General features: G+C 43.2%; 5 protein-coding genes and 1 pseudogene across 12 annotated transcripts; 2 read left to right on the forward strand and 4 right to left on the reverse strand.

The window, feature by feature from the left end:
- Window positions 1–19,492: 19,492 nt before the first annotated feature.
- Window positions 19,493–23,088, reverse strand: LOC130392765 (uncharacterized; annotated as a pseudogene).
- A 1,689-nt stretch (window positions 23,089–24,777) lies between these two features.
- Window positions 24,778–27,426, forward strand: glrx2 (glutaredoxin 2). 7 transcript variants are annotated; one of them, XM_056603405.1, is made up of 5 exons: window positions 24,780–25,056; window positions 25,177–25,231; window positions 25,748–25,811; window positions 26,098–26,274; window positions 26,761–27,426. In XM_056603405.1, exons 2-5 carry the CDS (start codon window positions 25,179–25,181, stop codon window positions 26,917–26,919), a joined length of 453 nt encoding a protein of 150 aa, XP_056459380.1. In that variant the 5' UTR covers window positions 24,780–25,056; window positions 25,177–25,178; the 3' UTR covers window positions 26,920–27,426. The 7 variants fall into 7 exon arrangements, with proteins under 7 accessions (XP_056459378.1, XP_056459380.1, XP_056459379.1 ...); XM_056603404.1 differs by having other exon boundaries at window positions 24,780–25,023; XM_056603406.1 differs by having other exon boundaries at window positions 25,001–25,018.
- Window positions 27,427–27,522: 96 nt separating this feature from the next.
- uchl5 (ubiquitin carboxyl-terminal hydrolase L5) lies at window positions 27,523–34,696 on the forward strand. The gene is made up of 11 exons (XM_056603398.1): window positions 27,523–27,746; window positions 28,147–28,210; window positions 28,292–28,397; window positions 28,519–28,644; window positions 29,724–29,785; window positions 30,015–30,145; window positions 30,750–30,813; window positions 31,509–31,611; window positions 31,870–31,983; window positions 32,641–32,739; window positions 33,124–34,696. The coding sequence occupies exons 1-11, from the start codon at window positions 27,671–27,673 to the stop codon at window positions 33,166–33,168; spliced, it is 990 nt and encodes a 329-aa protein (XP_056459373.1). The 5' UTR covers window positions 27,523–27,670; the 3' UTR covers window positions 33,169–34,696.
- Window positions 33,527–37,251, reverse strand: rgs2 (regulator of G protein signaling 2). Its single transcript, XM_056603399.1, has 5 exons — window positions 37,087–37,251; window positions 36,867–36,956; window positions 36,472–36,533; window positions 36,084–36,250; window positions 33,527–35,910 (listed from the first exon to the last, which is right to left on the reverse strand). Exons 1-5 carry the CDS (start codon window positions 37,218–37,220, stop codon window positions 35,722–35,724), a joined length of 642 nt encoding a protein of 213 aa, XP_056459374.1. The 5' UTR covers window positions 37,221–37,251; the 3' UTR covers window positions 33,527–35,721.
- A 6,317-nt stretch (window positions 37,252–43,568) lies between these two features.
- LOC130392888 (regulator of G-protein signaling 13-like) lies at window positions 43,569–45,792 on the reverse strand. Of its 2 annotated transcripts, none has more exons than XM_056603401.1 (5): window positions 45,276–45,792; window positions 44,673–44,732; window positions 44,288–44,349; window positions 43,961–44,127; window positions 43,569–43,786 (listed from the first exon to the last, which is right to left on the reverse strand). In XM_056603401.1, the coding sequence occupies exons 1-5, from the start codon at window positions 45,365–45,367 to the stop codon at window positions 43,595–43,597; spliced, it is 573 nt and encodes a 190-aa protein (XP_056459376.1). In that variant the 5' UTR covers window positions 45,368–45,792; the 3' UTR covers window positions 43,569–43,594. The 2 variants fall into 2 exon arrangements, with proteins under 2 accessions (XP_056459376.1, XP_056459375.1); XM_056603400.1 differs by having other exon boundaries at window positions 44,288–44,352; window positions 45,276–45,791.
- A 3,746-nt stretch (window positions 45,793–49,538) lies between these two features.
- On the reverse strand, window positions 49,539–52,450 carry LOC130393388 (regulator of G-protein signaling 8-like). The gene is made up of 5 exons (XM_056604065.1): window positions 52,274–52,450; window positions 51,587–51,682; window positions 51,321–51,376; window positions 50,909–51,075; window positions 49,539–50,664 (listed from the first exon to the last, which is right to left on the reverse strand). Exons 1-5 carry the CDS (start codon window positions 52,348–52,350, stop codon window positions 50,473–50,475), a joined length of 588 nt encoding a protein of 195 aa, XP_056460040.1. The 5' UTR covers window positions 52,351–52,450; the 3' UTR covers window positions 49,539–50,472.
- Window positions 52,451–70,852: the final 18,402 nt, after the last annotated feature.

Raw genomic sequence — 70,852 nt, forward strand, 5'->3', positions numbered from 1 at the left:
CTTCTGCCCTTCTTACACACAAATTACAACTTGGAAGATTTCAGTCAGGTTTTAGAAATTAACATAGTGGGTCTGCCTTGTTGAAAGTGTCCAATGACCTGCTCCTAACCCTCTCTATTGACAAGGCTGACTGTGCTGTCCTGATTCTTCTTATCCTCAGTGCAGCGTTCAATACAATGTATAACAACATTTAATTGACCTTCTCGAGTTTGGGGTTGGTGTCGATGGCACTGCCTTGACCTGGTTCACATCATACCTCAGCAATAGAAGTTTCTCCGGCTCAAAAGGCAATTCACTTGCTCCTCCAGCAAGTCCTTCTTGAGGAGTCCCACTGCGGGGACACCATCATTGGTCTGATTCAGTTCTATAAAAGCTTTTTCCCCATGGTTAAATCATTCAAAAGATTTCCTTCCAGACAAAACACAGGCTTAATCACCCCCTGATACCAAACATGATCTAAAGACTCATGGACTGCCTTGAGGCTCTAAGTGTTGCTTGGCACAAATGTCTGAAGAGGTCCTTTTGGTCCCTCCTTACGGTATACTGTTTATCGAATTACCGTCAGCCTCAGCAACCTGCTCACCCTTTTTTAACCCAAATGTATACAACCTTATGTGATATTTGACTCAACTCAATCACTCAATTATATCAATCATCGTACAATGATGATCTACCTCTGGGGACAAAAAGGTAATGATTTTGGCGGTCCAGTGTAGCCTGATAACAGACTAAAGATAACCGGAACAAGAATTCATCTTCTGTGTGACGTTCATTGTTTTCAATCATTTTTTGGTAGGTGTTTCAGGTCCAGAAGACATTTGGGCATTTGGGCACAACCAAAATTGTTGCTATTCAGCAGACATGGGGGACTCGAGTCACAAGACTTGACTCGAGTCAGACTCGAGTCGCAAATTTGAGGACTTGAGACTTGCTTGACTAACACTGATAAAAGACTCGACTTGACTTTGACTTGGTCTTCATGACTTGAGACTTGACTTAGACTTGAGACAGATGACTCGAAATGACTTTTTTAAAGTTAGATTAAATGTTGGATATGGGATTTGCGATACGCCAGCAGATTTTAAAAATACACATCTCAAATGGTCCTACCCCCTCTCGTTCAACGCTGACTCTGACTCCACCCATTCCAAGTACATGGACGCGCAATCACGCAAGAGCGCGAACACAGATGCACGAGAGTGAGCCAGGCTAGCTAGGTTGGATTTTAGGGTTGTCTTCTAGTGCTAGGTCCAAATGTGGATTAGCTAGTTAGCTAGCTCCAGTAGCTACCGCAGGATAACAACAAACAGAAGCTTGCTCTGGGTCACGAGCTTTGAGTACGTGCACGTGCACGAAGGGGTCACTCGCGGGGAGCGGGGGAGGGGGAGTGCAGTACGACCGTTTGAATGACGTACTTACTGTCCAATGCCACTCGGTGGTTCTGAAAATCAATGGCTGGAGTTTTTCGAGCCCTGCCCGTTCCACAGATGATTGACTTGTTTAATTTTCATGTCAGTAGGCTACTTCTAACTCAGTGGCTGTAAGTGGGTTATAATAATGATTTCAAGTGATTTTCAAGTAAAATTACACCGTCAGAGCCAGAGCGTCAGACTGGGCTGTTCTCAGCATACCGCAAAAAAATTAAGAGGGTTCAAGTTCCAGTCCCCAAATTCAGTTGAACCACTACCTGGACATTTGTGATGGACAGAGCTGCCTTCAGTTTTGGGCCTATTCACATAGTGGTTTTGGAATGTTTTGAATAGTTTGAGTTATTGTTAATGTTAAGACATTGTTATTGTTAATGTTGAAATAAAACTAAATTTATGAACCACTCACTCTACCGATTTTTAAATGTGGAAACTGGGTTAGATGATCAGATTTTTGTATGACTTGACTTGTGACTTGCTTGACCTGAGCAATGACTTGACTTGTGACTTGCTTGATTCTCACCACAGTGACTTGGGACTTGCTTGAGTCTTGAAGGTTATGACTTGAGACTTGCTTGTGACTTGCACATGAGTGACTTACCCCCACCTCTGCTATTCAGATTAGGGCTGGGAGATTAATCAAATTTTGATTGTGATTTTGATTTTAGCGTCAAACGATCACGAAAGTAATATAATCAAAAAACGTTTTATTTATTTTTGGAAAATCTTTTATATATCAGCTGGATACATATCTGTACATTATTTTAGATTTGAACATGTTCTTTTTGACCATTTTGTGTATTTTTTAAGGCGAAATTTCAAGGTCTCAGTTACAAAATGATTTTTGGGAGCGACATGCTGAATAAATAAATCATGTTTTCAAACTCAAAAATAATCGTTTGAATAATCGTGATTTCAATATTGACCAAAATAATCGTCATTATGATTTTTCCATAATCAATCAACCCTAATCCAGATGGACTGTTTTTATTTATTTTATCTACCTCCTCCTCCACCACACTTCTACCCGTTGCCTCCGGTCTACGGATACAAACGCACTCAAAACCCCAAGGACCAAGCTTCGGACCTGGGGTGACAGGACCTTCTCAGTTGCCACACCCTACCTCTGGAACTCCCTCTCCAACTGACAGGCTAGCACACTCACACACACTATTTGAACAGGCCCACAAAAACCCACCTTTTCAAGATCGCTGTCAACACTTAACATCCTTCCCCTCTCTCCCCTCCCTCCTTTTATCTATTTCTAGTCTTATATACCTATTTCAGTTCTATTTCATGTAGGCTACACTACACGTCTAGGATTCGCCTTATTTTAGCTTGTCCTGTGCGCAAGTATGCGCACGCGACAAGCGCATAAGGTGAAGCCTAGATGGCTACTCCTACAATCGTAGAACAAGAGTTATAATAACATATCTATCGTTTTTTTAGCTACCTATTTTGATCCCTTTTTATTTTTTTACTTATACAAGTTATGATTAAATTAGGTATTCTGTGATCACTCTGTTAAGCGACTTTGAGTATTCAGAAAAAGCGCTGAATGTATCATTATTATTATCATTATTATTTTAACGATCTTGAGGAGGTCATCCATGACTTGCTTAAAATTTGCCTGGACTATTGCAACTCCGTTTTATACTGGGATTCTTCATTAGTCAACGCCTCTGCCAGGCCCCTGATGGGTCCCGAAAGCTCAGGGGTTTCAACGTCCAGCTGATGCGCCGTATAATCACTGTGGTGATATCACCACGGCGATAGCCCGAGCGGTAACGTTTGATTACGGAGTTGGTGTGACGTCGCCTAGGGTACTGAACAGTATTATCATGGGAAACTTAGCTAAGTCGCTAGGGAGCATTGCAGTGTTACATAATTAAAAAGCTGAGGCAATTCAGCGTTTCTCTTAACATACACTCAGCGCTTTGCGCCCTTCATCTCTGACACCTCTGAACCACTCCTCTCTCTGACAAGAGCGGGAGATGACATAAAGCATATGTGTGAGATATGCTGAACAACCTGCCGCATTCAGGGAGCCTTTCAGCGTAGACTCGTATGGAGATTGAAACTCAGAGGCACAACTGTAGTCATTGTTGTTTGAAAATGAAATAATCAGAATAATGTTTGTCAATAAAACAATTTGGTATAAATTAATTTAATTTCAAATTCTTTAATATTTAAAAATCACTGGCCATGCGCAGTAGGCTAGACCTCAGCACGTTGTTTCAGTGAAATAAATAAATACAAATTCATCAAAATAACAAAGAGAAAAATAAAGGTTTTGCCAATACAGGCAAAATGAAAGGCTCACAGAGAGCAAATGTTTGAAGTGAAAAGATGTTTAGGGAAATAGAAAGGGTCAGATGCATAATAACCATTAAACGTAGGCATAATAGAAAGTGAAACACTATAAAAAATAATCCAATTTGGGCCCTGGCAATTAGAGGGCTGTTGTAAGGACATTTGTAAAATCCAGTTAGCCTACTATAGTACTCCCGCACAATGTCCTGTTGGGTGCACACCACCAAAGCTCTCTTTACATAACACAATATATGATGATAAATACTTTATCAAGATTGCTTTAGTTCTTCTGAACAGGGATACAAATTAAGGGATTGTAGCTACATCTCAACCTTTTATGGAATGTGTAAAACAACAACATTGAAACCCAATAATTACTACATAATTAATATACATACTGTACAACTCTTTCGTATACTGTAGATACTGTCGTAGATAAAATGCAAAACTATTTAACAGAATAAGAAAGGTATACTGACTTCATAATCACCTGCACAGAAGTAATAACAAAACCGGAGTTGGTCTGCCAAAGAACTCTCTACGGTTAACGTAAACTTGGGTCCCTCTCCTTCCCTTTTTGCTTCGATGAGGCAAGCCAGATATAGAGGTCATATTATTTGAGGTCAACAGTCAAGGAACCGGCTTATACTGGGGTACTGGTTTCATTCTTAGGGGTAGCTGATGGTTATACTTGGGTCATACGTTGGTGCCACTCATAGTATTTGATTTATATAGCAGGCAAGGCAAGGATTATATATTTATTTTGATGCTTGAATTTAACTTGGCCATTTATGTGTATGTATGCATGTTTATGTGGGTAATTCCATGAATGTGTAAATATAACGGTGACAATATGGGATTTAATATCCATATAAATGGGAAAGGTTAACACACACACAACAGACACACCAGACACGATTACTTACAAATTCATGAAATCTTACTAAAGATTACATAAAATCTGCATAAACATTACCATGTGTCTGCATCTGCAGCTAGAAATACATGGTTTTGTGTTGAATATAAGATTTATATTATTCTAATTAACATTCCCGCTTGGTACTTGATATGCCTTAAAGGTTTTTACAGCCCATGTTGCATCTACTGAATCCAGCCATGGTTGGAGTATCTATGCTATGAAGGTGGTGTTTAGGGTAGGATGGTCCCTTTCTCTGTCCACAGTGACATTCAGTATGCTGAATCCCTGCTGTCTCTCAGCACCGTCTAATTGTTCAGTAGGCCTGGCCCCCACAGAGACAGCCTGTGGGGTTCTTCTCAGGACCGGCTATAGAAATCAGTGTGTTTGTTTTTTAAGGCCATTCCATTTCCTTTTTATAATATTTGGCCCTGTAGAGACCCCTCCTGCATCAAATAGTTGGTATAATATGAGGGAATATAATGAATTGATGTAAGATGGTTATGCTTAAGTCGTAAGATGCGGATGTCGTTAAAAGTTGAAAAGCTCATTATTATAAAAGCTTAATTGAAAAACAGTAGTCCCTTGGCTATTAATCAAAAACCCTATCAGAGAAAAGATTATAAAAAATGTTGACACTTAGTGGGTGACTTTTGTTTTCATGTGTCGTGGACTGGTACACTCACCAAAGCAGCAGAGGCCACTAGAGGAGTTGAACTAGATTAACGTTGTTTTTGAAGATTTCCTGTTCTTCAGAATTATAAGGAGCAAGACAAATACATGTAGAACGATAAATCTCTTAAATAATACCTATACTTCAAGTGCTGAAATAAATATGCCATAATTTATCCTCTGATCTATGTGCCGGTCCTATCATACTTGTTAGGAAGTTTTTGCTGCAAGGTCAACACAATCCCCAACTTAAGAGAAACCAGTGCAAAATACCAACTGACGCCGTGCCTTTTGGCGAGGGGAGCAGTAGCCGATAAAACAGATTATTGAAAGTGATAGGAGAGTAGGGGGAAGAATAAGGAGAAGAAGAAAAAGAGATTGAAAGAGGGGGAAGCTGAAGCGGGGTCTCCAAAGGGCATGAGAAACATCAGCCGTTACTGCCCCAGGCAGCCTACACAGAGAGAGAAAAAGATCCAGCAGTGACAGGATATTTATTCATCTCCCTGGCCGCATGCTGAGCCACGAGGGCTGCAAACCATACAGTTGAATACTACATTTCATTACCAATGTCATATTTCCAGTTCATACCGAATAGCATCAAGTTCATGTGGAACCTAAAGAGACAATTGCAAAGAATACAGAGTACATTGGACAGCATTCCGATCATCAAATTCTGAATGAATGCCAAGGATGCAAGGATAGATGATTGTTTGTGTGCGTCTATGTCTTTGTTGTTAAATGATGAAAAATAACTCAGAGGAACATGTATTGCTAAGAAACAACTGGGAATTTGTTGGCACTGAAGAACATTCTACATCTGCTCGCATTACTGCAACAAGGTAACTCTGCCCTCTTCAGATATAAACAAAAATTGCAACACTGCTGCTGCTGTTATTTCAACCACTACTACGTACTTATTTTAATGATGATAACAATAATAATAATAATGTACAATGTATTAATAATAATATTCATACATTATTATTAATATTATTATTATTATTATATTTAGTATTGATATTAATAATAACCAAAAGCATGAATCTGAATATACTATCAGCATTATTTACTATCAGTATAGTATAGTATACTATTTCATTTCCCCTTCTTGTATCGGAGGTCCCTCGGATAACTGTGCTCAAGCATCTGTGAAATCTCTAGCGGCCCCTCGCAACTCTGAAACAACTGGTGTTTGCCTGCAGTATCAGAGAAACACACAAAGCTTAGTGTTCAGCCTGAATAGCAAGAGGACAGCTCTCCCATTCCAGTGAACAGATCACGAGCCACATGTTTACGAAGTCGGATACATAAGCTATTACTATCCATAATCAAAAAATACCGAAGGTGTGTGGAAAATTAAGTTATTTGCAGTATATATATTCTGATTCCTAGATAGGAAAGCTCCATTCCTTGATGCAGTTAGCTTCAGACTGCTAGCTAATTCACTGGTTTTATGCTGCTTTGATTACGGCTGTGGCTCATGGTATGTTGGTCTTACTAAGGCCCTAAAAGACAAACTGCAGGATGCTCAGAATAGGTTAGTCAGGGTAGTGCCGGGGCTCACATTAAGGGAGCATGTGAGCAGAATGGTCCATAATGTTTGCAATCACAAGTCACCGGAATACCTTTAAAATCACTTCATAAGGAGTAGGGATACCCATGCTTACCACACCAGAGCTAGTAATATAGACTTGTACTTGCCTAAGTTCAAAACAAACATTGTTAAGTGTACTCTCAATATAGTGGTGTGGTGAACTGGAATAAATTACCTTTGGAAATTAAGAGCATAGATAACTATCATTGTTTCAGAAAAAAGGTGAAATCCTGGCTCATGGTGAATTTAAATCCCTAGTGGCAATAACATGTCTTCCTCCATGTTGTCTGTTGGTGTTTGTCTATAGTTATGGAAGATTATTTTATGTGTTTAGCCTCTCATAGTCAATTTTTTCATTTTTTGTTTTAGGTGGATATATGTCCTGTCTTGTAACATCAGACAGGGACCATGATGGAAATAAGTGCTCGCACTTTGCCATGTTTTTCTTATATCCTTTGGATCTGTCTTTTATTCCAAATAAATCAAATCAATCTATATATATATATATTTATATATAGTGGCAACCCCGATCGTCGGCGGCTGAGATTCCCGAAGGAGACGCACCAAACAGGGTGTGGGTCAATGGTTTTTTATTGCGTATTACCACACGTGCAAAAATGGTAACGAAAAAGTAAACTCAGGTTCTTCCTGGTATGGGAAAAAAGGACACCGCTCCGGGTCTGGTCCTGCTGCGGGGGCGGCGTCTCGATCCCCTGCGTCTTCGGTTGCTTAGTCCTGGGGAGAGGCGTAATGGCGTTAGCGTGGGGCAGGGTAATCTCCCCCTACTGCGTCTTTCTACCTCGGCCGCATTCCCCTGACTGGTGCGCGCTCGGTCCTTAAGAACCCTCCGCCGTCTCCCTCCGCCGGGTGCTCCGCATCTCTGTGATTGCGCAAGTGCGCTCTATGCGCGCTCCCGCGTCGCCGCGCCGAGCAGCACATATCTCCCACGGACTACCCGCCTGCGGAGAGGGCACTGGCGGGGCTCGAACTCCTCCGTCGGATCGGGGTTGCCACACACCCCCACCCTCAGCTGCAAGTCGGGGACCCCCCGGGACAGGCCTAGGCAGGCGTCCCTCCGGGACAGTGCGTCTGCGTTGGCATGTGCGCGTCCGGGCCGGTGGACCACCTGGAAGTGATAATCCTGCAGGGCCAGGAACCAGCGCGTCACCCGGGCGTTGGCATCCTTGGCCGTGGCCATCCACTTCAGGGGGGCGTGGTCTGTGACCAGGGTGAAGGTGTGTCCGAGGAGGTAGTAGCGAAGCTTCTCCAGGGTCCACTTTATCGCCAGCGCCTCCTTCTCCACGGTCGAGTAGGCTTTCTCGCTGAACATGAGTTTCCGGCTGATATAGGTCACCGGGAGCTCCTCGCTCGACCGGACCTGGGATAAGACCGCTCCCAGCCCCACCTCGGACGCGTCGGTGTGGACGACGAAGGGGAGGTTGAAGTCCGGGGTGATCAGGAGGGGCTCGGTGCAGAGGGCCCGTCGGAGGCACGAGAACGCCTCCTCGACCTCCTCCGTCCACTCGACCCGGTCAGGCAGAGCCCTCCGCGTGGAGGGGGCTGGCCAGTGTTGCGAACGCAGGGATGTAGCGTTGGTAGTACCCCACGAGTCCCAGGAATGACTTCACCTGCTTCTTCATCCTCGGCCGGGGCCAGGTCCGGATGGTCTGCACCTTCTCCTCTTGCAGCTTCACGCTGCCCCTCCCCACTCGGTAGCCCAGGTAGGACGCCTCTTCGAGGCCTTTTTTCCGTCTGCTTCCATGACCTTCTTCAGCATGGACTTCAGGGTTTTGTTGAACCTCTCCACCAACCCGTTGGTTTGGGGGTGGTAGACGGAGGTCCGAAGGTGGCGGATCTGCAACAAACTGGTGAGGTCCTTTAAAACCCGGGACATAGAACAGGACCCTTGATCCATCAGGATCTCTCGGACTATCCCCACCCGGCTGAATAAAACCATTAGTTCCCTCGCCAACGCCTTGGCTGTGGTGGCACGGAGAGGAACTGCCTCTGGGTAGGGAGTGGCGTAATCCACCATAACTAAGACGTAGCGATGGCCTCGACTAGTCCTGGGGAGGGGACCTACGATGTCTAGACCCAGCCGGTCGAACGGGACTTCTATCAGCGGCATCGGTATGAGGGGGTTCCGTACAGTGGGTCTCGGGGCGGTGCGTTGGCACTCGGGGCGGGAGGGAGGCCATATAGGCGGGCCGCCGAGGTGGTCGGCGCCGGGGTGCCTGAAGCTCGGCCCCTAGCAGTTGGGCGAAGATCGGGCAGTCCCGCTCGATTAAGAGGGGCATCGGGAGGTTCGGGACCAGCCCGGCCCGAACCATGAAGGTGCCCTTCGGGGTCTGAACAGTGATCTGCCTCGTGTTGTAGGACTCGGTCTGCCCGTGGATGCAGCCTACGGCGATCCTCCGCCCGGAGGTCCCGTCCGCCAGGCCGGGTCGGACCAGCGTAACCACGCTCCCTGAGTCGAGCAGGGCGTGGATGTCGTGCCTCCCCACGCGTACCAGTAGGCTGGGGGTGTCGGTCCGCTCGTGGGACCAGCAGGTGGTGCGGAGACAGACCCCCCCTCTCCTGTCGGACGGACTGGCCGTGGGCATGGATACGTCCCCTGCTCCGGGACAATGGCGGGCCAGGTGGCCCGTCTGGCCGCACGTGTAGCACCTCCACTCCTCTCTCTGGGTCGGAGGGGCGGGCCCTCGGCGGTCCGCGATGGTCTGGTTCGGGTAGGCGGGCGCGCGGGAGGGCGGTGCCTGGGTGCGCTGGCTCTCCGGCGTCCGTCCGCGTCGCTCGGTTCGCGTCTCCCCCGCCCCACCGGGGGCCGGGGTCGCCCCGCTGCACAGCCGCTGGGTGACTTGGTGGTTCTCCAGTAATTCCACAAGGTCGTTCACCGACCTGGGTTGGTTCCCGGAGGCCCAGCGTTTGGCCCCCGGTGGGCAGGGCTCGGATGCAGCGGTCGATCACAAACCGGTCCAGCAGCGGGGGACCCTCCCCCTCAACGAGCCACCGCTCCGCATCTCCGTGATTGCACGGGGGCGCTCGATGCGCGCTCCCGCGTCGCCGCGCCGAGCGGCACATATCTCCCACGGACTACCCGCCCGCAGAGAGGGCGCTGGCGGGGCTCTAACTCCTCCGTCGGATCGGGGTTGCCACAATATATATATATATATATATATATTAGAGAGAGAGAGAGAGATAAATAAAGCAAGCAAATAGGATCCTCGGCTACAGTTCCATGAGGTCTATAGAGACACCCCAAACATTGATAATATAAAGGCGAACAAAACAAAGAATCAAGCTTTTGGATGAAATTAAACATACTGTTTATTCGAAGTAATAAGACTAGGGTAAAACAACGTGCCTGGCCCCCCTGCTTACTATCACATTTCTCCCAGTGTTTACTATTATATCATACCCTGCTCGCTCCTGGGACTGTGTGGTTTGTGTGTGTGAGAGATAAAGTCTCTCACACACACACGCACACACACACACACCCACAGCCCTGTGGGATGTCAAAAGGATTGGGAGATCTCCGCTTTACACGTCACGCTTTACACGTCTTACCACCGATCTGACATGCCACCAATCCAATTTGTGTCAACTGGTACAGCCCACCACTTGCTCCCCCAAATAACAAACACAACAACATCAGCAACAACAGCAAAAACTACAATTCATGTTGACAGCAGTAGGGAGGACACTTCCTTCCCACTCAGGGGTAAACTTCCTTAGACAAATAGCCACTGGTGGCAATATAACTGTGTCCAAAACTTTGAGAAAATAGATGACCAAAGATGAACCATACACCAGAAAGAAGTACACAAAAGAAAGGTACAGAATACACTGAACTCTTTGAGTCAAAGACACTTCATGTTTTACTGTCTAAAATGCGACCCAATTCTGTACACTGACTCTTTTTTAAACTCAATTATTTAGCAAAACTCTAAAACTCTAGCCACCGTGTACAATAGGATCATGCACATAAAATGTGATGATGGGTAGACCCATACTTGACATTCGCATGGAACACATTCATTTCTATCCACATTACTAACTGAGAGAGTCTGTCAGGGGGCAGCAAGGCCAATAAAATCAGCCCACAGCAACTTATGTGCAAACTGTCTAAATCTGAAAACCGTCGTCTCCGGGTAGTATGGTAGCAAAATCTTCATCTTTAGATTCAAGCTATGCTATGTTGCTACAGGCGATAAACACTCTATGAAAAGGGGGCAAGGCTACAGGATTCATAGGGGTGCCTTGCAGCACCTTGACGGTTGATTACGCGTGCCAGCCATATGCATGCGGATGCAAGCAGATATTAAATCAGGCCTGTGGGCCGTCTGTGGCTCAGCACGATAAGCACTCGAGGCAGTGGAGGAGAATTGCATTTCTACCAGGTTGGGGCAACAGATGAATTAAGGGCAATCTATTCTCTGCATCAAATGATTAATAGTGATAGTCCCATAAATTGCGCCGTCCGAGAAATAGATTGCCGTCATGGTGTCTGTTGTTTTGCATCAGGGGGCCAGAGGGCCTCGGAGGTCAGCGATCGTAAAAGCAATCGAAGGCGCCGTGTTTTTGAAAATGCAGCCATGCTCATCATTGGGTCAGTTGTGTCAGTAGCCATAGACAGTTTCATGTGGACTCTAGTTTCTTAATTTTTTTAAGCCAAATCAACAGCCACCAGCAAAAACAAAAGTCTTTCCTTTCCGACATGTGAGCGAGGGGGATTTTTCGACTTTACTGCATAGAGAGGAAAGCTATGGATCAGTCCGGCCTGTGTGCTGACTCACGGTCAGGGGATGAAAAATCACAATGACAAACACTTTACTTATTTGGATGGTAAGTGCTATAGATTTTACTGTTAGTTTATTGATGGTCTGTCTGAAAATGAGTAATTACACACTTTGCCGATAGCCTGTAATGCGGAATCCTCATAGCATTCGATCAAGCTGTGACCGAGAGCCAAGCTTTGATCAATGGGGAACACAATACAGATTTTTCTCTTCCATCACACTGCTTGGTTTAAAAGCAACTGGAACTAGCAACATTAAATCAATTCTAATCAAATACAGAGGCCTACTATAAACAGAGAGATTGAGGAAGCAAACCTGCATAGCTTCGTCATTTGCTGTGTTCTGAGGTGACTTGAGCAAGATAGAGAGAGAGAAATATACAGGGAGCACAAGGGGATGGAAAGTAACAATGTACTTTTGCTCATGTATAGTACTTTGAGGAAGATGTACTTTGGAATTACCATATTAGGATTAGTACACTTCCAATATTTCTTCAGAGTTAATATTGTACATTTAACTCCACTTTATCAGTTACTTTTAATATTTTATCACAAGCAATGCAATGAGTCCATCAAAACTCGACTTTGAGGATTCAGCCTAGCAAGAACAATTTAGGCTAATAAAATAATTATGACCTTGAAGGGTTTTTTATGGTTCCACGTTCCCGCAACGTAATGGGGTTACGGACCCATTACATCCTTGCGGACCCTCCTTGCGAACCCTCCTTGCGTCCAACGCAAGGGCTGTACGCGCGCCTCCAAAAAATCGTAACCTTCCGTTGAGGAGACGCAGCAGCAATGGCTGTGATTGGTCCGCTTACTAAAAGCCGACGCAGAACCATAAATCTTCACGACTGCGTCTAACGGCAGCGTGTTCATTGCGTTGCGGGAACGTGGAACCATAAAAAGGCCTTAAAGGGCCTAAGATATTTAAGCAATAGATCACGACAGGCTGTGGTATGTGCTCATTATACCACTGTTAAGGCGCGTTGTCCGGCCCCGACGCGCAGCGGAGGGCCGGCGACCCCCTTCACAGTGGTATAATGAGCTCATACCACTGACTGAAGTGATCTATTGCTTTTATACAACGGTTACTATTATGGCAAAACGAAAGTCATAGACACACTACATTTAAAAAGAAACCAAGAAAGTCAAAGTAGCCGTTTTATTAAAGAATACAAAAAAGTAGTCCCTCCTGGCTGCCTTCAAAATGCACGACGGTCGCTATGCAACATACTTTAGCGTCCCTCCGAGAGAAGGCTCGGCTAGAGCGGTTCGCCGGCAATTTATCCTATGGAGCAGTTCACTCGCCGTGTGCCTAAGCTTTCGTTAGCCTCTCCATCGCCTTGCTCACTCCCGGAGTAACAACATTTACACCCTCTCCATCATCCAACATATGTTTTACTTTGTAACTGTTTCTACTTCCAGGCGCGGAGTGATATGCAAACTTTCACAAAATGATCGGGCGTCATAGCAGTTATGTATACGCTCATTATACAACAGTTAGGAACCAATCAGATCGCTGGATTTAGGCCCCCCGTTGTATAATATATTATATAGATACCTATATATTATAGTATTATTATTATAATATTATGTAGTTATAGAGCTACAATCACTTCTCCTCCATGCTGTGGTTCACTCTGACAGCTAATTGGTCAATGGGCAGCAGCTAATTTGCATTAAAGCTACAGACACCAGAAACATCACATTTTGAAGGAACTGAAACAGAAAAAAAGCTTTTTCCAGCAAACAGCTTCAAAAACATGCTTTCGTGAACTCATATAGGGGAGAGCCGGGTCGATTGAAACACTTTTCAGTTAAACGTCTTTTTCAAAGATGACGTTACGTATACAAATAATTTCAACATGTGATCAACAACTCACATGTGTGCTCTCTTAGTGTAATTTAATACATATGTTGGATGATCGAGCTGTTTTTTAACTTTGAACGGAGGTTGACATCTGTTTCAAACGCCCCGCCTAGTCGGGACGTTTGAAACACACGTGCAGGACGAATGAAACAGCATATTTGAAAAATAAACGATTGACCTTGCTCTTGTTTTTATGCAATATACCGGACAACATAGTAGTGTACTCGTCATTGCTAAAATTTCACATAATTCCGCATAATATAAATAGGTAAAAAAATATTTTTGGGCCGTGCGTAATTGTGCGTAATTGTTAAGATGCACATTTCGATTAAAACTCACCTTTCTTATTTTGGACGACGAAATTTGCATTAAATTTACTTATTTCCCTGTCCTAAGTCATGTTCAGGGATACACAGTTGAACATCCTTTTACTTATTTTAAACAAAAACTACCACGTCAACCGGATAACATGACTCCTGGGGCCGTATTCACAAAGCATTTTATCTTACCGCTAGGAGTGCTCCTAACTCGCGCTAAAACATTTTACGTAGGAGTTTTTTCTTAAAAGTTATTCACAAAGCCGCAGAGACCTACTCTTACTAAGGAAAAATCACAAAGAGTGAACTAAGAGTGACGCGCCGTTGCTATGGATTACGTCAATTCTCGTGCACGAGTTTAGAAGCGGTCAGTTCGGTGATTGGTTGTTCAGACGAGCCCACTGAATCACCGAAAAACAAGGAAATAGCCTAGGCTAGAAATTAATTCCTATTAAGTAGTTATAGTGCAGTTAGCAGAATACACGCATGATGACAATTTTGTGCAGACCACGATAATGACGCTGTAGCCTGCACGTTCAAGAGAGAGAGAAAGCAAACAATAAAAACACCTAAAATTTAAAAGAAAATAAATGTTATGAACTACACAAGTGTTGACTGATTTGTGCCAAGGTGTTTACCTAAAATGTGTTTTCAAAGTGATCCCTAAATGCCTGTCCACTCGGTTCCACACGGCCAAATTCCTTGTAATGTTGATCATCATCATCATCATCATCATCATCGTCTGGCTGTGGAATGTTCCTCCGCTTGCAGAGGTTGTGTAGAATGGCACATACAGTGATTACTGTGCTTGCCCTCTCTGGGGTGAGGCGTATTTCGCCGTGGAGGACATGAAACCGACGTTTCATCTGCCCAATTCCTCTCTCCACAACATTTCGTGTATGTTTGTGTGCTCTAGCATATATGGAAGAAATCAGTTAACAATAATAAATATGGATTCAACAAATAAAAGGCGTCAAAGAGCCAATACGATGTGTTTTACGCATAGGACTAAGCGTAATCTGCGTAATCACTTACATGTTATATTTTAACTGTGCTCCCGGTTGGGGATTGAGGTAGGGTGTCTAGAGCCACGTCTTGCATGGATAGTCACTGTCACCCAGCAAGTGACACCCAACTGGTACATCTCAAAAAGCTGCCTCAGACCGCTCACCATTAAAATGTGCGAATCATGGGTAGCTGAAGATCCAGGCCACTTTGCAACAACATCCAGTAGCCATGTTAAAATTTGCATCAAAAACAACCTGCGTGTTGATGGAATGCACTTTCTTCCTATTGACGAACACGTCCTCGTCTTTTGATGGCGCAATTATTTTTATGTGCGTCCCGTCAATAGCACCGACCACACCGGGCATACCTGCAATTGCCATGAAGTTGGCTTTGATCCTGTGTAATGTTGAATGTCCAAAGGAACGTTTATGGCACGGCTGACTAATGGTTGCGATAATTTTAAATCGTCGGCATTGCAAAGTTGCATTTCCCCTGTTGCTAAATAACGTAGTGTGGCCAAACATTTTATTTCGGGACTAATCGGATTATTCCTGTTAGTCGGGGATGTTATGTTTTTAGTTGGCGCTCTCGAAAACAGGTTTTGGGGGATAACATTTGAACGGTGGGACGTCATCACACAAAATTTTCCAGGGTTGGTCAGTCTTGCGTGCTGAACGTAGTGACGAAATTTGAAAGCCTTGCGTGGTTTTCGAGGAAATCGCTGTGTTTCAATCTTCCCGTGTTTCAATCGATCCGGCTCTCCCCTACTTTGTTTGCTTGTTGGGAAAACAAAATAATATGTTGCCTTTAATTTCTGGGGCACTCCTACACAGTGTATGTTAAATCCAAACAGGCTTTCCCTCACCTCGTTCTCAGATGTTCTCATCTCACGAGAGCGGTGCCTGGAGTCGGTTGCTTCAAATCTGTTGGTATTGGGAAGAGAGAGGGTGGGACTTCCAGGGACTGGTCACTGTTCACAGCTCAGATCTTTCATTGCGTTTTGGGAGTAGGAGGGACAAGAACTGACCATGACTCTCAGAAGAGTCTCTGCTGAAGTCCGCATTTTCATTGGTTTTTAAAAGACTGACTGAATATTCTCAACGTTCAATGATAAGGTTACAATTATAAATCTTCAAGCGTTTTAGATAGATTTAGTTGCATCGGGGCGCCGCACTAGAGGGGGCGCCAAAGCAATAGTAAAATTATTTGAGTCTGCATTTTCTGTATTTAACCGCGTTTGTGTAAATGATATGATGATCAATAACAGAGGAACGTCAGGGCGCCCCCCGCTCCATCGCCTCCCTCCACCCTCCTCCTTGTCCCACACGGCGCACCAGTGCGCGCCCCCTCGAGCACGCGCTGGAGGCGAGCGTCAGAGTGTTTTCATTTGAATTGTTTTGTCATCTGACAGGGACGCGGGAAGTGGGGGTGCTTAGGGTGCTGCAGCACCCCCCCCCCTTGCGGCCCCTGGCTGTAACTGCAAGTGAGAAAGTTTTCTGAACAAATCAATCAATTTTTTTTGTATAATTTTATCATGCAACATGATTTTTCATTAAATTATTGACATCCACCCTTTTTATGATATTTATCATATTATCATTTTATTTTATTTAGAACATTGTCTGTGTAGGCTGACGTGGGCTATGACGCACAACGCAGAACTGTCCATGGATGAATATGGTACTATGCTGATTTTACGTAAGCATGTTGGTGTTCAACATCTGTTGTAGTAAACATTCTAAAACTGGTGTAAAATCTTGCTGCCATATTAATAGACACGTTGAATGTTGTCGTTTTGATTCTGGAATCCCGCACGTAAACTGGTTGGCAAAAAAAGAGCAAAGACGGACGGTTCATTTGACGGAGAAACCGTCACTTTCCTCATATCTGACAACTCGTAACTCTGGATGAAAATTAACGCTTTCTTTTATCGTCACTTTCCTTTGTAAACCTTGAAATAACCTCCTGAATCCTTGTTATAACGTTGTGTATAATCCCGGACCGCAACAACTTGTCGGCATGTTGATAGTGTGTCAAATTCAGCACAGTATCAGCTGAGTTGACTCTAATTTCCACATTGTTTACTTGCTAACGTTTGTGAATAACAGTGGCTAGTTGGCAGAACTCTTTTTTCACACCAGTAGAGGGTTTATCAGAAGCGGAGCCCTGAATGTGACGTCACCCGTCATCTCGTCTCTGTAAACAATGGATGTTGCGCAGCCTTTATTATGACGTCATTATATAGACTCTCTCTCAGCACCCCCCCTTCGGCCTGACTTCCCGCGTCCCTGTCATCTGATGACCGTTACCTAAATATGGAAAGGCAGAGAAGAAAGCTCTCGGGGTCACAAAATAGAAAAAGAGTGCAGGGATGAAAGAAAGCTTTTCAAAATGGTTGAAAGACAGTCGTTTTTATGTCAGTGTTTCAAGAGGAGGCTTGTAAATATTCAGGTTAGCTAAATATACTACTAGTAAAACGACAGGTTACTGTTGTCTTGCAACTGTGTACTGATCAACAGATCATGAAAAGAAAAATAAAGGGACTTGTTTGTGGTTATTTTGTTTTGCTTCAATCTCTATGGCAGTCTTGTTTTTATGTAAATAGACCCAGTAAAAACGGAGTTATAAAGTTGATACTGATAAAGTGGAAAGATTCCAATACATCTCCATCAACAACCACAAATCCCACACCATCCTTGTCTCACACGGAGTCCCCTAAGGCTCAGTGCTTGGCCCCATCCTCTTCATCCTCTACATCAGGGGTCACCAACACAGTGCCCGCGGGCACCATGACGCCTGCAAGGACCACATGAGGCGCCCGCAGGCCTGTTCTAAAAATAGCACTACTCATTCTTGAACAACTCTTTCCCACCTTTTTTAAGTCATTGTTGATAATTATTGTGGGAAATCATTAACATGACTTAATTAATTAACATGTCTTCACATAGATGAGTATCATTAATCATTAATAGTAATATATAACTAAAGGCAAACTGAGCAAATTTGTTATTTCAGAAGAGTATATAGTATGTATAGAACTGGGTGCCCTTCGTATGACTCAGTGCCTATGAAGTAGCTCTCAGGTTCAAAAAGGTTGGTGACCCCTGCTCTACATGCTCCCACTAGGTCACATCATCCGCCGCCATGGTCTTCAATTTCAATGTTACGCCGACGATACCCAACTATACATCACCACCACAGCCATTACTCCTGCCATCCTATCCACTCACACCAACTGTCTCACGGACATCAAAACCTGGATTGACCACAACTTCCTCAAACTCAACTGCAATAAAACTGAAATTATCATCTTCGGCTCAAAAACCATCATCCCCACCTCCCAGAACTTCCCACTTTGCATCGATGGTCACTCTGTCACTCCCTCCCCCCTGGTCAGAAACCTCGGCATCATCATGGACCCCACGCTCTCCTTCAAGTCACACTTAAACAGCGTCAGGAAAACATCCTTCTTCCACCTCCGCAAAATTGCACGCCTTCGACCCACCCTTTCATCCTCAGCTGCCGAAACACTAATCCACGCCTTCATCACTTGCAGACTCGATTATTGCAATAGCATTCAGTATGGCCTCCCCTCCACTCTTCTTCAAAAATTAAAATACGTTCAAAACTCTGCTGCCCGACTGCGTACTAACTCCCCCTCCAGAGAACACATTACTCCCACCTTCCGTCAACTTCATCAATTTCAAGATTCTCGTACATAACAGATCTCCTCCATCGCCACTCCTCTACTCGCCGCCTATGCTCCGCTGATGCCAACCTTCTCACCTCCATCACCAAGACCAAGTATCGCACCCTGGGGGACAGAGTCTTCGCCATCGCCGCCCCTACCCTCTGGAACGCCCTCCTTCTGGCCATCCGAAACTCTGATACACTCTTTTCATTCAAAAGTCAACTTAAAACCTATCTCTTCAGGACCACCTACAACATCTGACAAATCATCCTCCGCCATCTTCCACTCTCTCCCGCTCTCTTAATGTGTTGCCTATTGTTGTGGTGTTGTTTATTTTTTTATTTTATTTTATTTCGCTTGTTTGATTGTCTGTACTGTCTGTCTGTATGTATTCCTTTCTTATTTGTCAAGCATCTTTGAGTACTTAGAAAAGCGCTATAAAAAACGGATCAATTATTATTATTATCCAAAAATATAATTTTCCTGTGCTTAAAAGTAGGATGATTCGAATGTGGCGGCCATTAGTCTACAAAGGTAAGGAAAATAAAGCCCCGATAGGGCGAACAGGACACCGCCGGAAGTTGTGAAGGCCCATGCAAGTGAACGGAGAGTTACATGGCATTGAGAAGAGCCGTGTAATAATTAAAAATAATATACATTTTAAACTCCCATTTTACATTTGTTTGGTTTTGGGTCCAACGTGTTCACAGTAGTTTAACATACATCTATTGATGCACTTAGACACATCATCAGTGATGGAACCTGTGGTCATTGGGTGTTTCGGGTCTCGCAGCATCATACACCCTCAACCAGGCGACCCAGCCGGGATTGATCAAGTCCCAACTTGTGTCTAAGTAGCATGGACCCACGGATCGCCCCTCTTGATCCACAGCCATCTAGAGGCCTTCTCAGCTGCCTCTGTGGTGGTTTTGATGGCCTTTCTCTGACGTGCACCTGTGACTCCAAGCATGCTGTATGCTTTGCAGAGAGATCGCGCTGCAAAGCCTCTACAGCCCACCTCTATTGGCACACACCGGGCACGCCACCCCGTCTGCGGCACTCCTCCACTAAGTTGGCATACTTGGCACGCTTCCTCTCATTTGCCTCTTCCATGCGCTCCTCCCAGGGAACTGTCAGCTCCAGTAGGACCACCTGTTTGGTTGAATCTGAGAACAGAACTATGTCTGGTCTCAGGGTGGTTTCCACGATGTGCTCTGGGAATCTGAGCTGCTTTCCCAGGTCGGCCTTCATCTGCCAGTCCGGTGCGGTTCCAAGGAGTCCCGCTGCCCCCCTTGGCTTGGGCTTAGGCTTCTCCTCTGCTCGAATGAAAGCAATCGCCTGCCTTGCTGGTCGGAGAGGCTTGTTCTGGGTGATGCTGGTGAAGATGGTTTCTGCTATCGCCTTCAGCACCTGGTCGTGGCGCCAAGTGTAGCGTCCTTCTCCCAGGGCTTTGGAGCAACAGCTGAGGATGTGCTCTAGCGTTCCCCTTCTGAGGCACAAAGGACATGATGGTGCGTCAAACTTGCCCCAGCAGAAGAGGTTGGATGGGCTGGGTAAGACGTCATAGACGGACGCAATCAGGAACTTGATCCGGTAAGGCTCAGCTTACCAAAGCTCAGACCAGGAGATTTTGCGGTCCACTGCCTGTTCCCATCTCGTCCATGCGCCTTGCTGTCGCATCCCCACCATCTGGCTAGCACGCAGTTCCTCCACGCCAGTTATCACTTCCTCTTTGACCAATCGGCGTCTGTCTTTGCCCAGGGCTTTGTCGTAGCGTGTGGTTGCAACGCTACCAAGCCCTGCTCGTCCAGATGCCACTGGGCCGACCAGCACGCTGTGATGCAAGCGTGACTCCGCCTGCTCGACTGCTTCCTGCGCCCTCCACTTCCTTCCAGTCCTGACTTCGATGCCAGCCTGGGAGACCTTTGGATCACTGGATTCCCTGTACTGCAGCACCTCTCTTGCACGGGTTACCATGAACTCCTCATTCAGGCTGCTAATGGGGAGCTTCAGTTTGTTGTTGTGCCCGTATAGAGCGATGCTACTCAGGCTTCGTGGCAGGCCCAGCCATCTACGGAGGTAACGGCTGATCCTCCTCTCGAAGCCTGTACTGTTGTTATTGGAAACTCGTACACAAGCAGGGGCCACAGAATCCTGGGGAGAACACCGTGCTGGTAAATCCAGGCCTTGAATTTACCAGGCAGACCCGACTTGTCCACTGCTGTCAGCCACGCCTCCAGCTCCCGATTTGTGGCCTTGATGGATGCAGCGTCCTTCAGGGTGCAATCAAAGGTCTTTCCGAGGCTCTTGATGGGTTTCTCGTGACTGATAGAATCTGGGTGCCGTCCAGAGAGAAGCGGAACTTGTCAGTCACTTTCCCTCTCTTGAGCACCAGGGACCTAGATTTTGCAGGCTTGAAACACATCCGAGCCCAGGTGATGATCTTCTCCAAGCCCTGAAGGATCCATCGGCACCCCGGCACTGACGTCGTCGTTACTGTCAGGTCGTCCAAAAAAGGCTCTGATGGGGGGCTGGCGGACTCCAGACTTGGTGAGCGGAACTCTGCACTCGACTTCTGCTGACTTGACCAGCATGTTCATGGCCAAGGCAAAGAGAATCACTGAAATAGTGCATCCAGTGATGATCCCTTTCTCCAGCCGATGCCACTCAGATGTGACTGTCCCAGAGGTGACTCTCAGCTTGAAACTCTTGTAATAGTCCAAGATAAGGTCCCTAATTTTACCTGGGACATGGTGCCGGTCCAGTGCTGTTTCCACTAGCTTATGAGGAATGGATCCATAAGCGTTGGTGATATCGAGCCACAGCACTGCTAAGTCTCCTTTCCCTTCTCTTGCCTCTCTGATGAACTGCGTGACCACACCTGTATGTTCGAGGCATCCTGGCACCTTTGGGATTCCGCCCTTCTGTACAGAGGTGTCGATGTACTCGTTCTTCAGGAGGAACTCCGTCAACCGACGGGATAGGAGGGCGAAGAATATCTTCCCCTCAACGCTGAGCAGCGAGATCGTTCTGAACTGCTCGATGTTCTTAGCATTCTCCTCCTTGGTAATCCAGACACGTTCTGCAAATCTCCATTGTTGGGCTACCTTTCCCCTCCTCCAGATAACCCTCAGGATCTTCCACAGCCGGTGAAGGAGTCTGGGACACCTCTTGGATAGTTTGTAGGGCACGCCGCTTGGTCCAGGGGCTGAACTGGCTCTGGCTGCCTTGACAACTTCCTGAATCTCCTTCCAACTGGGCTCCTTGCTGTTGAAGTCTGTGGTGGGTCCTGGGGGGTCTATCAAAGATCTGTAGGTACCTAGGTCTTCCTCCCAAGCAGCATCACTGTATGTGTTGCACAGATGGTTGTCGATCTCCTCTTTGGGACAAACAAGGTTTCCACTTCGTTTTTGCCCAAGCAACTGCTTGGTGACTCCAAAGGGGTTTGCGATGAAGGCAGACCGCCTCTTGGCCCTCTCTTTCCCCCGCCGTCTGTGCCATTCTGCCCTTCGAAGAGTAGTGAGCTTCTTCCTGAGGATGCCGCGAAGTTCTGATAGTGCATCCCTTTCCTCTTCTCGCGCTACCTTGTACTGCCGCTTCAGGACCCGCAGCTCCTGCCTTAACTGGCTGATCTTCTCTTCCCTATGGTTGTTCATGTAGGGGGTCTTGGTACCCAACTTCTCCACTGTACCAAACCTCTCGACAGCAAGGCTGATGATGATGGTTGCCATGGTGTTGAGCTTCCCGTCTGTGTCGCCCTTGGCTGCTGATTCTAGGATCGTATCCACATCATCATCGAACTGGAGCCACTGTCCCTCCTTACTGGCCGGAGGCCACTTGACCCGACGATGTTCGGTTACTCTGCCTGGGTCTGGGGCTACTGGTACTTGAAGGTTCCGAGCACTGTGGGGTGACTCCGGGCCTGGCTCCTCCTGCGTCTCATCAGGGGTGATCCCTGTGCGCTGTATCAGTTGCTCAAGGCATTGACACAATTTATTGACATAAAAATAATATACATTTTAAACTCCCTTTTTACATTTGTTTGGTTTTGGGTCCAACGTGTTCACATAGTATGTATCCGATAAGGATATAATTTAAAACTAGAAAATCTGTTTTTTTTTATGTGGTTTGACTGTATATTTTAAACCTCCTAAATACAAAGTTCATATCATTCAGGGCTGAGGAAGGAGAGAATGCAGAGAAGAAGAGAGAGAAAGAATCAGGACAGACAGGGGAAGGCAACAGGTTGGTCTAATATTAGGTGGAAGTATAGGAACAGCCACTTGATACCAAGTGATTAATTTCTAAATATTATTTATATTGGAAAATTGCAATAGCAAGATGTGTAATTTATTCAAAGCAATTAAATAATGGTTGTTTGACTATATGACTCAGTGGATAAGAACACAGGCAAGGAGTGAGGGAGACAACCATGAGGTCGATGATGGCATCTGCTATAGAGGAGACCAATGATGACATCAGGTAGGAATAATTAAACTAGTGAGGCCATAAAAACCTAAATTCCCATTGTTTTTATTTCTGCTGACCAACCTATTCACTCTGTCCTTTGGGGAAAATAAGTGCAGGCAGACGTGGTGCCTGCTATTTGTCTGCATACCCCCCAGGCAGTTGCGCTCCTGATGGTTCGAGGTTGTCTTGGCCCTGGTAAACTTGCTCAAATCTTGGAACTAATGTAATAGAGCTACAGCTATTATATCAACCTTCTCTATAACATTCCTTGAATTTGTTCCCATTAATCTCAAACAAAAGGGGTAGCCCATATTGAATGTGTCATGAACACATTTTGAAAATCATCTGGCTTTCTATTGCTAACATGCTTGTGTAAACGCAACCCTGCTTTACTACTACTTTATTGCCTGTACCTACTTTATAGCCCGTTAAAAGGTCACGCTTCTTGAATCAACGCAATAACTATATTGCATGTGCTTGGTATTTTTTTCTTCATTAGGCTTGTCATACTGTCATACTGTTGTGCATGGATTATCCAAGATGAAACACTACTTTATATTTTGACATGTAGTTCGTACTGCAGCTAACCTTACAACGTACGTACTGTTGCACACAGTATGCATACAATTGGAACGTACAACAGGTGATGTCGATTCACACATCTGCCTCCCTCATATCTTCTACTGTGTGCGGAGAGGATAGTGGGGCAGAATAGCCCAAAAAGCATGCTTGCTTGCATCCTGCGACACGCGACTGGATGTAATACAACAACATTTTTGCATACTACATTTTCCATGCTATGTATTGGGACATACTCAATATTTTTCCGGCATACTAAATAGTATGGTAGTAGGGTTTTGGAATACAGGGTGAGTCATAACATGAAGAAGGGTACCACTATCGGCCCCTAGACGCGGTATCATGCATAACTGTTCGTTCACACCAAAAGCTGTAGATGCAAATTCTCCGAATAGCTCAAAACGCAACGCTGTCCAAAAATATTTACAGCTCATATCGCTCTTGCGATTTTGCTTTTCATTTTAAAGGAGCCGCGCTTTTTGCCTACACGCTCGTAGTTGAGGCAAGTGCTGCTGCTGATGCCGAGTCACAAAAACACAAGATAGTCATGCGTTTGGTCAATAGAAAATAATACTATACATGAAACGCTGAATAACTAATTATTGGAGCAATTGCCTGTATGCTAGATCATAGCTTAGTTGATCGCTATCGTGTGTGCGTGTGCGTGTGCGTGTAGTATTGTGTATTATGGAAAAGATCCGCTCAAGGGGAGCATTTGTGACAGGCAGACACACGGCAAACTGACAAATTAGAAATAGATTTGTGTGCGGTATCTCCCTGCTTCTGAAATGCGCGCACATCTCCACCCAACGTTCGTCCGCTGGTTTCCATCAGCATTCCACTGTGCGACCATCCATTTTGCGTAATGCGGATTGCGTAGGCCCTCATACATTGTTGAAATCATATGCTGGATGCTTTATTCTTTCAATGTGTTTTTTAGTTAATGATCGGGCTATAATAAGACCACGTTAGCTATGTAATCGCGGACAAATGCGATGCCCTGCAGGCTGCAATAGCCGCGATTATTCTCTCAAGCACCATGATGAAGGAACAAATGTGTGGTAGGAACTAGGAACTAAAGTTCTCGCGTATGTTTACTGGGGCCCACGCCGGTGAGAGACATCTACATTCCGATTGGCTGGCGGTCATTTACAGCTGAAACGCTACTATCTCATTTTCATAGAGTTGCGCTGTTTTCAACTCTCATTTACAGCTTTGCAGCTTTAAAGCTATCGCTCAAGCGTTTTATCGCTCCTATCGCTTTATCGCTCATGTCTAATAGAAAGTGAATGGGCGTTTATCGCTTTAAACGCTTTACAGCTTTTGGTGTGAACGCACAGGAACTACTTCCGGGGAACACGTAAGGTGTGATATAATAGTAAACAGAGGGACAAAGAGGTGATAGTAACTAGCAGCCTTTCCAGACACCTTGTTTTTGCTAGTAAAATCACGTCAACAGTAGCCGCATGTTTCCTTTTGTCCAAAAGCCTGACTATTGTTTGTTGTTAATATTTTTAGCGATGTTTGCTCGAGGGGGGTGTCTCTCTTGGCTCGCAAGGGACGGTTGCCGAAGGTCTGCATATATGTTATGTTATGTAATATAGTTGAATGTTCTAACAGTCTGCATGTTTTAATTACTGTTACGTTTGTTATATGAGCTACTCATATCGACTTGGTACGTGTGGCCTGTGGTATATTATTATATTATTCTCTTGAATGACCCACGGCGCACACAGGTGGACAATTTTAGTTTAAAATCAACCACTAATCCTGACTAAGCACATTATACATAGTCAAACTGCACCTGCCCATATACTGACCAACATATATTGCAAAATCAAATGTTTATGTTAAAACGATCTGTCCATATAATCATGGAGGCAATGATTCCCAGACTAAAGGTTTCCGGATGGTGTTCAGTATTATTTTAAATCAATGATCCGTGTCTTACTATTATGTCTTTAAGTTTCGAAGGTCAATTGCTATTAAGAATGATTGCTGAGTGGCTTGAGACAAATCATGTTGAAACTTTTGAAAACATCGACAGTGTAGTAAGCTGTAGTGAATGGTGAACGTATTTGTTTTTCAGAATGGGGAATTTCACATCCTCATCTGCTAGTTTGCCTGGCCCAGGATGTTCACAATACGTCCAGGTGAGATGTTTTTGACTGTTGTGGTATTTCCATTAGGGTATATTCTTAAGCTGTCCTAACAAACCACCTTGGTTCATGTTCATTAGCTGAAACTGTATTTTGGGATGAAGTTGTGAGAAATGCCTTTCTATACGTTTCCAAGATTTAAAATGGCTTTGCTTTTCAATCAATTTGCTTTGAGTGTGCAATCTTAACAATATAAGGTCTGAACAAGGGCATACTAACTAGGACAATTCAGATTTGTTTTATACATTTATTTTAACCAGGTTTTTTTTGGTCATTTCAGGAGGTTGTGTCACATAACTGTATTGTGATATTTTCCAAGACGACCTGCCCATATTGTAGGATGGCCAAAAATGTGTTTAATGAAATCGGTGCAAATTACAAAGTGATTGAGCTGGATGAGCATGATGATGGGAGAAGAGTTCAAGAGGCCTTAGCTCAGATGACTGGGGCCAGAACGGTAAGAAGGCAGCCGTGCCTCCATTATCAATAATAAAGTTACATTTTACTTAGCTCTACTTAGCTATACTTATGGCAAACTAAGGTTGTACGTATATTGAAGTGCATGTCTATATGGCTCTAGGCAGGGCTTACAAACAGATCTATAGAAAATTATAATGTGTTATTAAAACCCTAATATCATTTCCTAATTCAACCTCATACCGCACTGTCCATATTATTTCCATATGCTGGCAGAATATTGTCTTCTGCTGCTGTTCTTTATTGCACATACATTGTAATGTACATTGTAAATACTGAGAGAGAGAAATTGAATCTATCGTATCCACATTGTTCTGTCCACTTAGGCTGCTAAAACACTTTTCCCTCCGAGAGTAATACAATGTTATCCATAAGGAGTGTCAATTGATGCATGAAACATCGTGGCAATACTCATTTCAAACTCATTGAAACAAAAGTGGTTTCAAAAGAGTTGTAATTTCTTTAGGTTCCAAGGGTCTTCATCAATGGGAACTGCATTGGAGGTGGTTCGGATACCCAGCAGCTCCACCAGCAGGGGAAGCTACTGCCCCTCATCGAACAGTGTGCTCCCTGCTGTATGTCCTCTGAAGGCTTGGGCAGCGGCCATTTTGAAGCGACTAAATGACTAACCGTTCTTGCAGTTTTATCCGGAACTCTATTTATTGAATGTTATTTTGATTGTACTTTGAACATAGTACATTGCTTAAGTATTACCATGTTATTTGTTTATAGCAATATATTGAATACTTGATGTTACGTTACCATTTTATCCGTCATATCTATGGTCGTACAGTCTTATTAAAGCTGCCATGTTTTAAATAATTACGCAACGTTTTAATTTATAGCATACTGATGCTACATGTCATTACGCAGGATCATGTTTGCAATATTCCTACATATTTGACTGGAGCTAAAGTGGAGTAATAAATGCACCTATACAAAAATGTGCAATTAAAGGAGCTCTTGTTTACCCCTCTGGTTTATGATTGATGACTTGGAACAACATAACCTGCCTATATTATGCATTCATTACTGCACCATTGTATTAATTGTTTGACATGTATTCTGAAAATATTCCATTCGTATGGTGGGGACCTTACATTATGATTCAAATTAAATTACATTCGAAAACAAGAAAATAGTAATATTATTTTTCCAATGCCTGTTGTGCCAACACTATCTCCATTGATCAACGTAAAGCGATGCGCTAGGTCGCAAAACGCGCGCCACCTCACGGCTCGGTACTCGTCTACGTCACTGGGTCTCCTGAAGAGAATGAGCTGAGTGTAGCCTCGCTAGTCTAGCAGCACTATCATCACAGCTACTTTTTTTGTTTTGTCGGAGCGTGTTCCCGTTTGGTTAGATCACAAACAACCATGGCTGGAAGTGCAGGGGAATGGTGTCTGATGGAGAGTGACCCGGGAGTGTTCACAGAGCTGATCAAAGGCTTCGGTACGTGGTCGAGAGGTTGTTGTATCTAACGTGGTAACAAACAAGGCTAGCTGGGTTAGCGGTTAGCATACCAGGAGCTTGTCAGCTTGCAGACTTGTCATACTGACAAGCAAGGATGTTTTTGTGATGTCACGGGAGAAATTAATGAGTCCTGGTCCACGACAAGACTATCGGACGGGATTGCTAGAGCGTATTCTTTCAAGATTCCTCCACTTTCCACAATATGTAGTGTCGAATAACACATAGTGTGTAAGCGAGCTAGCGTTACTCAGCGTCCACAGTGTACCAGACGGTGATGCAAGACTCGCCGTTTGTGCATTGCTAATGCTTAATGTAAATCTGATTAAACGTATTCATATATACAAAATATTTACTACCATCGTGTGGTGTTTCTTATCAGGCTGTAAAGGTTCCCAGGTTGAGGAGATATGGAGCATGGAGCCAGAGAACTTCGACAACCTCAAGTAAGAACGCAGCTTCATCCCACTGAATTGCTGACACAAATCGGTATCGACGGGGTATTGAGTTTGTCACTTGTTTTCCAGACCAGTTCACGGATTGATTTTCTTGTTCAAGTGGCAGCCAGGCGAGGAGCCTGCCGGCTCAATAGTACAAGATTCGAGGCTAGAAAATATCTTCTTTGCCAAACAGGTTTGTTGGAATATTCTCATATAAATTGTTTTTCCATTTTGTTGCTTGCTTATATTATCTATATATATTAGTTCCAATGATTAATCTGTTTCATTTCACTGTGTTGTGTTTTTTTTTCCAGGTCATAAACAATGCCTGTGCCACCCAGGCCCTAGTCAGTGTGCTGCTCAACTGTTCCCACTCTGACATGTTGCTGGGGGAAACACTGACAGAGTTCAGAGAGTTCTCACAAAGTTTTGACGCTGCAGTATGTAGTTATTTTCATAGCAAATCTTGTTCTTCCTTCTTCTTGAATTTGTTCTTGTGACTTTGAGTATCTGAGGGTGCACTCACACTAGGCCATCTGGCCGTGGCCGTTGGCCGTCGCAACTGTGGCCTGGCCACGGTAGGCTCCAGTATATACTTCATCACGTCGTAAGTAACACGTCATCACCAAGCGTCCGCTGCATGGACCATAATAAAGTCTGCCACCAGTCAGAGTTCTAACAACAATGGACAACAACACAGAGAACACAGTTCGCACTTTGCTGAGTCTGTTGCTTATTTGGATACATGTTTACCGTTTAATGGGAAAGAAGGCTCGTCGCCTTTATTATGTCCGTTGTCGTCGCATGGACTATACGTCATCCAGCTCAGGTTGCGTAGCCGTGCGTGTGCGTGTGTCGGCTCATTAGCATCTGTACCGTAGCGGCCCATACCGTAGCAGCACACCTCTCCCAAGTGGCCAAATTGGCCTGGCCTGACCAGACTGGCCACACTCACACTGGCAGATTTGAGCACGGTTAGGTGTGAAAACGGCCACGGCCAGATGGCCGTGGCCATTAGCCGTTTTCACACCTAACCGTGCTCAACTGGCCCCATTGTTCTCTGGCCTGCACTCACACTAGGCCATCTGGCCGTGGCTGTTGGCCCTCGCAACTGTGGCCTGGCCACAGTAGGCTCTTGTACATACGTTATCACGTCGTAACATGTCATCACCAAGCGTCCGCTGCATGGACCATAATAAAGTCTGCCGCCAGTCATAGTTTTAACAACAATGGACAACAACACAGAGAACACAGTTCGCACTTCGCTGAGTCTGTTGCTTATTTGGAGCCGAAATTCCCAAATGGCTAACAGACTCGACTGTGAAAACGGCCACGGCCAGATGGCCTAGTGTGAGTGCACCCTTATTTGACATCCAATATGTTACTCATTAACCACGCTTCCTTTAGAAAATCTGAATCCATTGCAACTTTACGATTGTTGCAAGCACTCTGTTCATGCTGTGACTGGTCTATGCAGCAGACCAGTGCGATACTTCTTCTGACTTGTTGTGTTTTTTAGATGAAAGGCCTGGCTCTAAGCAACTCTGAAGTTATCAGACAAGTTCACAATGGCTTTGCCAGGTAAGCTTCAGCAAGCAGCTTGTTATGAAAGCATTATACAGTGTTGTCGTTATGCAGGAAACTTTTCCGTTGTAAATTAAACTACGATATTTCTTTCGATCAATCATTTGCTCTATAAAATGTCAGATATTGGGCGATGGCCATCAGAAGCCAAATTGATGTTTGTGAAATAAGCTTGCTGTTTCTTACAATGTGCAGCATGATTCATGTTGTTTTTTGTGATCATCAGACAGCAAATGTTTGAATTTGATGCAAAGTCTTCAGCGAAGGATGAGGATGCCTTTCACTTTGTCAGCTACGTCCCTGTCAATGGTAGACTGTATGAGCTGGATGGACTCCGGGAGGGACCAATTGACTTGGGTAGGGGAAATATGTTGCCTGATACAATTACCGGAACCGTGATGCCACATGATGATGCCACATTATCTTTGGGCCATGGCCAGATGTTGACTTTTAACTAGAGCTGTCAAGCGATTAAAATATTTAATCGTGATTAATCCCATTAATGTCAGTTAACTCACGATTAATCGCAAATTCTTTTTCTATGCTAAATATCCCTTGATTTTTTTGTCCCATAATTCTTCTCATTTTAATGCTCTTATCAACATGGCGAAGTGCATCGGCTTGCCTTGTGCAAATGATTTTTTATTGATAACAACATTGGCATATACTGATCAAAACAGGACGATACAAAAAAAGAGCCTATAGTGCAATTAAACGACTGCTTTGAACAAATTTAATTTGAACATAGCAGTCAGGCTACTGCTTCTTTGTTTTGAGCCAAAGAAAAAAAAAAAAAAAGTTGTTTTATTTCTTTTAAATAAAATAATTACGTTAATCGCGCGATAATTTTTTTAATGCCGTTAAAATTGGTTTGCGTTAACGCCGTTAATAACGCGTTTAACTGACAGCTCTACTTTTAACCGATTTTTTTTATGAAGCTATTGATGCTTTTTATTTTTAGGTGTTTGCAACCAGGATGACTGGATCAATGCAGTTCGCCCAGTGATCGAGAAGAGAATACAGAAGTGAGTGTTCTTCTTAGTCTAGTTTAGCAACTAAATGTTATTCTGTTATATTAGAGATACTTCACCGGTGGGTATATGAAGGTTTTATGAATTAAATAATTCAATGTGTTATAAATGTGAAAAAAAAATTGAAATCGGATCATCCTAGCCTGAAAAAAGGCAGAAAGAGTGTTTTCATGGTCTCTCTGGCTCAAAGTAAGAAAACCTCCAACTACCACAGTGCATTGCGCTCGCTGCCCCGCCCACCTGTCGGTCTCCCGTCCCCCTCATTCCCCCTCAGTACGTGAGCTCCCGCCCCCTCTCATTCCTTATTGGAGGAAAAATTTGCCACCAAAAGTGTGTTGTAGTCCTCGGCCCTTCTAGCGGGACAAGAGGTTTCTCCCGAAATTACGTCAAACGCGTCATTTGACGTCATTTCGGGAGAAAATTAGATGAGAAAAAATGGGGAAAGGGGAGACGGGTTTAAACTGATATTTATTTATATATTTATTTATATTACAGTAGCGATTTTATAATGATAGAATGCCGGTTCTAAATGGGTGAAGTATCCCTTTAAATGTTACTGTATCCAAAAATACAATGTTGTTTCCTTTTGTCATTTTTGTTTCTGTTTGAAAGTAGGCAAGTCTATTTGTTTGATTACTGTAAGTGCCTAATATGTGGTCCCTGTTTAACCCTGTCGTCCCCACCAAAAGGTACAGTGAAGGGGAGATCCGCTTCAACCTGATGGCCATCGTTTCAGATAGGAAGATGGTGTATGAGCGGAAGATAGCAGAGCTTCAGACCCAGCTTACAGAGGCAAGTGGGGTCAAGCTGCCCACTCAGTGCTGCCTTCTGAACTGTCTATACATATAATTATATCCCTACTACTAGCCCAAACTACGGATGCAATGTACGCTATACTATCTCGTCGCGTAAAATCTGTACATTTTGTCCAAAAAATAAAATAATAATGGACGTACTGTAAATAATTTGGGGATTTATAGTTGCATGACTTGTTCTACATGTACTTGAAGCCTCTGTTTTCATCTTCTTGCGTCTTGTCTGCCATCACAGGACGAACCAATGGACACGGACCAGAGTAGCACTTTTCTGAGCTCCATCCAGTCAGAGATTGCCAAATACCAGTTGCTTATTGAGGAGGAGAATCAGAAACTCAAAAGATATAAGGTTGGTTATTAGGGGAGGGAATTGGCAAAAATGGGACGATTCAATGGTATTGCGATATTTGGGCCACAATTCAACATTATTGCGATACAGCAATTATTGCGATTAGATTCTGCGATGTATTGTGAACTGATTTATGACCCCCATATTATTCAAAGGGATTACAAAAAATGAGGAAAATAAGATTGGTCAATTCTGTGAACATTATCTTCTACACATTAACTTAAGTGCAAAAACTTGAACATTCAGGACCCAGGACCTTAGTAATTATTCTCTGAATAGGAGACTTCTTACACAGTTGCAGGAATGTCCTTTTCTCAGCTTTTCTGATTAGATTTAACTTCAACATAAAATATGCAATTAATTCAAATTGACAATGTTATAAAGGGTCTATTATGTCTGTGAAGATGACATCAAGCAATGTTGGGTGACTGATTTGCTAACAATGCAAGTGGATCCCACTTTAGGTGTGAGACACTTGAGCTCTCACACAGTGAACATGTATTTAATAGAATAGGTTCTGAAGAATATGAGTTCGGTTTTTTGTAATTTTTGGCAGAAAAATGCATATGGTATAATGGGTGGGCTTTCTTACTTGCAAGCAAGTTAAAATGCTGAATAAGAAACTAATGGCTTATCTCTTTCTCCGGCAATTAACAGGTTGAGAATATTCGACGAAAGCATAACTACCTACCTTTCATTATGGAGCTACTAAAAACACTAGCAGAACATCAACAGTTGATACCCCTAGTGGAGAAGGTAACTAATACAATTATTTTTGTTTGTATTGTCGTGTCTAAATGAAGTTGTAAGCTGTTTAACAAAAGGGATGTATGTGCATTGTGGCATTGACAGATGGTCACCAGACTACAAAATCGGGTTTACTTCAATGATGACCCCATAATAAACAAAAAAATAGGATATTGTCTGAACAGTATTAAAGCTGTCCACTAGATGGCAGAAAAGGCCTTTATTACAGAAGTGTATTACCAGGGGAGACCACATTTGTATCTTATGACCTCAATGATGGCCACTGCCTGGCATCATAACCTTATGCGCTGCATTTGTTTTCGACCCTGATATTATGCTGTTTCATACATAAAACAACATCCTCTGATGTTTCTGTGTCTTGTCTCCACGAAGGCCAAAGAGAAGCAGAGTGCCAAGAAAGCACAGGAGGCCAAGTGAGATCAGGCTGCAGCATTGATGCTGCCCCAAAAAACACACGCACACCCATCCACCATCATCCTGTCTACACTTGCATGCCTAAACGCAGGCATATTCAACAAATGCACGGACAAACACAATCCTGGTCAATAGTCCATCAAAACTCTCATTTCCTACCAGACACATCAGTTGCCGTGGTAGACTGAAAAGATTGAACTGTGTGTACATATTACGAAAGGAAACACCTTCCAATTGACCATATGTCTGTCAGCTGCAATGCATGATTGAAGGAAAGCTGTGTTCAAATGTTGTCTTATTTTCATAATAAAATGTCTAGATGTTTGGGTTTTGTTTTTTTTTCTTTATTTTTTCCTTTAGCTATTTTTTCCAACTGTAGCTAGTTTTGTATGCATTCCTTATTCGCTGTGTTCACCAGTTTTGTGTTGGTTACATTTAACTAAAATAAAGATTAAGGCCAGTGTGGCACTTCACCATGCACAGCTCATGCAGTAGTCAACGGACGGACCACATTTGAGTCCTGAAAGACATTGTTTATTTAAATCTTCTCAGTGGAAAGATGATATTGAAGCCCCCTTAGGATAGGTACTTGTAGAAAAGATGCAAACGGTGGATACAGACCCCACACATGGACATCATGTAATGGTGTTTTCTTTCAGTTAAAGGAAATTGCCTTCTTTCATGTAAAGACAGACCAGCGATTCTGTGCATGGTCTCCCTTTGTACCATTGGATTAAATGCGGACAGCAAAAAAAAGCTCAACAAAAGCTCTGACTGCTGGATATTATTGAAAAGCTCGGAAAATAACTCGTGCTGAAGACTGTGAAGATTGCTATCTCTCTATGGCTTTAAATAACTCGGGGAACCTGCTAGTCTTGTTGTGTATTTACTGCATATAGCACATCTTAGTGTACCGTAGTCTAGATGTGTAGTCCACAAACTAAAACAGTGGCTGGTTCTATTTTTGTCTCGTGTTTACATACGCACCTCTCGTACTGCCTTTACTCAAATTTGCGGCGATGTTGCTAAGTTTCCCATGGCAACCAGCGACACTTGAGTGGTGAAATTAGAACAGGCTGTACGTAGCAGAGAGAAACGTGTTTATATAGTTGCAGGCCTACTTTTATTAGTTCTGTAAAATATTACTGAACAACTCAAATCACCTGTCAAATCACCTTTGTAATATTATACCATGTTCTTTTGATGGACCTTAAAAGCAGTAGCGAGGTGGCTGGTTGACAACTGCGGGGGTGTAGTTGGGTGGAGAGCCTGCCTCTGTGTACTGCACCACAAGGGGGCGATATTGCACTCATGTAATGTCCCACAGAAAAGGCGTCAGGTTTAATTGGGAGATAGATGATGGTGCCCTGGCCTGCTCACCCCCTCTACGATGAGCTCAGAGCGACCGAGGGGTGTCTAGCGGGGGGTGTCACACACCATAACACTGCTCTCCTTCGGGCCGCTGCAGCCCTGCTTCCGCTTCCTCTCACCTCCTGTCTGCACCAACTCTACGTATACTATAGGGTTCAGAGCCACAGCAAAAAGACAGTGTTCGACTGTTACTAATGTTTGGTCAAGAAGTGTGTGTGTGTGTGTAAGCACGGCAGATTTCGATTTGATGTTGTGTAGTGTGCCTGATGTTTCCTATCCTCTTACAACTTGTTCCTGTGAAAATAAGCAACTGAGAAAAAAAAAAAAGGCCCCTCTATTGCTCGCCACCGCGAAGTGTTGCATTTGACTCTGATAAACCAAGATGGATTTCCCCAAACCAATCAAATATGAGCTAGGAGTGGTCTAAAATCTGTCTCATACAGAGGCATGGATGCAGTGTACCACCACAGATAATCTTCAAGCATTTCTCACGAATAACAATCAAAATGATTGCTATTAAATCATACATTTAGCATCTTTAAAGGTTTGAAAGTAAATAAGTCATCAATTGATTTGTAAAAAACTATTAATTTGAGCAGAAATTCCTGTTTAACCGCAGAGGAAATAAAATAATATCTTTCATGGAGCAACCCGGCTGCCCCCTGGCACAATGTCACATCTATTAAAACTTTTAGTAATATATAAAATAGGCATATGGGGTCACAGACACCCATGTAAATGACAACTGGCAATTCAAATAATAAGTTAGTTGACTTTTGTCAATAGTTAACATTTTTAAACCTTTACATTGCCAGAAGCGAAAGGCAAAAGTAACAACGTTCAAATATGAATGGACAGTGTCTCTACGCATACATTCATCATTCAGAAACCAAAAGTTTGAGCATCATTGCAATTGTGTCCTCCACAATGTAGGCAATAAACAGCTTCACATTGCTGTCTTTACCATTTTCAACATAACCCTTGACTTCTTTCACTGGTGACAAAAACATCCCAGCATGCAATGTAGCTTCTTAGTCATTTTTTTATCATCCGCTGGTTCGTGTGTTGCTCCTAACTTGGATTTGCATCAGAGTCTGTTATGCCAGTGTCTGGAACTGGAATAACTCAACAACATCAGGTCCCAGTGGTAGCGGCGGAAAGCTGGGGCTCCCAGCAGGCAGCCAGCTAGTTCCTCTTGCCCTGTGTCTTGACGTCCAGCAGCAGGTCTCGGTACAGGTCAGAGAGGAGGAAGCGGGGGTAGGAGTTATTTTCCATCAGGCTGTACACCTTCCTCTGAGCAGCCACAAAAGTGCTACCGCTGGGTTCTGCCAGACTCTGCAGAATGCCATTCTTGGTGGCGTAGTCCAGGTTGATCTGCAAACCGAGGAAGATAGGGAGATTACCCAGACCTTTTTTTTTCTCAAACTCTTGTTAATATATGGTCAAATTGTGTCAGGGTCACCTCACTCAAGGTCACCCACTCAAACATTGTCATCAAATACTGTCCTTTCTGCCTCATATTTGGGTCATATTGAATGGGTTAATACCTCTTTGGGTGCATTACTTTTGACAAACTCCTCAGCAATGTGTTTCGCCTTGAATGCCATTTCCCATTTTGATTTGCTTGTCTTGAAATCCTCGCAGGCCGTCCAAAACTCTATGTTCTCTTCACAGAACTCGGACTTCAGGAAAACACAATAGACGGCTTTACCATCTGCAGAAGGGGAGAACAAAGAGGGAGAGAGAGGGCATTTTAAAACCGAACTGTCATAAAAGGCATGCAAAGGTAATATAAGTGCAGGTCGCTATTTTCTTGTTTCTACATTTTCTTTAGTCTCTGTTCATGATCATCAATGTTTCCTAAAAATAGCCCTCGGAAGAAAGTGTGACCTTTGAAACCATTTCATCCAATCATGCGCCTACAATAATACTCACATTTATGAGCGAGTAGCTTGTCAAGTGACCGGGCCCATTGATGCACGTCATCCACAGTTGGCCTGAGGGAGAACAGACATACGTCATGAGCTTCCTCATGCCTATCTTCCTCAAGTCTTTCAAGTCAAATTGAAGCTAAAATTAGACTGAAAGATATTTTGAATAGCTATTATGTGACACTAATCACTAATCAGCATGTCAAGGGAAAAAACTATAGATAGAATATAGGTGTTTGTTGTTTAAAATCACAAAACACTACTGCAATGATAATTTTTTGTTCAGGTTTCAGACTGCACAACATACTTTCTTCATTTGTCATGACTAAGGTCTATAAAGAGTAATGCAGGTGGAGACTTGTGATGATTGGGCAATAGAGAGACGCTCCTTGGCTTTACCTGTGAGATTTGCTTTTCATCACTCCTTTGGCTTTGGACTGGTTAGGACTCATCTTGAAAAAGATTCCCTTGGGGATTTTCCATTGTTTTCTGAAGAACAAAAAAAGCATCAGCATTATTAATATGTTTATTATTATTGTAAGTTTGTAAAACAATGTCAAATAATATAACTTTTCCACATTGCCAATGCATTTTATACAAAGATAAAGTAACCACTCACTTTTTCTCCATAGTCTCTAACAGTATGTTGAAACTTTTGGCTTGCCAATCCATGTGTATCATTGCTCCTTGGTGATACACGGTCTTGATTTTTCGTTCTTTTGCTAACGTTGCTATTCTCTCTTTCTCACTCATAACCTGTCAGCCTGCTTTATAGCTTCCCATTAAGTACAATCCGGACAGTAGGGCAGGCAAAGGGGGGGAGGGTCTAGAGTGACAGTCGTAGGCGCTGATTGGCTAACGCTGTGTAAATATTGACTCGCCCCGGGTATGCCTCAAAGAGCCCCGGGCCCTGATAGGCTGACAACGGATAAACATTCCCTCCCTGTTTGAGTATCATTGAGTTGCTCGCTTCCATTTTTAAAACTAAGGTCAAGGAAAACTGACGTCGCCATTCAGTATCCTCCTTCATCCCGAGGGAGGGGGAAACAGCTAGTCCAGAGGCACGTGGGACATTTTCATTTTCATTTTTTTGCTTTTTTGTCTTCTGATATGTGGTCCATTTAGTTACCGCCTGTCCATTTGTACTAAATGTTCAAATTCAAATAAACACATGTGTTCTTCTTACTTACTAAAAACAACTCACTGTACTGTAAACTGAAATGTATCAAGTGGCTGTTTGCTCTCATAAAGTTAATAACCATGTTTGCTAATTACGTTTTAATCCAAAACAACTGGTATGGAATCTAAAACAGAGCATAAACTCCTGAATATGTTAGTGTTCTGACCTGAAATTATACTCTTAATGTTCCCTTTTTCTGACTCAACACTTTTGTCTCAACCCGTCATTGAATTATTCATGCTTAGTAAAGAGTTGATTTTGTAATAAAGAAGTTTTAGGATATGACTATGTCATGATGCAACAACTTCCGTTTATTATTACAATTTCTTCATCTTATCCTGACACACACTTTCTTGCTTGCGCTCACCTGGAGCAAACCTGTAGGGCTGGCTGGCCATTATATAATGCGAAAAGAACATCCTAAAACATTGTTCCCAAACAACTTTACAACATTGTTCCAAAAATAGTTATCCTACATACAAAAACATATAACGTGGTGTACTTATTTTTCCCAAAACTTACAATGTTTTGTTTCCTGTAAGTGGACATCGGTTTCTGAGCCTTAAGTAGTAAATATGTCTCCCCACAGACCCTTTCCCACCATGGAATATGCTGGATCTGGCTCATTGCTGCAAGTCAACAAGAATCGAACACACTGTACAGTTCTACTCTCATTCCTGAAAACTAAACAGTATCAGGTGAAGGGTGTATCATAGGCCCTCTTCCCGGCTAGTTATCACATGGTGTTCTATCGTACATTACCGAACAGTCCAGCTCGAATGCGTCAGACACTATCTGGGCTTGTGCGTTTTGATCCCGTGCTCAGGCAAGGGCCATGCAGTAAATACGTAAGAGAAAACCCCTGGTGTTTGAGTAAAGTGTTTATTATGATGTGAAACCCACGGCTTGTAAGCATCTGTCTATTTGGAAGCGGACGAGAAGCTGAGCCAAGTTTCCACTGAGGCAGCTGGCGATCCATCCACGAAGGCCTTACGTAGAGACTGGTGATTCCCAGCACTGCTAGAAGAGTTTGTCTCTTTTTCTATGAGCATCAACCATCACACACACAAACACACACACAAAAACGCACACACACACACACACACACACACACACACACACACACACACACACACACACACACACACACACACACACACACACACACCCACACACACGTTACAGGCACAGAGCGAGTGAAAGGCATGCTCAAGCGATCTCTGGTTGGTAGTTATCAATAATGTCTTTAACATGAAGCATGAAGTATGGAGGAAGAAGGAAGAGAACAAAACCACTATGAAAACATTATTTTGAGATTGATATATATGTATATAAAAAAACAATGAATATTGTTTACTATATTGTAATGACATAGATACACCATATGAGGTGCATATTAACTTAAGTTAGCATTATTTCATTCTGATTTAAATTGCTGTGGTATTCTAACAAGCCAGTACCACACACTGTGTAGCAGTGGAGCATGATCTACCATAAGCTCACTCAACCACTTAAAGTCTATAGAACATCTGTATTGCATTTAGAGCAATCTAAATCATTGTGTGTCCGCTCAAGCACCCACATATCTGCATGGTTGTAGCAATAGAACACAGTGCTTTGGTCTTAAATCCACTTGCATCACAAATTAACAATTCACGTTTTGTGCAGTGAAATGTTATTTTGCAGTTCGAGTAGATAGGTAAATCAAAGGACTCAGGCAACATAAGCTAATGCCCATTGACATGTTGTAGTTAACCAATAAACAATCTAGGCTAGCCTATCAAAGTTTATCCCTTACATAAGTCCTATATAGTTTATCCTTTATAATATCCACAAACACACTTAATATTTGTATTTATACATTCATTATTATTTATTCAATTTTAGTTTATTGTATTCTATTATTATTAACAGGTACAATGCACAATAAATATAGCGCGCCAGAGACAGCAGCAACTTTACATCTGTAGTAACAGAGTTAAGTTATTACATATATAAATCTATTTTTCACTGTCGTTATTTATCATCCTTCTTACTCTCTCCAACAGGGATACAGGTCTCTCTCTCTCTCTCTCTCTCTCTCTCTCTCTCTCTCTCTCTCTCTCTCTCTCTCTCTCTCTCTCTCTCTCTCTCTCTCTCTCTCTCTCTCTCTCTCTCTCTCTCTCCCATATTAAGTTACTTTAATATAAAGTAATTTCCCTTAAAGACAAAACAAATGGAGGGCCCAGACGTTACCGTGGGGCACATTGTAAAGAGCTGGGGTTCCCTGTGCCCTGCAGTGGAGTAGCTTGATTCAGTATTTATAACCAGCAATGCTTTGAATGAAGGCACAACTGGCGCCTGGGGCCTCTATTTAGGATCACGTTGAGGAGCAAATTAGCATGCCCATGTACAACCATGCTCATTTGTTTGTTTGAGGAACAACTAGAATTGCACTGTAGGGGGAGTGAAAGTACAAAAACAAATAAACCAAAAAACATTTAGAGCCTTATCGCAAAAATTCACTTGGCTGCCATTGAAGAAGGAGCAACACGCGAGCAGTTTGAAGACGCTTTTGTTTGGGAAGTTGTTTTACTGACCTTAAAAGGGATTTCTTTGCATGGGTAAATTTAGTTTGTGCAAGCCAACATCTGCTCCTGTTATTTTGATAATAATACTTTCAACCTCTCCTCTCCTCTATGGCACCATAAGGTGTCTGTAGAAAACACAGACGTAAACATTTCCCTTTTTTTGGTTTCAGTTCCTCTGATTTGTCGAAACATTGTTTGTGTCATGGGTCAAGCTCTAGTGTGGTCCCAGTCGGTCTCTGTCACCTGTCAGAGGGAACATTCCGTTTTGGTTCATTGTTTTCTTTGTTCTCTAAGCATCTTTACTGTGGATCAACGTTTCTAAGTCTATCCCTTTGTGACCCTGAAAGATGCACCCACATAAATGTGTATGAATCCAGCAATGACAGGGTATGAATTATGGTAGTAAGCAAGATATTCCCAAATTAAGATATTTAAGCATAAGTCAAAGATTATATAAGTGCATGTGCAAGCAGCAAAACAATCCAATGAAATCATCCACTTGGTATTTTTGCTCATAGTACAGATGAATATGGTTTACAGAAAAAAATAAAAAACTACACAATTAGAAGAAAAGCTATGCCTATTTCAGGTAATTGTAAGTTATCAGTTCGAGGTTTCTTTTATCAGTGTATGTATGCAGGCGTCAAGTTAATAAGCCTCTCAAAGACACAATAATTTAATAAAATAAAATACACTTTCTGTTACGATCAACTCAGGAAAACTCCAAACGCTGACACAGATTCAAGAGTTTGAGTGAATAAGGAACAGCTTATTGTCAGAATTCTAGGGAATTAAGATGGATGACAGGAAATTCTGACTGAGGCAGAGGCAGAGGGGTAATGGGAGGCGAGGAACTGGTGCAATTTGGAGGACCAGAGTGGTTTGCCGCAGAAAATTGCTGGGAAGCCAGTGACAGAATGCTGAGCGGCAGGCAGAGAGATGAAAAGGCAGGCAGGCAGATGGGCAAGTAAAGATCCTGTGGCACAGGGAGACCAAGTGAGCAGACAGCGAAATACACACTCAAAAGATCGAATTCAAAATGAAGGTAGACGGAAACGTACGCTAACTGCAATGGTTAAAATAACTATCAAGCTATGAGGGAGCGCAGAACTGGTACGAACAACAAACCAACAAATGCATTTTCTATTTGATTGTCATTGACCTTTCAGTGTTAGCTGTAAAGATGTACTATGTCTTATAAATAAAGTGGCAGTTTCAAGAACATTGTAGATTCCTGTAGCTTCAATGTCTGGACAAAACGGCAGCAAAGTGGCAGGAATAGGAAAGAGACCACTTTGTCCGGTCCAAACAAAAGTCACAAGAGTGAGCATCAGGAGCAAAAGAGGCATAACAATACATACGACCTACAGGAACATTGGAGGCTTTGAAAAGACCAATTACAGGAAGAACCTGAACCTTTTTGTTGCAGTTTTCAATGCGTTCTATGCTCTCGACCCAGCGCAAAACTTTATTTGATGCAAGCCTTACACTGCATGGTATTTGAAATGACATAATTAATTGTGAGCTGCTGTGCAACTATGAAGCAAGTATGAAGGAGTTTTTTGGGCGTAATTGAACCGCACTTAAAAGTTACAATTTGTTCAACTAGGTGTGGGTCAGCAACGCCGTCAACGAAGATCTTTCAAAAAGTCCAACCATGACTACATCGGATTTTGACAGTGGATTTTGACAGGGTTAATTGTTGATGCAAAAATTAAAAAGTAGAAAATAAACAATTGCTCAGGAAGCCACAGGTGCTCCGAGCATTTCCCTCAACGTGCTCTGCCAAGGCATTTGAAGCGTCTGATCCTGCTGCGACTCTGTTGGACAAGTTGTTCTTAAGTTAACTGTATACAATTGAGCGCTTAGTGCATCGAGCTTTCGGCCATGGGATTGGAAAATCGAGCTTCACTGAGTACTGGTGGACCATACAGACTAAATGTTGAAAAGTACTTTCATCTACAAAATGATCAACTCCGAAGAAGCAGCATTAGAGAGGTTGTTGACGCAAGACATCAGGTCGAACGGGTCTGGTTGGGTCGGGTTGGACCGGGTCGGGTTTGGTCTGATCGGATCGGGTCGGGCCGGATCAGGCCAGGTCTCGTCGGGTCTGTTCTTGTTGGCTGTTAGTGTTGAAGCTCTATCAAAACAATCATCTATTTATTTCAATAAATTAATCACATCCTATTCCTATTGGGTTGTTATATTTTACAAGCATATTATCTACAGCAAACTTGCACTCAAAACAGTGACTTCTCAAAATAAATAAATCATCTGTTAACTCATAAATTAATCTAATGTTACATTCAAACAACATGCTTTTTAAGCAGATAAGAAACCACATATGGAGGTTATACTTCAAACATATGCTATGTAAAACATCTAGATTCTAGAGTCATTTTAATCACATCATTTCACTTCGGCCGCAACTCATCTCTAACTTTTTCCAAGGTAAAAAACAACTACTCCTAAGTGGCCGGGAAGACACCCTCTACGTCACAACAAAAACAGCATTGCTCACGTGGTTGGTCTGTTTCTGCTGTGCGAGCGCAAAATATCAAAGTCTCCACAGAAAAGCTCACACAGCAATGGTGGATGCGGTCCCTAAAGGGTAATACTTAAATTGATACACACACACACACACACACACACACACACACACACACACACACACACACACACACACACACACACACACACACACACACACACACACACACACACACAAACACACAGACACACACACAGACACACACACACACTTGCTCACAAAGTGTGACCATTACATCTTACATCCTCTATCTTTATCTGCACAGGAAACACCTCTGTAGTGGCTTGTGCAAGCACTGTTTGTGTGTGTGTGTGTGTGTGTGTGTGTGTGTTTGTGGCGGTCACAGCTGCATGAAGGAGCTGCGGTGCCTTGCCTTGGTAATTCATTCATCAGTCAGACCAAGTTCAAATACACAGACGGCAGGCTTGATGGCTATCACGCGCATTCTACAAAAGCTGCTTAGAAATTGTGGCAGGTGCAACAAAGGGTGCTGAGGGAGGGTGGGGGTCTTCTAGTGGCTGGGCCTCGGCACATAGCTGCCTTTTAGAGGACAGTCTTTCAACTTTTAACAGGGGGGTCTCTACTTGTGGGTGACTGCCGGTCTGCTTGTGGACTGCTCGTGGTCACTCCGAGGCCTCCAATGATTCGCAAGGACCCCCTCCATCTCACACCCCAAAAAGCCTTTTGACCAAGCACAACACCTTTCCAGTTTAGGATGTCTCCTTTCGTTTCCGGCCTTTTTTTGTTGTTGTATTATTGTCACTCTCCCCCCCCCCCCTCCATCCTGCGACCCTCCCCCCTCCACCTCCTCCTTGTTGCCGTTGTATCACACCTTGGCGGTGGCGTCGGCAGTAAGGTTCTCCAGGAGCGTTTTATAAAAGTCTGAGCGGAGGAAACGTGGGTAGGAGTCCCTCTCCATCAGTCCGTACACAATCTTCTGGGCGTCATCAAAGCAATACAACGTGGGAGCCTTGACGCTCCTCTTGATCTGCTCCCGGGTGTGGTGGTCGATGTTGATCTAGGAGCAGAGAGACTGTTAGCGCAATGGAAGAACAAGGCCCTTTGGAGACAATGTTTGGGGTGGAAGGGTTAGGAAATGGGAAATAAGAGAAGCTTGGACTGAAACGTGACCATATCTATTTACGAACATTGTTGTGAAAAACCTTTGGTTACGAGATTTCACCACTGTTACCTCCTTGGGAGATTCCGCTCTGATGAACTGCTCGTAGATCTTCTTGGCCCTAGAAGACATTCGGAAGGAAGACTTGATCTTTTTGTAGTCTTCGCAGGTGAGCCAAAACTCAATATTCTCGTCACTGAATTCCGATTTGAGGAAAGTTCGGAAAGTAGCCAGCCCATCTGCAGGAATTCACGCAAGGACCCAAGATGAATCGTTAAAAGAAAACTTCAAGACATTCTATATATATATATTTTATATTTTTTATAGAAATATGGGGTTCCCTTCAAAATTGGGAATTCTCACAAGTAAGTATTTAGTCCCCATAGAAACTAAACCTACATTTAGATTCCAGGAGCCTTTCCAGTGACTGTGACCATTGTTGGGTATCCTCTAAACTTAGCCTGCTGGGGGAGAATGTTGGATTAGAAAGTTGTAGAATCACGTTTGGCCTCAAAATGTAGTCCCGACAGCATGAGAATTCATGTCACCATAACCTTCTAATAAGGGATGATACTCTAGATATATAAATAAAACGGCAGATTTAGATAGGTTTCGTCAATGTTCTGAGTATGACAGTGTGTGTGTATGCATTCCATGCCAAAGCAAACATAGTGTCACTAGTTAATTTGAATCTTTACAAAATACCATAGAAGGAAATCATAGGCTCCCGCTGGCTTTTTTTTCACACAGAAATGTATGCAAAACAGTCAATAAGTCTCTTTACCTCTCGGAGCTTGACGTGTGTGAGAACATGCACTGCAGTCGGCACATAAAGTTCTTTCCACTGTGTAGAGATAAGAATTATATTAATATATATCCTTCCTGGATTTGCTGCTGTATATTTAGTTTCAAGGGAAGTATGTCGGGCATTTAGTAATTACAAAGGGGAACGCGGGGCATAGTGAGGACAGATACGATTATTTTCTTTGCACTATTTTCAGCAGGTAAGACTGAAAGTATCCGGGTTAGTTGCTGTATTTTAGGAGTATAAATCCACTGATACATTGTTCTGTTTTCTTTTGGGTGCATCCAGGTCTCCTGTTCCTTAATCAGGATTTGACAGGCCTGTTCCTATTTATCTTTAAGGACATCGTAGCCAATTTAGTTCCCAACTTTCTCAGCAACAGATAAGAAAACATGTTAAAAATGGTTAAAAGACGGATACATGTTCAAACTAACATCATTTCTGGTGGTTCTTGTCATTCAAGGGCAGGATAACACATTTCACACAGTGCACATTAGCGAACAAATGTTGCAATAATAAAGTGTGAAAAGCGTAAAAATACGAATGAAGAAATCAAACAACAGACGCGTGGCATTGACTCACATGTTACCGTTGTGCCTCCTGTCATCTCCATGTTGGTCCATGTTGAAGATGTCCGTGTCGAGTGGTCCTCCTCCCACACTTAGACTGGGCATTGTTCTCCTCCGTCCGCACTGTCCCACTTCTCCTGCTATCTGCTGCCCCTCACGCTGCAGCCGAAGAAACGCACCGCACCACACCACACCACACACCACACACACATCCAAACAAACACACTCACGGATAGGGAACCCCCTCCTCTCCCCCCGCCCACCTTACGATGACCAGCCTCTTTAAACCCAGGTCTCCCCGTCGCCAAGGGGACTGCTCTGGGTTACCTCGGTAGAAAAACCCTCCACTCTGACCTCAGAGTGGGCTAGTGAGAGGGAGAGAGAGAAGGAGAGAGACACATAGAAGAAAGAGAGAGAGAGAGAGAGAGAGAGAGAGAGAGAGAGAGAGAGAGAGAGAGAGAGAGAGAAAGCCGGTGAAGAGGAGAAAAAAGGAGGAAGAGTTTGTGCTGCCCAGATAAAAACACCAGAGGAAGCAAGCTTTACTCCTACTACACCTCCTCCTCAAGCCCCTCCACCCGCCCCCACCCTGCTTCCCTTTTCTTCTCTCTCCTTCTGCCTCCTCGGTCAGCACCAACAATAACCTATTGTCTCACTGTATATCTGCAACCCCCCCTGTCCCAACTCGCCCTCCATCTCAAGTGCCTGGTCCCCCCCCCCCCCTCCCCCATCTTCCTTCCCTTCCGTCGCAGAGCGGACCCAGCGGGCGGAGAGGCCCCTGGCGGAGCGGCGTGGCCCGGGACTGATAACGTGCTGCGCAGGGGCCGTTTATTTTTAGGGCCTGCTGCACAGATGCAAATGACAAGTAACTTTGACTGCAATAAGCAAATTCTGACCTTTTGTCAGGCCGCCTGCCATGTGTTCTTTTGGGGGAGCGAGCCACACAAGATTTGAAGGGCTGATAGTCGTCTGTGTGTGGTGTGTGTGTGTGTTTTTGTGTGTGTGTGTGTGTGTGTGTGTGTGTGTGTGTGTGTGTGTGTGTGTGTGTGTGTGTGTGTGTGTGTGTGTGTGTGTGTGTGTGTGTGTGCGTGTGCGTGTGTGCATGTGTTTGTGTGGGTGTGTGCGTGTGTTTGTAGGTCTTTCAACCATGGATGGTGTAGCTGAACTGAATGGGGAAACGGCAAATTTGATTGCAACAGTGCATAGAGGCAACAGGAAATGAGCAACATTCAGTCCAAGCCTTCATTTTTTTCAGTCATCCAAAAACACAAATGTGGAGAAATATGGGCTTGCAAGAAAATCAAGCGAACAATGCAATACCTTCTAAAGGAGTCTCCTCATATTGTTAAGAATACCCCAACGTATTTTACGTAACATTTTTATCCTTGGTAACAACCATGGGCAGACCGCGGGTGAAGCAGCCCATTGCCGGAGCTTTCTGTATTTTGCCCAAAGACGGGAAGAGGCACTGTGGCATAGCAAAAAGTCACCAAACAGTGTGAAACCAAAAAGAGAAGAGAGAGAGAGAGGTGGGAGGGGGCATTGGGAAGGGATATCCGGTTTCACAGCCTCCATGGTCATCTCTCCGCTAGCTTAAAGCAACATAGCCTATAAAAGGCTGGGGACCGGGGGGTTGAGACTCTCCTCTGGTTGTCGAGATCACGACAAAGACAACGTGTTTCTCGGATTTGCCGAGGTGGCGTCTTTGTTGTGCAACTCCAACCATTAACGCCACCGTGGCACACAGACACAGCAGCGCGCCACATACGTGACTCACTTCCCTCGCACGGGCGCCATGGTTAACCGTGCGGGGTCCTGAGAGAGACAACACAGCGACAGATTGTGCGTGAGGACGAATAGCACATACACGTCTGATGCAACGGGTTGAGGCAAGAGCTTCGCTCCACTGCGAAGAAAACATCCATGCCACAGGCAAACCTCGCCCAGACCCCCCAGGGAAATCGGAATGGTTGCGTAATAGGGATATTTTGCCTATACGTTAGTCATTATGTTGGACAGCCCCGGCTTATTGGAAATGCCATGCTGTAGTCAGTAACCAAATGTGATATTATCGTGGGTTTTATGTGTAGAGAACGCAAATGAAACGGATGTTAGGATTGAAAGAAGCATAATTTGCCTGTGCGCACTTCGTCAACAGGGATGTACAATGGGAATGGTTATGGTCGATTCCAATAGTAACTGTGGCAAATTGATATCTTAAATAGTATTGAGTAGTATTTTGTTCCTTTGTGCAATCTTTTGGGATGTGTTGTTTATCAGGAATACAAATGTGGAAATTATTCAGCTTTAGATTTTATTTAACAAAATATTCTTCCTTGCCATTTATTACACTTGATAATTGCATTAACAGGAACTAAAACATAAAATAACCACACCATATCACGGTGGGATTCATCCACTTCACAACGGCCGTATCTCGAAAATTTCAATAAGTGCATTAATATACACAATTACAAGTCCGTAAATAAACTCAAAGACTATTCACCTGGCCGTAATGTGAGTGTACCCCCATAGGTCACAGCATGGCCACGTGAGTGAAGGGTTATTGGTCACCTACCTGGACATGTAGTCAGGAGAGTGAATAGCATGTGTGTGAGATTGTAATGGAATCTAATACACACCTTGATGTCCATCACTTTAAGTAAGTGCTAAATGTTTAGACATCAGGGAAACTAAGCTGAACTGATTGGATCTGTGATGAGCTTACCAAACCGATTGATTAAATGCTCCAGTCCGACATAATTTCTACCCACTGTATGTCATCCACCACTGTCATCGACAACATTTTGCCATATCTCTATTCCCACTTTAAATAAATGAGACCTCTACTGATTACACGTGCTCCAAGCGTTTTTCCTCCTGAAATGTGATGCAGCAAGTTAGAGCTTACAGTCTGCATGGGATACAGAGTGTGTGTGTGTGTGTGTGTGTGTGTGTGTGTGTGTGTGTGTGTGTGTGTGTGTGTGTGTGTGTGTGTGTGTGTGTGTGTGTGTGTGTGTGTGTGTGTGTATGCTTTTATCTGTGTGATACAGCACAAACGATTCTCTTCAGTTCCTTCTCTGCAAAACTATGTTATACACCAAGAGAGAGTTGAAAGTAGGTCTCTGCGACAAGAGGCCGGGTTGCTCGTGGGAACATCAGAGTCCTATTCTGGGAAACACTATGACCAACTCTGGCCCTCCTTTCAAGTTCAAACATAAATAAAGTTTAATTTGTTCCTGTAACACTCAATCAATATGTGGAGGAGCTTAAGTGGTAAACTTCACCTAATTGGTGATAGCTTTAGAGCTATAGTCCAGTATTTCACTTTAATTCTGGAATTGAAATACTGTGAATGACTAAACAACTCTAGCCCAGATCCTAAACGGTAGATAACTGTACTCAACAGTAGATAATTGTACAGAACATGTTATCACCAATTACATTAATGATAATGAGGATGATAATGACGATAAGAATTATAAATCATTATTTTATTTCTGTTGAATAATAGTAACAGAACATATGTAACATAACACAAGTTAACACAATTATTGTTGTTGATTTGTTTTTTGTCTATTTTCTCCATACTTTCTCCTTTGGTGATTCTATGGCGATGGTGATGTGGTATTTTCCTAACAAGGGAACACATTGAGAGGTCCGTGGCTGCCGCTGCGCCTGGTGGCTGTGTGGCGTCTAGGCCAGGGTTCTGGGTCAAACTCTGGCTGCAGTTATTCTTAGTTCAGCCACCATGTCCATGTTAAGGCCTAACTCTCTGAAATCAGGCCATTTACAGAATCCTGTCAAGGGCATATGGAGATTGGTTTTTTCAGCTCTCTAATTTCTCTGTCACACACACGCGCACGCACGCACGCTCGCACACATATACACACACATGCACACACATCCGTAGTCACTGGCCCCCTGCTGTCATCCATGACCCTTATTAGCTGAAGACATGGAAACGTCTGACATGTGACCAAAACAGAAGGTCCTGGAAACGTGAAAGTGTGGAAATGTGTGATGGACACACACACACGCACGCACGCACGCACGCACGCACGCACGCACGCACGCACGCACGCACGCACGCACGCACGCACGCACGCACGCACGCACGCACGCACGCACGCACGCACGCACGCACGCACGCACGCACGCACGCACGCACGCACGCACGCACGCACGCACGCACGCACGCACGCACGCACGCACGCACGCACGCACGCACGCACACACACACACACACACACACACACACACACACACACACACACACACACACACACGCACGCGCACACACATACACACCTCTCACATCTTTTCTGTGTCATAGAAGAGGACAAAATTTAACATTTCAGTCATGACCTCCTGATTTATTACTAATCAACAAGAACGTTCGCACACACAGTCTTTTAAGTGGGGTTACAAATAAGTCCAGGTTTTATCGGCTACATTATACAAAAGTAATGAAGATTGAAATGAAGTAGCCCTAATCGTAACATTAACTGCTATTCCTCGTTTCTCGTTCTTTGTTTAGCAGAATTCATTGATCACCTACCCAAAATATTGACAGCTCAGGTATATTTTTTAATAACTGTCTTCAAACTCAACTTATAACAAACATCACTAATTCCATTGCTCATCTCCATCCCTATCTCCTGTATAAGTTCAGAAGTTGTGCTCTCTCACAGTACTACTTCACTTCCATCCTGACACATACTCAAGCTTTTCAGTTTTTCACCTGTCTCCCCCCTCAACCTTCCCTTCATGATCGTTCCACCCACATTTCAATGTATCATACAATAATTTATAGAATAAAAGTGGCCTTAGTGTTAGCTTTTACTTGAAGGGATAAGACATCTTAATCTTGACCTCAATCAAAGTATTCATTTTGTCACTAGGGTTTAATTTAAAATAATTTAATAAAAAATCACATTCCTTAATTCCCGTTAATCTTATCTCAACCGAAATATATGTAAACAGTAGACAGAAACTGTAATGATTTTTCCTTTATAATAATGCCCCAAATAATTTGTCGGATACACAGTTTACTGGAACTAGGTCGCCCAATCAATTCGAAGAACAAATTCCAAGAATAGAAATCCAAGAATAAATTCCAAGAATATATTCCAAGAACTTTAAATAATATTCCCCATATCTGGCCATATTTCAGTCATATTTCCCACACACCATTGCTCAGCCTGGAGGGGTTAGATGTACCACACGGTGCTGGTCTTTTGACTCAGACCGTTACAGGCACCAGAGCGAAGGAAGCGGGGCCAGGTGTCCCTCTCCATCAGCAGGTAGATGTTTCTCTGGGCCTCGGCGAAGCACCAGGCCGGGGGCCGCTGCTCTGCCAGGAGGCCCTGGATCTTCTCCCTGGTCAAGTGGTCCACGTTAACCTGAAAGATTTAGACAAATAAAATAAAAAGTTTCATGGATGACTCAAGCAGGACTTTCTTTGACATATGATTACGAACATGCAGACACGCACACACACACTCCCATCTCTCTTGTTCTCTTTCTCCCTCACAGAAGACAAGCTGCTACCAAGTATGCAGTCGGTGGAGTTGATGCGTCCCACATGCGTTACACAGTTATACTCGTGGCAGGTTGCCGGTTCTCCCCCCCTACCCCCCTACTGACCTCTCTCCGTGCGTTGGGGTGAAGGAACTCCTGGTAGATGTGTTCTGCCTTCCAGCCGCGTTCCCCTGAGGAGCTGGTATCCCTGAAGGCCTCACAGGCCAGCCAGAAGTCCAAGTTCTCCTCACTGAACTCCGAGCGCAGGAAGGCACGGAAGGCAGCCAGCTGTTCTGTAGTGGGTGGGTTGCAAGTTATTTGTTGTTTATTCTGTGAGGAAACTAGGTTCAATAACAGCGTTTGAGCAGAAGATAATGAAGTAGAATAGTTTAGATAATTTCAAGTGCATCTTCTGTTTTCTACTTTAAATCTATTCCGTAGTTGCCATATTGTTGTGAGCGTTTCCAGAATGCCCCTGAGTTAATCAATACAAACACTCACACTGTTATGAGCACCATGTTCATGAACGATCACTTACTCTGATCTCTTAACATTGCCTCCAAGCTGGAATCGAGTATGCTGTCCTCTCGGGAGCTGTCACCAGGAGACATATATATTACATATATAGTATACATGTATATTATACTAATACCAGCCTGTTTGTATATTTATGTATTCATATATATATATATATATATAGAGAGAGAGAGAGAGAGAGAGAGAGAGAGAGAGAGAGAGAGAGAGAGAGAGAGAGAGAGAGAGAGAGAGAGAGAGAGAAAGCTTTCCTTTTCTCGTGGAGCCTACCTGAGTGTTGAGGGACTGGCCTTTGCCTGTGTGTCTCTCACCACAACACACTTAACATCTCTCCTTCGCTTCCTTGGACTCAGAAGGATATCCATCCTAGGAAACCAAAAGAACAAATCTTAGGATGCTTCAAAGGGTAGAATATATCAAAATTATTTATATACATCGGTATACTGTGTATCTATCTATATACAGATAGATATAGGCAGTATACATATACACATACATGTACAAAGACCGACTGACAGAGACAGAAAGACAGACAGGCAGCCTTATATTAACATAGAGAGACAGACAGACAGACGGACGGACAGACGGACAGACGGACAGACGGACAGACAGACAGACAGACAGACAGACAGACAGACAGACAGACAGACAGACAGACAGACAGACAGACATATAAAAAGACTGACAGACAGACAGGCAGACAGACAGACAGACATATAAAAAGACTGACAGCTGGAGAGACAGAAAGATAAACAGACATTCAAACAGACAGCCAGACATAGGAACCTGATCAAGTGAACTTTGACCTTAAAAAATGTGACAATGTAACACGACATTTTATAATAACAGGTGATGTTATGACGTTTTACACCTTTGAAGGTGTGCCGATATCATCTGGTAAGCGTATGCTAAATGCATGGTACAACTGTATGATCCTGAACTAACACATCCACCTACCGTCTGGGATGCTTTGCATTCTGAATGAAATCCTTAAACTCGTAAATCCGGATCTTTGAAAAGGAAAGTTTTGGCATCTCTACATGGCCAGTGATATCCTATGCTGTTGGACCGATATATTGTGTGCGAAACTGTCCGAACACACCTAGGTAACCCGTTTCTTTAGCGAGCCTGGCAGGAAAGGTGTGCATTCAATGACGCGGGTGGGACCTGTCAGCACATGTCAGGGGCTAGCATGGTGGCTGACTGCACATTTGACTCACTGTCTAAACATGCAGCTAGGACTTTTGTTTTTACACTGTCGGATGGCCTGAAGGGAATTATTGGTCAACCTAGCGTATTAATACGTCAAATGTGGGATTCAAGTACAAAATAAAATACAGAAAAGATGGGACATACAGTCAACCAAGGCGATAGGCTTCCTTACTGTACATTAGTTCTTTTTTTTAATGTTTTTCTTCATCATGACCATCATTGCTATGCTGATGACACGCATGTATCGCTATCACCAAATGACTATCGGCCCATAGATCTGCTGTGCCAGTGCTTTGAGCAAGTGAAAGACTGGATGTGCCGAAATTTCCTTCGGCTAAATGAGGATCAAACAGAGATAATTGTATTTGGTGCTAAAACGGAAAGGCTTAAAGTAACCCAACACCTTCACTCTCTGTCCTTGAAAACCTCAATCAAAGCCAGAAATCTAGGGGTTATCATGGATTCTGATTTACATTTCGAAAGTCACATCAAATCAGTTACAAAATCTGCATATTATCACCTTAAAAATGTAGCAAGACTTAGAGGGCTCATGTCCACCGAAGACTTACAAAAACTTGTACATGCCTTTATCACTAGTAAGCTTGATTACTGCAATGGTCTCCTTACAGGTCTCCCAAAACAAACTCTAAGGAAGCTTCAGCTTGTTCAGAATGCTGCTGCTAGAGTTTTAACAAAGACCAAAAAATTTGAACATATTACACCAATTCTTAAATCGTTACATTAAATCGTTGCATCCTGTAGGTCAGAGAATTGATTTTAAAATCATGTTGCTAACCTACAAATCCCTACATGGTTTAGGCCCAAAATATTTAACTGATATGCTTCCACTACATAAGCCTTCTAGAACACTAAGATCTTCTGAGACCAATCTGTTAATTATCCCGAGTAAACACGAAACATGGGAAAGCAGGATTTAGTTACTATGCAACAAATAGCTGGAATAAACTCCCTGAGGATTTAAGACTTGCCCCAACTCTGAGCACCTTTAAAACAAGATTGAAGACTTTTATGTTTGCTTTAGCTTTCTGCTAAATCTTAAATACTTTACCTTTATTTTTTGCTAAAATGCCTTTTTAACTTTCCCTTTATTTTCTATTTTTACCAGAAAAATGCATGATCTGATACCAGAGAGAATGGTTGTATAAGGGTTAGAGGCCTGAGTTTGTTTGTATAAGGGTTAGAGTCCTGAGTTTGTATTTGTATAAGGGTTAGAGTCCTGAGTTTGTTTGTGTAAGGGTTAGAGTCCTGAGTTTGTAAGGGTTAGAGTCCTGAGTTTGTATAAGGGTTAGAGTCCTGAGTTTTGTTGAATAAGGCCTTTGGTCTGGGCTAGAGTCCTAGAAGCTGGGTTAGAGTCCTAGAATATTGTATAAGGGTTAGAGTCCTGAGTTTTGTTGAATAAGGCCTTTGGTCTGGGCTAGAGTCCTAGAAGCTGGGTTAGAGTCCTAGAATATGGTCCTTTAGGTCGGGTTGTAGTCCCGACTTGGGTTCCAGAGAGACTGTTGATCTGATCTTAAATACATTGCACTTTCAATTTTACTTACTAAAAAGCCTTTTTAACTTTCAATTTAATTTTCTCTTAAATACATTGCACTTTCTATTTTACTCATTACTTGCATATGTTTTCTTTTACTTATCTATTATTTTATTTTATTGTATGACAATGTTTATATGTGAAGCACTTTGAGTCTGCCTTGTGTATGAAAAGTGCTATATAAATAAAGTTGCCTTGCCTTGCCTTGATATCCTGTCAAATTTTTGTATGACGCACACAACTTTCAAAATTTGATGATTGTTACGTGTTGTGTGGCAATATTCAAAGTAAAGCAGACAAAGGAGCGAGATACAAAGAGCTTAAAGAGAGATGGAGAGAGACATACAGAGAAGCTGTTGAGGAAGCTGGATAATTTCCTCTGTCGTTCATAACTATGCAGCTGCTATATTTACAATAGGGGTAGTTGTAATGTGATAAAAACAACAACATATAGAATAGAATAGAATAGAAAGCTTTATTGTCATTGTACAAGTACAACAAAATTCAATGAGCAGCTCCATACATGCACACATATAATCGAATATAAATATATAATAATTACAAAAGCAATATATAATATAAATAAATAAAATAAATAAATAAATTAAAATACACAGTAAAACTTAAATACACCTTAAAGACTACCAACAGACAAAAAAAACATCAGTGCAGAACTGAGTTCAGTATGGTGACAGCTTTAGGAAAGAAGCTGTTCCTTAGTCTATTTGTTCTGGCATATATGGACCTGAAGCGCCTGCCAGAGGGCAACAGGTTGAAGAGATGGTAGCCGTGGTGGGTGGTGTCCTTCAGGATGCCTCTAGCCCTGCTGAGACAGCGGGAGCCGTAGATGGTGCTTAAGGAAGGCAGAGGGCAGCCAATGATTTTTTGCGCAACGTTTGCCACCCTCTGCAGTCTCTTCCTGTCGGCCTCCGTGCAGCTGGAGTGCCACACTGACACAGCGTAGGTCAGCAGGCTCTCGATGGTGGAACGGTAGAAGGTCACCAGCAGCTGTGCGGTTAGATGCTCCCTCCTGAGCATCTAAATAAAACAACTAACACCTTAATAAAACAGCCCATGTTAAGCCCATATGTGATTAGTTGAATACTTGGCAATTATGCTATTATGGGGTTATTGCAGTATATAGTTATTGTAGTATAATAGTTTGGGGTCATGGCAGTATGGGGTTATGGTAGTATGATAGCATGGGGTTAAGGCAGCATGAATTTATGGTGTTATGGTAGTATGGGGTTATGCTAGTATTGGGTTATGGTAGTATTGGGTTATGGTATTATGGGGTTATGCTAGTATGGGGTTATAGTACAATCATAGTATGGGTTTATGGTAGAATGGGGTTATGGTACTATGGGGTTATAGTAGCATGGGGTTATGTAGTATGGAGTTATAGTAATATGATAGTATAGGGTCATGGTAGTATGGGGTAATGGTAGTATTGAGTTATGCTAGTATGGGGTTAAGGTAGCAGTGGGTTATAGTAGTATGGGGTTATGGTAGTATGGTAGTATGGAGTAATGCTAATATGTGGTTATGGTAGTATTGGGTTATGGTAGTATGGAGTTATAGTAGTATGGGGTTATGCTAGTATGGGGTTATGGTAGCATGGGGTTATAGTAGTATCATAGTATGGGGTGATGGCAGTATGGGGTTATGGTAGTTAGGTAGTATGGTGTTATGGTAGTACGGGGTTATGCTAGTATGGGGCTCTGCTAGTATGGGGTTAGCAGAGCTAGAAATATACTTTTTACTTGCATAATCTTCAGTCAGTGATTGTGTCTGATCTTTAGTTTTATAGTTATTAGGATTTGATCGGCTCGCTCGCATGTTTCAACGACGTCAGGTTGCTTTCGCTAAACTAGCAGCTCACGTGCTTCCTGCGTTTGTGTTATTAAACTGTTACTTTATGTAACTTTTAATGATATCATCTTGTTAGAAACACATATATCTGAGGGCCAACCCAGTCGCCAAAAGCATACGTTGACAGTGTACTCTTCGTGAACATTGGATTACGTCGCATTTCAACATAAAATAGCGTGTTATACACACACACACACACGCACGCACACGCACAGACACACACACACAAGCACACACAAGCACACACACGCACTCACAGACACACAGACACAGACACAGACACACACACACACACACACACACACACACACACACACACACACACACACACACACACACACACACACACACACACACGCACACACTCACACGGTGCATTTCGCTGCTAAAACAACAACAAAAAAATATTCCCTCAAATATTATTACTTTCAAAACGTTGGCCAAAATGGCCAATAATATCATTTTTTATTTGGGATGCTTCTAGGACATTTTGGGTGGATTTTGAACGGTATGTGGGGGGCACGTTTTTTGCAGGACCTGGCAACCCTGCGCTGTTGCCAGAGATCTGGATCCACCCCGGCGTGGTGCCGTCTCCTTTTGACCTTTTGACCCCAGACTTCTGGGGGAATAGCTGAATCAATTCATTAGTCAATGAGCCTGGACTTTCATAATCTTCGCTCTGTGAATGTAAAGGATGTTTGGTCGGATGTTACGACGAAGAATCATAATGTGAATGGGAATATTCTATAAATCTCTTGATATCATCTTTCGTCTCAACACTTCTGCTGCAGCCACTTAAAGAACCTTAAAATATGAATCAATCCATTAGAAGTATGAACATATCTTCCCGGTGGTGCAACAGAGCAAACAAGGTGTCCTTTGACATCTACGTTTCGAGACGATTGCAACAGTGCCACACATGATCATATTTGAATATGTTTCGGGGTAGTAATTAGCTGTCGATTTTGGAGGCCTTTATCAATAATGACCAGCTATAGATTTGCTTCCCGATGGAGATTTTTGACAAATTACATGTTAATTAGCTTCTACACGTTAAGCTGAGTCCAATGAGATCAAGCTCGGCCTCTTGCTACACCGGGATCATGTCCTAGACCTAGGTGTACCATGTAAAATACATGTTACCATTAGCTGTGATGCAATGACACCAAGAACGAGTGTCGTTCTTGGTGTCATTGGACTCAGCTCAACGTGTAGATGCTAAATAACATGTCATTTGTGACAAATCTTTATCGGGAAGCAAATCAATAGCTGCTCAGTATTGATTAAGGCCTCCAATTTCGACAGCTAATTACTACCATTAAACATGTTCGAATATGCTCATGTGTGGCACCGTTGCAATCTCCTGGAAGCGTAGATGTTGAAGGACACCTTGTTCGTCCTCTTACGCCACCGGGAAGATATTTACATGCTTCTGATTGACTAATGAATTGATTCAGCTATTCCCCCAGAAGTCTGGGGTCAAAAGGTCAAAAGGAGACGGCACCACGCCGGGGTGGATCCAGATCTCGGGCAACAGCGCAGGGTTGCCAGGTCCAGCAAAAAACGTGCCCCCCACATACCGTTCAAAATCCACCCAAAATGTCCTATAAGCATCCCAAATAAAAAATGATATTATTGGCCATTTTTGCCAACGTTTTGAAAGTAATAATATTTGAGGGAATATTTTTTTGTTGTTGTTTTAGCAGCAAAATGCACCGTGTGCGTGTGTGCGTGTGTGTGTGTGTGTGTCTGTGTCTGTTTGTCTGTGCGTGCGTGTGTGTGCTTGTGTGTGTGTGTCTGTGCGTGTGCGTGCGTGTGTGTGTGTGTGTATAACACGCTATTTTATGTTGAAATGCGACGTAATCCAGTGTTCACGAAAAGTACACTGTCAACGTATGCTTTTGGCGACTGGGTTGGCTCTCAGATATACGTGTTTCTAACAAGATGATATCATTAAAAGTTACATAAAGTAACAGTTTAATAACACAAACGCAGGAAGCACGTGAGCTGCTAGTTTAGCGAAAGCAACCTGACGTCGTTGAAACATGCGAGCGAGCCGATCAAATCCTAATAACTATAAAACTAAAGATCAGACACAATCACTGACTGAAGATTATGCAAGTAAAAAGTATATTTCTCGCTAGAAATGTTATTAGAAACACGTTTAACGGTGAATCGGTCCTAAAATATTGCATTTCCCATTCAGATAATACAGATTAATAAAGATCATACACATTCACTGACTGAAGATTATGCAAGGAAAATGTACATTTCTCGCCAGAAAAGTCATTAGAATCGCGTTTAATGGTGTATCTGTCCTAAAATATTGCATTTCCCATTCAGATAATAAAGATTAATAAAGATCATACACATTCACTGACTGAAGTTTATGTAAGGAAAATGTACATTTCTCGCTAGAAATGTCATTAGAAACGCGTTTAATGGTGATGTGTCCTAAAATATTGCATTTCCCATTCAGATAATAAAGATTAATATAAGCTACGCCGTGTTCCGGAGCCGCGGGGGATTCTGGGAGTTGGGGTTCTCAGTTGACAAATGGGGCTTTTGTTAACTTGTTTTGTTGTTAGGATTAAGTGGGGTTAATGGGTTCGGGATGTTGTGTGGTTGTGTGTTGTTCTATTAACATTGTTTATGTGTTCATTATTGTCGACACCGTCACCGAGAGTGACGTGACCATCGTTTCATGCAGCTGCCTCAATCATGGACATATTAAAGAAAGACAGCGGACTAATAAATGGCTGCCCATTCATTCCTATGAAAACTGTTCAATGGCGCAGGGCAACATCAAGGAGAGATTTGCTTCCGCATCATGGAGGTCTGAAACCACTCCCTAGTGCATGCGTGGACCTATTAAAGAAGAGTGCATGATGTGCCGCCGGATGTAGAAATATTCTCGTTTTCTAGCATTGTTAGAATTGTAGCATCATAAGCAATGGGTCTAATGGTCTGAGCGAGCACAGTAGCATTGTTTAACGACCATGGAAGTATAAGTTACTAACCCCCCCCCGATGATTCTCTATATATGATCTTTAAATTACACTCCTCCTGCCATCTGGGCAACAATTATTATTTGACAATAATAAAAATATATAGTAGGCTATTTATATTATTATCTCAGATTAGTTTGTCCATTTTTGACCTTGTATATGCATTTTCATTTTTGTATTAAAAAAAAAATCTTAATTACCACTCGTTTTTTAATATACTTTTTCTGTTTCTTCTGGAACATGTTGGGGCAATAAATCAGACAGATAGATGGTGCATCAGGTTTAAAAAACAAGTAATACTGAAACTGAAAAAATACAGAGGAAATCAAGCCTACTATGTAAGTACGATTAAAGATGTTTAGGTAGTATAACTAATAACTGTAAATGGCAGGTGTACATTGCTTTTGATGGAGCCATAATGTTATATTAATAATAATAATAAAATGCATTTTATTTATGGGCAGTGGGCACCTTTCAGGCCACTTAAGGACACCTTACATGTATAATTAATAAAATATTTAAAACACTTGCACAACATCAACACATAAATACAAATACAAACCAATAAAAACAATAGACTGAAATACTAAGAATTACATAGAATATTTTTGAATGAATCAATAATCAATAATTGGTGAATCGTAATGATCGCAAGCAGAGGAACGTCAGAGTTATTTAGTCTACGCGTCCAACAGCTGAACCAGTCTACAAATCCCTCGGCGACTTTAAGTGATAAAAAATAAAAACATCAACGTCATTCATGTTCAACCTCGGACACGAGAAGTTAACTTTAACAGATCTAATAGGTAACTTTAATCTTTAATAGGTCAATGGCTCTGAGCCCTCTCGGATGCCGGGCCAAAACAGGGACCTATTAAAGAAACAACATTTGTTTCACTACGACTCCTTTCGGCTGCCCACGGCTACTAAAACGCGTTTTGAAAAGAGAAAACTTACATTTTATTAGTACATGGTATAAAGATAATTATGAGCCTTTGATTGATATCCAGAGATTGTTTGCGGGGACACATTCCTGTTCTCCACTTGTATTGGAGTGAACGGCGACATCTACTTCCAGGCTTGGCCGCTGAGCACTGGTGGATTGCGAAAGTATGCACTGTTCCTGGGAGCATGTGGTGCTTTTTATTATCCATCCGTCTCGGAGGTCAGAGGACGCTGCTTGGCAACACGCATGAACACGCCCCTTTTCCTCGGACAGCGAATTTGCTTGCTCGGTTGAACTCAGAGGAGACCGACCAAGGATTCCGAGATAGAATTCAAGATGGCTGCGCCGAGTGTGACTTGTGTGTTTGTGAACTGTTTTCATTGTGTTTGGACCGCTTTGGTGGTTTAAATGGCAATTTCAATCACTCGTATTACTGCAATACCTTACTGTGTCCGTACCTCTGCCTATGGCCTATACAAATTTTGGAGCGCCTGATACTCTGCCAATGCTACCGCGACAACCGCCTTCCGGGTGGCGTCCATGTTTTTCTCCAACGACTGAGGCCTGAGTCAGCTCGCAGAGAATACAAAAACGCACCATTGGTATACAGACATGCAAACGGCGCGCTTTTTGGCGCGAGTCGCTGTTTTATCATACATTTTGGGGACCTGTGTGGTTCGTGCAGAGAATGGGGGGGGCGTCGATCGGTGCGCACATACAGTACAGATGTCAATTTTCCGTAATCTGACTGACTGAGACCCCCCGTGCCTTCGAAGTAAAGAAAAGTGATTCCGGAAATGATTTTGTTAGGGGACCAATCAAAGCCCTTGCCGTCGCGTCAAAATATTGGATGCGCATGCGCACGGTAGAGCTTAGATCGGGCTCAGAAAATCAAGCCCGACCCCGAGCCTGTGCACGTTCTGTCCGAGCCCGGCCCGACCCAACACCTTAACTGTAATTATGAGCCCTAGCCCGATTTCAACCCGACATTTATTTTAACACATATGTAACTTTGTACATATTTGTTACTAGGCCTACTCAGCTAAATATATATGTAAGGGATAATGTATAGAACGCCGGTCATTATCGGGAAAATAAGCCCCGACAGGGCGAACAGTACACCGACGCGCAGCGAAGGTGTCTTGCTTCGCCCTGAAGGGGCTTTATTTTCGAAAATGACCGGCGACGTTGTATACATGATCCCGCTTATAACACGGCTACTTGCCAAAACTAAAAAAAATACTTTACATGGTGCGCCTTTTTACAATTTATTCATTACCAGCATTCATTCATAATTTTTTCATAATGTCTTGTTTTTAAAAGATTTATGATGACTTCATGCTCTGTAAGGTGACCTTGGGTGCCTTGAAAGGCGCCTCTAAATTAAATGTATTATTATTGTTATTCGTAGTGTTGATCAGCAGATCAATAATAAATTGTCCGCAAAGACGGTGACGTCGCTTAGCAACAGAAGACACTGGGGTTAACAAGTCACCGGACTAGCTACCAAAGTGAACGGAGTGTTCCACGGCATTGAGAAGACCTGTGTAATAAAGGCCTATAATATTTCTGTTTATGGCATAGATTTGTCCTCAGATTAGCCCAATAAACCAATGATAAAAATAAAAATAAAAACGCTTGATCAAAGGCCCGGCCCGACCCGGCCCGAGGTTAGTGGTGGGAAATATCGGAGAAGGATGCACTTATTGTGCAGCAGGACGCAGGGTGCAAGTGCAGTTGGAGGTGGTCATGGCTAAAATTACGACTCCACGACTGAGGTGAATACAGTGAAGCATAACTTTCCACTGTCTGACTTTTTCAAAAAAATTGAGAAAAAAGGATGTGCTAAATGCACACACTGCATTAAAGAAATTATTTATGCCAGCAGGGGTGTACATGCCCTGTATGCACACTGTAAGGCAGACATTCATCGGAGGAAAGTGACAACAACAATAACTACACAAAGTGTTGCACAGCTTCTCCGAAACCCTCTTCCAGAAACCCCCTAAGCAGCAGATAAGATCAGGGACAGTGCCAGGCCTATACTGCCAGTACCTACCTGTGATCGCATATCCAATGCAGAGGTGTGTGTTTGTGTGTGTGTGAAAATAAATTAACTTAGTTTAAAAAGGCACTTTAACTGAGTAACTAATATATTTTTTTATCTTTCTAGGCATATAGCATATAGCATAGGCCTTCTCATGATAATAGGATATCATGCCGTCATATTTTTTCCGACTTCGGGTAGCTCTCTCTTTTTTTGTCATACATGTGTTTGCATCCCTGGGTATAGTCCAGCCCAGTTCCGAGGTCGCGTTTCCACCGCCGACAGTACCATTGTAGTAGGCCGGATGTCGATCGCCGCGGCAGCTACGTAAACATCGTGACATCATAGCAGCGCGACATAGTATAGCCTGCGCAGTAAAAACAATAAATAAAATAAAAACAATAAAAACTCCTCCGTCAAGCTCCCTCTGCACGTCTTCCTCCACAAGAATGCAGAGGAACGTCTCCACCTACTTGTTTGCCCAAGTTAAAGTTTTGCGCGACATGTCCATTGTCCAGAATAATACCTTGTGGGGACTGTTGCTCCCTTTGCACCCTTTCAGGCGTCTCAGTACCCCAACGGAGGAGTACTGCGGGACGAGGAGTTGGGTCTGTCTGCGTCCTGCAAGATGGAGGCGTAACTTGTAGTAGGAGGCGTAACTTGTAGTCGGAGGAGGCGTAACTTGCACTAGGAGGCGTAACATGTAGTCGGAGGCGTAACTTGTAGTCGGAGGCGTGTCTAGTACTTTTTTAAATCGCGGAAGTGATCTGTACGTAGCAGTGGTGCGCAGGCACATAAATGACCGCAACTCGGACCTCAAATATTAGGCCTTAAATTTACTTACCGTCATGAATATCGGAAACTCCGACTTCAATGAAGATCTCGTGTGAACCGTGATTTACAACGCTTTTTGTTTACCGCGAAAATAGAAAGATCTCGCGTGGACCGCGATTTAGAAAATAACAAGTTACGCCTCCTAGTACAAGTTACGCCTCCTACTACAAGTTACGCCTCCGTCTTGCAGGACGCAGACAGATACTATTGGAGTTGAGTGCGAGACGAGTACGGCTCAGTCCGGGTAACGCCCACCTTTGGCAGGTGGAAACACGACCGTGCCGCACCTTTGCGAACCGAACCGCACCCACCGGTGGAAACGCGCCAATCGACTACAATCAACGTCCGGCAATGAATGCAATCATGTAAACAGAAAGGGAATCCACTCATTAATGATGCTGGAGATCGGCATAGAGAGGACTTGTTCAGCCTTACGCCTTCCTTCCAGTTTGGCAAGAGTCTCGCTAATAGAGAACACTCTATTGTAGAAGTTTTAGGTCAAAATATCTATACATTTTGTTTGGTAGAGGGACACTCTTGCCGCTTTTCCACCGCACATGTAGCTCGACTCGACACGACACGACTCGACACGACTCGACACGGTAGCAGCGCGGGTGCTTTTCCACCGCAAATAGTACCTCCGGGACGTGGGCGGGGTCGTCTGCGCGAAAGGGCCGTGACGTATTTTTGTACGCGACGCAAACAACACCTACGTAACCCACACATGGACAGAACCCACATAACAACAATGGAGAACATCGATGCGATGGTATTCGTGTTCGTATTATTAGCTGGCATGTTGAAGAAGTGGAATATGTTGGCTGCGGCGCTACTATGGCTGTTCTATCGTTACCAGCATGGTTGCCATGTCGCTCTCGTGACTTCGTCACACTCTCTGGCCAATCAGTGGCCTGCCGTCTGCCGACGTCACATTTTAGCATCGGCTCAGCCGCTTGGAACCTAGAGCGAGGCGGTACTAGAAAAAGCAGCCACTTGAGGTACTAGATCGCGGTGGAAACGCAAAAAAGGCGAGCTGAGTCGAGTCGAGTCGAGTCGTGTCGAGCTGGTACCATGCAGTGGAAAAGCGGCATCTGTTTACTGCAAACCACACTCGCTCCCATGCAGAATTCTTGGGTTTAGAAGGGAGCACGGCAGAGAGTGATTTTCAAGTAAATAAATGTCAATATCTTTCGCCGACTGACACAATGGTAAATGTAAATGGACTGCATTTATATAGCGATTTTTCTAACCATTGGCCACCCAAAGCGCTTTACAATATTGCCTCACATTCACCATTCACGCACACACCGACGGCAGAGTCAACCATGCAAGGCGACAGCCAGCTCGTCGGGAGCTAACAGTCAGGGTTGGTGCCTTGCTCAAGGACACCTCGACACTCAGCTAGGAGGAGCCGGGGAACGAACCAACAACCTTCAGGTTACCAGCCAACCCGCTCTACCTCCTGAGCTACTGCCGCCCCAACATTGGTGATTATGGCCCACTGATGTAAGCCCTTGCATCTGCAGTATTATAAATGTTACGAACTAGGTGTCCCTGTCAACATTGTTTGATCCGTGGGGGGAAGCAAAATGTCTGGTTAAAAAGAGTTTTCTTTACTTTCTTTACTTTGCAAAAGGCAAAGTCGGGAGAACAAGACGAAATCAAAAACCAGGAACAGTAAATAAAGTAGGAAACACACTTACTAAATACACTAGAAGGGAAGAGGTCATGAGGGACAGGGGAAAACAATCAACATCAAATACTAACAATTACTACTACTACTAACGATTTTGAAAAAAAATAAAACATTTCTTGCTATATATGTTTTTCAACAGAGAATAAAAGGAATGTGCTATTTTTGTTTTTTGCTACTTGACGTATTGCTGGTTTCTTCAACCAGCCGATCGGGCTCTAGACCCGGGAAACATTCAGGTTGCGGTTTGTTTAGGTTAGAGAACAGGCTGGACAGTGGGGTTTTCATATCCAGGGCTATATGTCTGACCTCACAGTAAATAACAGGATTTTTTGAGTGCGAGACGTACTCGTCTCGCACTCAACTCCAATAGTATCTGTCTGCGTCCTGCAAGACGGAGGCGTAACTTGTAGTAGGAGGCGTAACTTGTACTAGGAGGCGTAACTTGTTATTTTCTAAATCGCGGTCTTCATCTCTCTTCACGTCATGTTTTTAACGTACTGACTCATACACCGGCGATGGAATTGCTAACTAAGAGTCATTCATTTCTACATGCCCAAGTAAACTGATGTCAATGTTCATCAGACCCCTGATATGACTAGACACATTCACAGAGTAGATGGTAAAACATGAATGTTTATTAATCTATTCATATTTTTACACATTGATGCATTGACATTGATACATGACACACCTTTATGCTGTTCTGAATGTTTCATTGTTATAATGATACCTTTGTGCATACCTGAGAAAATCAATGCACTTGGCATTGCTTTTCTCATAGATCAGGTTTTCATTCCTTTCTTCATTAATTCATATAAAACAATAGGGTGTGGTAATAATGATGTGATTCCCAGATTAAAGCACAGTAATCCAACACGTGACAGGTCGCTGTGCTGAAAGCATGCAGGAAGAGAAGAACGGACGTCAAGAAAGTAGCGAATCTAATTAGAGACAAATGGGTCAACACGTGTCACTCACATGCTCTGGTCCAAAAATGTAATCTATGATGTGTTATAAAAAGAAGCTTGTGTTATTTATAAATATATGTAATTCATGCTTTATAACATAAATTCCCCCCAAATATGGGACTATTTAACATGCTGTGTTGTTGTTGTAGGTGCTTGTATTATTAGCATATAAGGTTCGTTTCCTCCTTTGGGAATTATTGAACCGTGAGCATTCACAAGTAAGGTATTCACGTACAGCCACACAAACCAGACATGCAGAACAAAAATACAAAGACACACACACAAGCACAAAAGAAAAAGTCCATGACATAAATCAATTGTGTCAATGTCGTTTTTTATGATGACTTGTTTACAGCACAACAAGAGCACAGAACATAGCTTTCATAGCAGTAAGGGAATATTATGTGCCAACATGCCATGTGTGTTTCATTAACTGATGGACAGCGTGTAAGTTAAAAGTCTAAGTGGTTGCCTTAAAGTAAGTCTAAGTGGTTGCCAGGCGTGAGTTTGTTTAACACTTCCTCTAAGGTATCTGATAATTTACACTGTATTCGACGCAGGGCTTCAAACGTCTTTCGCTTTAGTTTGCATTAATAGATGACTGGCTAGCACTTTGAAATAACTCCCAGCACTGCGGTTTATTATAGTGTAATTAGCCCTGGGAATTAGGGGGGAGAGAGAGAGAGAGAGAGAGAGAGAGAGAGAGAGAGAGAGAGAGAGAGAGAGAGAGAGAGAGAGAGAGAGAGAGAGAGAGACCCTTAATGCTAATAATACAATCACATTATGTCAAACATCTGGTTATCTAGAAGTTTGACCTAGGCGCTGAACTATTGACTGGCACATTGTAGACAGTGACAATCAGGAAGGATAAATTCTTGTCCCTTTTCTCTTTGTATATATTTCATAATATTAGGTGTCAAACACTTCAACACACACATAAAAAAACAAGTTCAAGATAATTTGGTTTTCCGGACGCGTCATCTTGGTTAACAAGCTAAACATGTTCTGGGCTGTCGAGGAAGTACCCTGTTTACTTGGAGGAACAATGAAGACTTTTTTTAATTTTGACTGTCTGGTCTCTAAAGTCTGAATTTCACAGATAAAGTCGGTCAAGGCTACTTCATAGCCAGCAGCTAGCAACTAGAATCTATAGTGATCACATGGGTTTGATCAATAGTTGTGTTTTGGTGCCATTAGCTGTCAATGCCCTTAATTATTAGTTTCTTAAGGTAAACAATGAGCTACACACATTTATCTGTATACAAGACAAGTATGTTATAGTTATGTTAAGTATTTATGTAATCCATTACTTTCTTAAATCTGCTTCAAAATATCACTTGAATAAAAACAAAACAAGTATCACTAATACATCTGTATAATAATAGTATTAGCATAAGAACCCCATAGACTCTAGAGTTTATAACATTTCTGATGGAAAAATTATTTTCTGTCAATTGATGATTGCGCAATGGTGTTTCACCCTAAAGGTCATTTGGAATTTTTTCATAGTAGCAATACCTCTGTTGCACGATATATCTTACAGAACGGCATGTCCCCACCCACAGTATTTCCTCTCAATACAAGCAATATCCTTATTTCAACCATTCATCCTGTACAGGCTGTCCATTCAATTTTCGGACCGGAACAAAAATTGTGACATTCAGTTTTACTTAATGTTGAACACTACTGAAATGTTACACGAGATGAAAGCCCCTGCCTAAAAGGAATGATTCTCAAAGTAACAAAGTGGCCTTTTGAAGTTGTCCCTTTCTTGGGTATAATTATTTTCCGGTCCCAGTCTTTATATGCCCTGGATTACACATATGTTGTTTGTGGATTTAAATTATAATTTGTCATGCAAAGAAAACAAAAAAAATTCGCGAAGAAGTTTGATAATGTTAGGTTTGGTGTGAGGCCGCATTTTCAAACTACAGCCCCTCGCTGCTATCGACGCGAATGATATACGTCACCACCACTCTGGTACAGACTCTCTGTGCTCCACTTCACCGCTTTTTTCCAAGGGGAGGATAACAGCAATGAAAGAGGTGAAAATCATTATAAGTCGGGGCATGTGTAGATTTTCAGTTATGCCAATGGGGAGATTGTTGGTCTTGTCCACGCCAGTTGCAGGGAGCGTGACGTCACATACATCTTTCTCATTGTGTTTTCGAAACTGCATTTAACTGAACAATTGCACAATAAACCATCAAACTCTTTGCGTGAAAAATTATTATTTGGACCCACACAAAACACATGTGTAATCCAAGGCATTTAATGACTGGGATCAGAAAATAATACATTTCTTTCCATTGACTCTCATTCTAATATTCCTCGCCCAGAGGTCCCATGAGGGGTCTTCCGGAAGGGGCGTACTTACGAGCTCTATACTGACAATGATACATTGGAAGGGGATCTGTCTGTCTGAAATGATGTGCGTGTGTGTGTGTGTAGGAGTGGGAGTTCGTGTGCCTTTTTCTGTCTGCATGTGCACATTTGTCAGCAGCTCCTCCTCAAAAAAACTGTGGAAGTGAAAATTGTGAGGCCTGAGAATGATGACTGACAGGATGCTATGGTCACCACCAATACCAGAAATGTAAACGGATGAGAGAGAGAGAGAGAGAGAGAGAGAGAGAGAGAGAGAGAGAGAGAGAGAGAGAGAGAGAGAGAGAGAGAGAGAGGCCACTTCAACACTCACAGCTGTGATTTCCTGTTTTGCTGCGTCTTTACAAAATGCAAGGTTGTCGGTGTTGTCTAGCCTTGAATACCCCAGCAGTTTTAATACAGACTACCAGCATGTCACTAACCAATTACCTCTACACATGTATCATTTATCACATTTTTCCATTCACACTGGGAAAACATGACGAACATGATGTCTTAAAGAATATAACAATTGTTAAAAAATGTAAGGGTTTCCTTATTCCTTGCTTTAAAAGTAAAGTGACTAATGTGAGTTTGCCTTCTTGTTGCAATGTGGTAATTCATGAAATCCTTACAGTGGGCAAGTGAAGTCTTGCACACGTGTCCTTAAACTTTCCTTCCACCAATTACTCTTCTATCTCTCTACACCCTCCAACCCCATACCCCCCCCCCCCCCCCACACACACACACACACACACACACACACACACACACACACACACACACACACACACACACACACACACACACACACACACACACACACACACACACACACACACACACACACACACACACACACACACACACACACAGACCGCCAAATTCGAATCAAACAATTGGGAAAGTGCATATCGTGGATCATGTTCCTTTGCTGCACCCTTGTGCCCAAGTATGAACACTACACTCTTAAGGAAAACCTAATTTAAGAGCTCAAACCATATCCAAAGTTATGTATTTGCACCTGTTTGCCTGGCCATTGATTAATTTGGTCTCCTTGCAATCTTTCCTTGTGCTTCCTCAGTCAACTACCAATAAGGAAAATATAGAACGATTCTCTCTTTGGGGAAGGAATGTGAAAACTAGGTTTATTAAGTTTTTGTGTACGTGTATGTGTGTGTGTGTGTGTGTGTGTGTGTGTGTACAATTCAATAGATGAACGCAAACTACATCTCTCCGTTATCTGACATGTCTGTGTGTACATGAGCATTTTGCTGTGTGTGTGTGTGTGTTTGTGCGCGTGTGTGTGTGTGTGTGTGTGTGTGTGTGTGTGTGTGTGTGTGTGTGTGTGTGTGTGTGTGTGTGTGTGTTTGTGTGTACCAGTATGTGTCAGCGTCTGTGTGATGTCATCATTCTGTTCTACAGAGGGAGGCATGCTTTGCTCCCTGCTGCTTAACAGCGGGACGGCTGAATATTTCACCGCTATCATCTCTGCCGTGGCTGGGCTGCCTCTGCCTCTCTCTCGTGGACTCCGATAACTCCATCCGCGCAGACCCAAGGCGTGTTCAGGCAGCGAGCAGGGACACAACCAGGAGGGGAAAAATACTGCTGGAGTCCGGAGATATGTGGCAGATAAAGAATGAGGCGGCCCGGAAACAAACGCGAACAATAACCTGTTGCTTAAGGCTTAAAGCCCAGGTATGGAGGTCTGGTGGGGGGGTGCATCAGTGGAAGTTGGAGGCCAAACACAGAATCTGTGTGTGTGTGTGTGTGTGTGTGTGTGTGTGTGTGTGTGTGTGTGTGTGTGTGTGTGTGTGTGTGTGTGTGTGTGTGTGTGTGTGTGTGTTTGTGTGGAGATTTTTGGTGGTCTGAGCCGGTCACCTTATCTCCTTACCCACTGTACGCTTACATGAACACAAACAGACACACACACACACACACACACACACACACACACACACACACACACACACACACACACACACACACACACACACACACACACACACACACACACACACACACAGAGGCACAAGCACCCACACATGGAAGCTATAAAAGCTGCAAAATCATATCTGCTGTTCCCTCCATGCTCTATCTTTAAACCCCCCACCTCCCTTACCCCTCCTGCCACATCAACTTCCACCACCTCCTCTACGTTCTCTCACCCTTTCTTTCATTCTTTTATTAGTCCTCCTCTGTCATCACACCCCTCCTTCTCTTCCCCCTCCCCTTTCCCTTAATTTTTCCGCATCAGTCTTCTCCTTTCACTGCCTTTCTCTGATAGACTTTCTACTAATCACAGACCTGCATTTGCCGCCACTCAAACACTCCCTTCTGCTAACTCTTTGTCTGCGCACCGATTCTTTCCTTTTCTTCCCAGTTTTCTGTTGTTTCTGTATCCATGCATTACTACGTCTCTCTCTCTCTCTCTCTCTCTCTCTCTCTCTCTCTCTCTCTCTCTCTCTCTCTCTCTCTCTCTTTTCTCTCCTGATCTCCCTTTCTCTTTTTCCCTCCCTCCCTCCCTCCCTATCTTTCCATTAAGCGATAGGATTAAGCCCAAGCCGGGCTCCAGAGGGCCACAACTCAGATCAGATAGTGCCACGCTGGACCAACTATCAGGCCGGAGACAAACTTCTACAGAAACATTGGAACACAATGGCTACCAGCTCAGTGAAGACACGTGAAGTCACAGTGTGTACCGGATGGTGTGTGCGTACACCACTGTATGAACCCTTTGAGACAGATTTCCAAGTGCCGGTACTATAAGCTAAACTGAGGATGAAATTTCACTCACACATCATTGGTTTCAAACATTTGTTTTGTTTTTGAGATTTTAGATGAAGTGGGTGTTTTGACTCAGTTAGAATGGTTCGATTACCACTGTCTGGAGCCCAGGTTAGGAAGGACCAGGACCTGTATCAATGTGTTGCTACTAGCGCGTTATAAATCATTCATTTTTTTGTCCATATGCGTAATATAGTGGGTCCAATCTAAATGATATGAGTTTCACAAAACACATACAAACTTACTACTTGTG

This window comes from Gadus chalcogrammus, chromosome 12 (genome assembly GCF_026213295.1).
Source record: "Gadus chalcogrammus isolate NIFS_2021 chromosome 12, NIFS_Gcha_1.0, whole genome shotgun sequence".
Taxonomy (NCBI): domain Eukaryota; kingdom Metazoa; phylum Chordata; class Actinopteri; order Gadiformes; family Gadidae; genus Gadus; species Gadus chalcogrammus.

Bases quoted from the DNA above. Each gene is read 5' to 3' on its own strand.
- glrx2 (XM_056603402.1), top strand. From the start codon at position 25,125: ATGTTTCCTTTTGTCCAAAAGCCTGACTATTGTTTGTTGTTAATATTT. The intron at 25,232-25,747 runs GTCTGCATATAT...TTTGTTTTTCAG, and splicing joins GCAAGGGACGGTTGCCGAAG to AATGGGGAATTTCACATCCT. The intron at 25,812-26,097 runs GTGAGATGTTTT...TGGTCATTTCAG, and splicing joins GATGTTCACAATACGTCCAG to GAGGTTGTGTCACATAACTG.
- uchl5 (XM_056603398.1), top strand. From the start codon at position 27,671: ATGGCTGGAAGTGCAGGGGAATGGTGTCTGATGGAGAGTGACCCGGGA. The intron at 28,398-28,518 runs GTTTGTTGGAAT...TTTTTTTTCCAG, and splicing joins ATATCTTCTTTGCCAAACAG to GTCATAAACAATGCCTGTGC. The intron at 30,814-31,508 runs GTGAGTGTTCTT...CCCCACCAAAAG, and splicing joins ATCGAGAAGAGAATACAGAA to GTACAGTGAAGGGGAGATCC.
- rgs2 (XM_056603399.1), bottom strand. From the start codon at position 37,220: ATGAGTGAGAAAGAGAGAATAGCAACGTTAGCAAAAGAACGAAAAATC. The intron at 36,957-37,086 runs GTGAGTGGTTAC...TTTGTTCTTCAG, and splicing joins TTAGAGACTATGGAGAAAAA to AAAACAATGGAAAATCCCCA. The intron at 35,911-36,083 runs GTATTAACCCAT...CTCGGTTTGCAG, and splicing joins AAAGTAATGCACCCAAAGAG to ATCAACCTGGACTACGCCAC.
- LOC130392888 (XM_056603400.1), bottom strand. From the start codon at position 45,367: ATGCCCAGTCTAAGTGTGGGAGGAGGACCACTCGACACGGACATCTTC. The intron at 44,733-45,275 runs GTGAGTCAATGC...ATCTCTACACAG, and splicing joins AGGAGGCACAACGGTAACAT to TGGAAAGAACTTTATGTGCC. The intron at 43,787-43,960 runs GTAACAGTGGTG...CTCTGCTCCTAG, and splicing joins GAGCGGAATCTCCCAAGGAG to ATCAACATCGACCACCACAC.
- LOC130393388 (XM_056604065.1), bottom strand. From the start codon at position 52,350: ATGCCAAAACTTTCCTTTTCAAAGATCCGGATTTACGAGTTTAAGGAT. The intron at 51,683-52,273 runs GTAGGTGGATGT...TTGGTTTCCTAG, and splicing joins AATGCAAAGCATCCCAGACG to GATGGATATCCTTCTGAGTC. The intron at 51,076-51,320 runs GTAAGTGATCGT...CACCCACTACAG, and splicing joins GGCAATGTTAAGAGATCAGA to AACAGCTGGCTGCCTTCCGT.